Source organism: Nomascus leucogenys, chromosome 5, assembly GCF_006542625.1.
Source record: "Nomascus leucogenys isolate Asia chromosome 5, Asia_NLE_v1, whole genome shotgun sequence".
Taxonomy (NCBI): Eukaryota; Metazoa; Chordata; class Mammalia; order Primates; family Hylobatidae; genus Nomascus; species Nomascus leucogenys.
Genome location: NC_044385.1, coordinates 3,965,490 through 4,037,578, shown reverse-complemented (window position 1 = coordinate 4,037,578; position 72,089 = coordinate 3,965,490).

The window sequence follows — 72,089 nt, the reverse complement described above, 5'->3', positions numbered from 1 at the left end:
AAGTTGGCTCATATTTTTGCCCCCAACTCAGTGGTGACATTAAAAAGCATGAAAGGAGCACATCTCAGACCTGTAACAAACAGGCCAAGAATGCTGGAGCAGCAGGCTACGGTCCGTCGGTGCCCTCCTGGAGAGGGAGTCCCAGCCTTTGGGCCAGGACACCAGCGGGCAGGAGGTTCTAGTTGTTATGGGGTGAGTGAGTGTAGAAACTCAAAAAGATTTTCAAAATCAATTTTGTTTTACTTTGAGTTTGACATTGGAATGATTCCAAAAAGATCTGGAGCTTAAATGTGGGCTGGATGTTGGTAGCAAGAATGTCCAATAATACATGTTCTTACATAATGTAAAAGTCTACGCCATCCAGCACTTTCAGCAGCATGTGGGCAGGTGCAGGTGGGAGAGGAGTTTGGGAAGCAGCACAGAATATCTCAGCACCAGGAAGACTGAAAAGGAGGGCAGCAGGCATGCCGAGACACCAGCACCTTCACACCAGCCCTCCGTCACACCTGCTTACTAGACAGTTCCCAGTAAGGACGTTCATCTCCCTCCGGTCAATAGTTCTTCACCAAATGATCAAAATCAAATAAATCAAAGCCCTGTTGCACATCCATAATCTTCGTTTTCCTTCTTTGCTTTCCAATCACAGAGTTTGGGGCGTCGGCCCATCTCTTTCTACCCCTTTTGTCAACAGGGTGGCTTTGGAATCTGTCCTCTCGCCTCTCCTCACCCAGGGGTGGTGCTGACCCTGCCCTCGAAGGAGGAACCCTTGGCAGCACGGGGTGGAAAGGCTCCAGTGTGGCTGGAATGAACCAAGGGACAGATCCCAGGAGACTGTGTGGCTATTGACTCTCCTGCCAATTGTCTGGAGGGAGAAGCACAAAGCGCCCACTGTGAGAGGTGCCTATCAGGCCATGCCAATCAGTGAGCGGATGAGAGTGTGTGCTTTTGTGATCTGGAAGCTGAATGTGGCAGGGGCGGGGAGGAGCTGGGAGACGAAATCTCGCCAGCTTCAGGGCCTGGGCGCTGGGGAATGTACGATGTAAGTGCTGTCTCCCAGCCTCTGCCCCACATCGTGTAACTGGCTTCGTTGAGATTCTTTGTCAAATTAAAGAGAGAGGCCAGAGCGAGGATGTGAGAAACAGCATCTCTATAGAAAAAAAATGAAATGCTATCTCACCTGCAGAATTGCACTTGTGGAGCAGAGAGAGAAGATACTGCCAAAAGGAAAAAAGGAAAAAGAGAGAAGCTCTTGTTTCCAAACTTGTTCATCTCTCGTTATCAAAAGAGTTTCTGTGTTTCCAGCGGCGTTTCCCAGGAAAATGGAAATTCGGAAAGAACTCTATGTCACTTTTGGTATAGAGTGAAATATTCCTGACAAATCCAGCTTGAAGGGAGAAGGCCCAAGGCTCCCTCTCAGATCCAGGACTTCCCTCCAGGGTCCCTAGATGGGTGTCCAACCCATTTTCTTGGATTGCAACAAGCAGGCACCAACTTGGGAGATGGAGATCACGAATGAAAGAATACACTCAAATGTGCATTTCCTGGGACCCACGAGTTGAACTCTTCTAGGAAAGGGTTGCTGAGTTTCTCCCCGGACCCATGAGGCCCTTTCTGTGGCCACTTACTCTGGTCTGCCTTGCCTGGGGGTGATGTTTGTTTCATTAGCCCCTCTAAATGTCAAACTCCTTGAGAGCAGGGACTTAAGCATTGGGGGTTCTCTGAAGTTCTAAGCTCAGAACCTTGTAAATGACTGACACTCACAACATGCATTAAATGAAAAAAAAAAAGGACTGGGAATATATGACAGAAATAGCCTCCTTGCTGCTCTCCTGCCCATCTTGTGTGTGACCACGGCATGACTGAGTGAGTGAAAATCAATCGGAGCCTGAGACACAGTTAACAGAAAGGTTCTGCAGTGCTTCACCTGGTCCCCGGGGTTCGTAGGTTTTTCCTCAGGGTTAAAGTGCTGCAATGTGAAAATGCCGATTTAAAAGACAAGGGGCTCCAGTGCCAGGCCCAGTGCTGGGGAAACTGGGTTTCCCTGAGGGTGAGGAAGGGAAGGAGGAGGAGACACGTCTACTTCTGGGAATAGGGGCAGGAGTGGGCAGGGATGGGCAAGGGAAGCATCATCACCAGGAGAAACGGGTCCTCTGGTGCCCAGGCTAGGAGGAAGAGCTCACCAAGCATCTAGAGTCGAAGGCTCCCTACACTGCAACCACGGAAGGAAAGAAGGTGCTGGCTCCCGGCTCATGGCAGCAATGGGTGGGGAAAGCATCACTCCTACTGGGGACCCTACAGACACACAGAGGAGCCCAAATGACTGTACTCCTTAACCAGTGACCCTCTGTCTGCAGGGACTTGTGGCAGGACCCAGAGGTTTGTGTAGAGAGTGGAGGAGGAAAATAACTGTGCACTGTCACCTGCCTGTTCCCCTTCCCTTCCCCCTCCTCCTGGGCAGCCCAGCAGGGCACACAGAGGGCAGCACTGTCAGTGCTCTGTCCACAGGGAGAGGGACCATGCTGGGGCAGGAAGGCTCTGCTTCCGACTAAAAGCAGAGATGCTGCCCGGGAAGCTCCTCTGCAGGTTCAGGAAGGTGAGCCCTCCCATCGATCGCCTCTTTATTTCTTCCAACCTCACCTGAGAGAAAGGGAAACCTTTAAATAGAACAGGGAAAAATATCAAGAAAATGCACATTAAAACCACAAGGAGATGCCACTGTACTCCTGCAAGAGTGGCCATTATTGAAAAGTGAAGAAACAATAGATGTCGGGGTGGAGGGCGTGAGAAAGGAACGCTCATCTGCAGCTGGTGGGAATGTGAGTGAGTACAGGCTCTATGGAAAGCAGTATGGAGGTTTCTTAAACAACTGAGAGCAGATCTACCATTTGATCCAGCAGTCCCATCACTGGGTATTTACCCAAAGGAAATGCAGTCATTATATCAAAAAGACATCTGCATGCATATGTTCATTATGGCACAACTGCAAAGATATGGAACCAACCCAAGTGCCCATCGATCAATGAGCGGATACAGAAAACGTGGTATATATACGCCATGGCATACTACTCAGCCTCAAAAAAGAGTGAAATAATGTCTTTTGCAGTAACTTGGATGAAGCTGAAGGCCATTACTCTAAGTGAAGTAACTCAGGAATGGAAAACCAAATATGATACCTTCTCACCTATAAGTGGGAGCTAAGCTGTGGGTACACAGAGGCAGATAGAGTGGAATAAAGGACTTTGGAGACTCAGAAGGGGGAGGATGGGAAGGAGGTGAGAGATAAAAACCACATATTGGGAACAACGTACACTACTTGGGTGAGCACTGTGCTAAAATATCCGATTTCACCACTAGACAATTCATTCGTGTAACCGAAAACCACTTATACCCCAAAAGCTATGGAAAAATTTTTTTAATTTTAATAATAAAGTCAAAATTATATAATAAAGTAACCTCAAAGAAATCATGAAAAAATAAAGAGGACATGGAAAAATAGCAAAGACTCATTTTTGAGTATCAATATTGAAAATTAATCCCTGGGACTATAACAATTACTCTGGGTTAACCTTGTCTATCTATTCCCCAACACCAATATCACACACTCACACACAAGGGCACACACACACACACACACACACACAGAGTGAATTCACTGCAAAGTGAAGCATCTTCCCTCAGACACATCAAGATTGAGGTTTACATCATTCTCAGCAAAATACCACAAGGACAAAAAACCAAACACCGCATGTTCTCACTCATAGGTGGGAATTGAACGATGAGAACTCATGGACACAGGAAGGGGAACATCACACACCGGGGCCTGTTGTGGGGTGGGGGGAGGGGGGAGGGACAGCATTAGGAGAAATACCTAATGTAAGTGACGAGTTAATGGGTGCAGCAAACCAACATGGCACATGTATACATATGTAACAAACCTGCACATTGTGCACATGTACCCTAGAGCTTAAAGTAATATATATATATATATTTTATATATATTTATATATATATATATATATATATATAAAAGATTGAGGTTTAGACAAGAGCCTCCTAAATAGCCATGAAGAGCCAAGGGCCTAAAGTCTCCTTAGAACTTTATGCTGCAAAGGGCTGGGCGCAGCGGCTCACGCCTGTAATCCCAGCACTCTGAGAGGCCGAGGTGGGCGGATCACTTGAGGTTGGGAGACCAGCCTGGCCAACACGGTGAAACTTGGTCTCTACTAAAATCAAAAAGTAGCCGGGTGTGGTGGCACGTGCCTGTAATCCCAGCTACTTGGGTGGCTGAGGCAGGAGAATTGCTTGAACTTGGGAGGCAGAGGTTGAAGTGAGCAGAGATGGGCTACTGTACTCCAGCCTGGGTGACAGAGCAAGACCCTGTCTCAAAAAAAACCCCAAAATGTTATGCTACAAAGAATGCAATTCTTTTCATTGATTCTCTTAAAATCTGAAACCTGTAGCACGGCCCCTTTGTGGGAAGTGTCATTCCAGCCGTTATGCACCAGCTTGTACACCCACCAATCAGACAATTTGGAAAAGCTCAGATAAAGTGGAAATTATTGGAATATTGAAACCTGCATGTTGATGTAAGCGTAGGGAAAGGGAGATTAACATTCCTGAATCCTCGGTTCCCACGAAACGTCACACTCTCTCCCAAGTAGCCTCTTGCTGAATCGGGAGGTGGTGGCCAGAGGTTCTTTCATTTGCTATCCAGTTAAACTGAAACTCAGACAAGAGAACAGAATGGTGTGGGGGAGTTGGCTGGCTGTGAAAGAGAGCTGTTGTTGCAGCTCCTGAACCCAGACAGGAGGAAGGAGAGAGAGCTGGGGACCCTGGTCAAGGCTCGAGGGCCCCTCCTGCTGCACTGGGAGCCTTGATCTCCCCGGCTTCCCAGCCGCCACTCGTTGTGGTCCCTGCAGTACACACAGTCTGCTGGCCAGTGGCTGGGAAGATCCAAGGCACGGCTTCATCCTGGTCTCCAGAAAAATGAACTCCCTAAACAGAAATGGCATCTCTCTTTTCTATGCAGCTACTCACTGCTGGCTCCTTCTTCAAGCCCACTCCCAGCGCCTTTGGAGCATCCACCCTGTACCCATACTACTGTGACAGCTCAGGGCAAGGGGAAAAACGGCAAGCATCTGTGGACTCAAGGATCACAGAGCTTCTTACAGGAAGAAGGAATGGAACATTGCTCACACTCAAGTGGACTCCCAATGTAAGTGCAAATCAGAGTAAGGGCAAAATCAGTAACCTGGGTTGAAAGTGCAGAAGGTCCCTGGACAAAGCTTCTGAGTCTCCCAGGACAGCCTTGATCTCAAATATTCTGTCCCCCAAAGCCGCTGAAATATTCCAGTGTTTCTGACATTTAGGGACACCTAAACACCATCTCTCTGATTGCCTGTCACTCCTGGAAGCCACAGGCTTTCATCTTTCAGACAGTGGCTACTTTAACTTGGAAACAGTGGTCCCTGCCACTGAGGCCAATTAAGAGTGAACTTTTATCTGTAGTGGCCAGCGATGTCCCTAGAGGAGAAGAAGGGATGGACATTAGCTGAGGATTGCAAATGATGGCTGTCTCCACAAGGGGAATGATGGGAGCTGGAGGCCAAGGCCTGAAAGTCGAGGATGTGTTCCCCAGCCTCGTAGAGGCAGGGGTTTGTGGCATGGGAGTGTGGGGAGGTGACAAGGATGGGAGCTTGGCGTAAGCTGATGATGTGGGGCCTCAAACACCCAGCCTAGCAGTGCAGACTTGATGCTTTATGCCGGTATCACCTGAAAAACCTAGTGTTCTCCCAGATGTTCACAGATGTTCCCTGAGGGATGGGGGCTGGATCCCACTCTCCATCCTTCCTTGTCTCATTCTGTTCCCTGGAAGTCTGGCCTCTACCATGTGATCTGGACTCTCATGCCCTTTGGCTCTGGGTTGGGTTCAGTCAGTATGAGGGATTGAGAGAGGAAGAAGCCAGCATATTTATTCCGCAGGCTCCTTGCCGCCGGGCTGTGCTCTCTTCCCTCCCGGTGGAGCCTCAGGTGGGAGCGGCTTCCCTCTGTTGCCAGTCCCCGGGTGCCACATCATCCCCTTGCCGGTTTTCTTGCTCTGTTGACACTTTGTTGACAGTCCCCACAATGACTCCTTTCAGTGAGCCATCTGTTTCCTGCCAGGATCCCAGTCAAGTAAATTTGGGGGACACGCCTGAAAATTTGCCAAGCTTATTAGCATCTCAAGGCTCCAAAAAGTCCTGTAAAGAAACCCTTAAATTTTGTTCGGTCTACAAAATCATTTTTTTTTCATGGAAAATATTCCCTGAAATGGAATTAATTCTTACAGAGTGTAAGAAATGCCGCTATAAATGAAGGGTCATTTGAGGAGGGGAGTGACAATCTCAAAGCAATGCTTTAGGAAAAGTAGTTTGACCACTGGGAAGGATGGATGAGGAAGAACAGAAACAGGGAGATCAGAAAGGGGCATGGGTAATAGTCTCAGCATGAAGGTGTGATTTGGGTCATGGTAGTGGGAAGGAAGGGACATGAACAGGCTCTACTGGACCCCTTCACCAGTCCCCATGAGGGTGGGCAGCTACTGCGGCCTCCAGCAAGAACAGAGCTTCTGCCAATGGCGAGTTCAATGATTCAGCGCTTATATCCTCCTTGATTATTATTTTTATCATCAAATTTTATTTTATTAGAATTCTTATTAGGAACACTCAGAAAATACTACCTACTACACAAAAAGTGGGCAGGACCCAGAAGTAGAATGAAATCTGCTCATTAAATACAATCAACTCTTTCTCCCCAGTGGTGATACAAGTCAAAAATAGAACCCGTTTTGATAAGAAAACTGCAGATTTTAAAAACTGTGATGACATGTTATTAAAGAAGAATTAGAATGCCGAGGAGTATGTTTTGGAGGGTGATTAATAGACCAGCCCCTGGTCTCATGTTAATGTGAAACTGCTTTTTTCTCAAGAACATCCTTGGTCGAGGGTCTTAATTTATGAGGTTTTGGGTCAGTAGAACTTTTGCCATATCCTTCAATAAAACTAGTACTGCTCTATTCTCCTGACAAACTCCAAGGACCAAAGTCATCCCAGCAGTTCCTCTTTGTCTTCTGTAGGTATTACATCATGGCCCAGGAGACTACGCAACCACTTCTGTCTTCCTGTGTTCACATTTCTGCTTAACATTTTTACCCTAATTGAACTTTTTCACAGAAATCCAGAGATAGAGCTGAGAACCCCAGGCCTCCCAACAGACGTGTTGTTAAGGTGCTTTAATCAATTCTCAATTATTTTCAACAAGGAAAGGAAGCATTAGAGCTGGTACCAGAGGACTACAGGAAGCCTGCACAGCAGGCTGGAGTCACGGAGGACTCAGGGGCCAGGCACACACCCTGCCGGCACTAGGAGTTCTTGGTTGGGTAAAAGCCAAAAGGAGCCTGCCCTTCCTTTCTTTTCCTTTTCTTTCTTTCTTTCTCCTGGTACCTGTGGCATCTCTCAGACGGTTGGTAATAGTGAGAGCGCAGATCTGACTTATCACTGGGAGTGGATTATGAACCAGTTTCACCCACATTTCAGTAGACAGCAGCTCTTCTTAACTCTCCCAGGAAAAAGAGGGTAGACCTCTCCAGTGATCTCAAATGCACAATATGGCAAACGTTAGTGTAAAAAACAGGATACACAAGTCTGTTTCCAGAAGAGTCTTCTAGTACCTAAACACGTTTAACATTTTCCTTGTCACAGAGCCTGTAGAGTGGTCTATTCCATTTTTCTCAGGAAAAGGGTGCATCAGTTTCCAAATTCTAAATCTTCATCTCCAAAGGGACTGGGTGAAACAAAAAATCTGATCTTCACAGAGCTCTTCTCAATGGGAGCTGAAAAGTGTATGGGGGCTGGAGGGCTTCATGAGTCAGTTCCAGGCTATTAGGTAATTTATTGTTTGAGATCATCAAATGCCACACTCATAAATTAGTCAAAGAGATATAAACATATACACACACGCTTCCTTTTTAAAAGAAGGAAGGATCTGTAAACAGATTTCTAGAGCTCCTCCTGGCTACTGTAGACCAGTCTGTACTGACCAGGTGCAGATGGCACAGGAAAATGGGAAATTTGAGTGCCCCCCAAAAAAGCAACTTTCCTCACAAACCTCCAAACCATGAGGGCTGAGATGACACGCATTATATGGTTGCTTAAAATAAGATGAAGCCGGGCGTGTTGGCTCATACCTGTAATCCCAACACTTTGGGAGACCAAGGCTGGAGAATTGCTTGAGCCCAGATGTTCTAAATCAGCCTGGACAACATAGCAAGACCCTATCTTTACAAAAAATTTAAAAATTAGCTGGGGGTAGTGACGCACATCTGTAGTCCCAGCTATTCATGAGGCTGAGGTGGGAGAAGCTCTTGAGCCCAGGAGGTCAAGGCTGCAGTGAGTCGTGATGGCACCACTGCACTCTAGCCTGGGTGACACAACAAGACCCTGTCTCAAAGAAAAAAAAAATGCCCACAAAAAAAAACCTTGGGGTAATTTGAGAGTATTCAGGGAACATAGGTTAGACAACCTCTCATCAACTCTTCCAAGCTTAAGATTTCATGATACCCCCCTCACGTCCCCACCACCTCACATCTGCAGAGTCACGAAGAAGAAAGAAAATCCCTTGAGTTGTGGAGAAATGGTCCCAAGGAAACTGGAATCAGCAACAAGGTAACTGCTGGATGAAAAGTGAAGGGACTGTGGGCAACGAAGAAATAAAAATAAAATGACAACTGCTGGATCGTGCAGTCTTTATGCCTTTCCATTCGAAAGTCAACACATCTGGTAACTCACTCTTCTTCAGAGAAAACCCCAATTTATAGATATGGATGTTGATGCTTCAAGGGTAGACAGATTGCTAAAGGCTGAAGAGTGGATAAGTATCCATGCCGAAAGAAAAGGAAAGTGCTCTGACTAAGGCTATGTTCAACAGCCAGAGCAGCCACTCAAGTGGAGGCATTGGAAAACAAAACACTCTGGTGGCTTTTCATCATGTGGACACAACAAGCCAGTGGATTACCTATTTGTTTTCCAACCAGGTAAAGCAGCGTCGTGTGGGATATTTGAAGTCAGCTGAGCTCACTACATGGCCTTCTAGCCACTGAGAGTCTGTCTCCCAGCCTGAGTCTCCCTATTCCTTTCCAGGGGCTGAATTGTGATTCACCTGGAGGGTTGGCTGCTTGGAAGTCAAGACTCTGTAAACCAGGGTCCCAGACGCTTTGTGGGAAGGAGTGGCATTCCTTCTCCTGAGTCCTGGCAATCCTAGAGTGCTCTGGGGAGAGAAGTATCGACCTATCTGTGCCAGGCTCTGCTGCGTGCCCAGCCGAGTAAGGACAAGATTGGAAGCCACTGCTCCTTTCTGGGATTTTGTGGAAAATGTCTCACTGTTTCCCTTTACACAGCCCAGAGTGTCCTAAACACCTTGATAGTGGGAAAGGTGGGCTAAGCATCTCGTGTGTCCCTCTGGCTGGCTCATATCTTGGAAGGAACAAAAATCAATAGAGATCTGATGTCCAGCTTGCCCAGAACAACTCTGGAAGGAGATTCCGAAGGCAACAGTAAAGGAAGCTTTGCAGGTTTGTTAGGGTGATGAAGAGGAGGGACCCAAGGGGGGCCTCATTCTACCCCATCAGAAACCAAAGTCCTCAGGGAAGGAGGGAGAGCCCGGACGCACCTGAGCTTCTGCCTTCTCTGTGGTCTGGGTCATCACCGAGGGGGCTCTGCAGACTCTTGACTGAGGCCTGCCTGGGCTGCTGTCTATGCCCACAGGGAGAGTCTACCTGGATTAAGTAGAGAGCTGCCAAGAGCTGTTCTGTATGTTTTCAAGAGAAAAGCAAGCATGTGGTAGAAAACATGGAGAATCTGTGTCATAGACAGGATCAGGGGAAGGGCAGGAGGAGAGAGAATGGTGATTAGCTGCCTGTGTCTTGCCAATTATTATATGCTCTGTTTATGTTTTCAGCAAGTGATTTTCCATTCCTGGTGAAGTGGCCGTGGTGAGGGTCACCAGGACTATCCCTCAGGCATCAGGAAAAATACAGACCCAAACAGAAGCAGTGTCTGTCCGTGGGCCAGCAAGTGCCAAAATATCACGGGTCCTGTTCTGACGCGGGGTTCTCCTCCCTTAGGTATTTTTAAACGTGGCTGTAATCCTTTCAGAGCTGAACATGAGGACTTGGGTGATGCCTGATCAGCCAACCTCTGCCTGAAATGGGACCGCGTGGGCACTCCTCCCCTGTCTGCGGGACTCTGTCCTCACCTGGAGTTACTACCCTTCAAGACACTAGCCTGGTTGACGGCGAAGGTGGGAACATTGTCCCTTCCTCAGGGCAGCCTGACTTGATTTCCCCAGACAAGCTTCTCCCGACACAGCACACTTTTCCTTCATAGGACTTAGTACCATCACAACCAACCAATTAATTAAACTGGGTGCTTATCCATTCAACCTGTGCCTCTGTGCTGCGTTATAAACTTTTAGAAGGGAGACCTGTCCATCCAGTTTATCTCTGGCTACTAGAAGAGAGCCTGGTGCCCAGTAGGTGTCCAGTGCCTACTTGCTGGGTGAATGACTGAACAAATGAGTGGCATTATGGCCCAAGAGGACACTGCTGCCTGGAGAGAAAGGATGCAGGCCCTGAGCCCATGGCTGTTCACTTATCCCCATTCTGAATGGCACAGCAAGAGCAAAGGCTTAGGCATCCTACAGACTAGGATTCAAATCCCACTTCTGCCCTTTACCACCTCTATGATGTTGAGAGAGTTTTCCCGTCTCTGTTCCTCAGTGTTCCCGTCTGTGAAGTGGGCGAGAGTAACAGCGGCCACTTCAATGACTTGCTGGTGTAACGTTGTAAGCACAATATCTGGCACACAGCAGGTGCTCAATAAACATCAGTTTCCTTCGAAGGTCCAGAAGGGAAAATAAATTGCACACTGGCAATAACTGTAGAAGGGTAGTTGAGAGGGTTTTAGCTAGAGAGGCGGCCCTTCTAGGAGAGACATCCAGCTTAGCATGTAGAGGATATCTAGATTAGCATGTACAGGACATCTAGCTTAGCATATATAGGTCATGCATGAGCCAGGCCTAGAACTGGGGAAGACTGTAGCAAGAGCATTCTCACCTGTCCAGCCCAGTTAGTGGGGAACAAATTCCTTGAAAGAGATGAGGCTGGGTGGTGTCTTTTAAAATATGCACAAGAGGGATACAGAGCAGAGGATGCTCATTTCACAAAGTCTGCAAACCCAGAAAGACAACCGCTAGCCTCCATGTCCAAAGCACAGAGCTTGGCTGGGCCTGAGCCCTCTGGGTTCCCATGGTACTCTTCTTCCTACAAGCCTCGCTGTGACCTGGGTAGTTCCAACTCCCAGACTCAGGAGCGACAAGCAACAGGGGGATGGGGCAGGAGAGGAGAGGTAGGAAGAGAAGGCGAGGCATGGGCGCATTAGCAGGGAGCCAAGCAGGACAAGGAGTCAGAAGAAGGGTGGGGAGAGGATGCAAGGGATAGGTCTGAGGCTGGGGAGTGACATGTGAAATAGAGCTGGATGTGTCATGTGTGATCAGGCATCCATCTTTTTTCTTTTTAAGAGACGAGGTCTTGCTCTGATGCCCAGGCTGGAGTGCAGTGCCATGATCACAGCTCACAACAGCTTTGAACTCCTGGGCTCAAGCTATCCTCCTGCCCCAGCCTCCCCACGAGCTGAGATTACAGGTGCACTCTACTATGCTGGACTAATTTTCTTTGTTTGGGGCAGAGATGGGGGGTCTCACTGTGTTGCCCAGGCTGCTCTCAAACTGCTGGCCTCAAACAATCCTCCTGCCTCAGCCTCCTAACATGCTGGGATTATTAGACACTCATCTGTCCTTTAAACATGCATATTCTCTGTCCTTAAAATAGGGCTGGGAGCAGCTGAGGCAGTGAGAAAACTGTCCCACTCATCCACCCACTTACTCCTTCACTCCCTTAGCAGACACTTATCAAGTCTTCACTTCATGAAGACGACGTGCTGGGGACGGAATGATGGGCAAAGCAGACAGTCCACAGCCTCCAGAGAGTCCACGGTGGGAGAAAGCCCTCCATATAACAGTCCAGATGCATAGACGCTCCATTCGGCAGGTGCTAAGAAGGGAAAGGAGAGGGGGCTTCCAGCGGGCAAGGGCTGAGGAGTCCACCCCCAGTCTCCCCTGCTGCCACCCTTCTTCGGTGACTTCAGTGTCCTGAATGGCCAGCCCTCTTCCTCCCTGAGGAGGGAAAAAGAGCAGAAAATTGATGATCTGTGTGGTATCTGGTGATATCTAGATGCTGCTGATAGCTGGGACTCAGACCCAGAACAGCTGGGCCAGGCTCGAATGACAGGGGTCCAGGGATATGGCCCAGGAGCCCGGTGAGTTTCTGCCCCGTCCCACCTTCCCCAGGCGGGAATAACAAAAGTAAGGCTGCTTCCCTGAGTGCTTCATGGAGTCCTCACAGAGGAGGGCCGGTGGATCAGGAGTTACATACTCCATTTCATAGATTAGGAAACTAAGACCAGACAGGGCAAGAAACCTGGCCAAGGTTTCACAATTGCTCAGAGGTGAAGTTGGAAGCTGACTCAAGAGCCCAGTGGCCTCCTACCCCCGGGCGCGCTGCCTCCGGACAGGGCTTCCTGGGGCCCTGGCCAGTTTGCCTGGAGGTTTCCCGGACGCCCTGCTCGCCCTCCCAGCCAGCCACAGCCGGGTCCTGGGTGAGCCCATGAGAAGGGGCCCCAGGACCCTCTAAAGCAGGCACTGGGGGAGATCCAAGAAGAGTCAAATGCTGAACTCTTGGCCGGGGGGCAGGAATCTCCAGCTCCCTCCTCCCTTTTGGCAGCAACAAGTGTGAGGGTTCCCCTCCCCCCGACCCCTCTCCATTGTAGCAGGGCGCTGCAGAGCAGCTGGCAAACACAGAACCAAACACCTGTGTGCCAGATATTACAGCTGCATGTGTGAAACGTGATCCGTCTGCAGCGCCTGTCACATGGCGCGTCCAGTTGTTGCACTCGGGGCGGGTTGGAAGAGGATCCATGAGGGAGAACTTTCAGTGGCAGAATTTCAAAGCTCAGGCACCCACCGTCCCCTTCCTCCCACCCCCAGCATTTTATTCGCTCCTCTTTTTCGGCACTCGGCATGGCATTTCCGGCTGAGTTTGCCTTTCACTAATTCCCCAGCGGTGACAGTGCTGGGAGTTGAATCCTCCTCCTCCGCAGGGTGACACACACTACACGACAATAATAAAGCTACTTAGCGTGCTCCGAGGGCTGTTCATCTTCAAAGCAGTTGTTTAACGACTTGCTCCAAGGGCTGCACATCTGGCTGAAACGTTTGTGGATCCCGGGTCGGTGGGGGGCCTTCAAAGCTGGGGTGCCTGGAGGACACCCAGAGACATCCTGCAGTTGGGCTCAGCACCTCCTCCCTGGTGGGGTCTCATCCCCGCCACTGCCCATGTGTCTGTTCCAAAGTCCCGGGCTCTTCACCTGCTTCGCAGAGACATGTTCGTTTTCTGCCAGAATCACTTTCACGGCTCTGGTTGATGTTAACAATTAGCCTGCATATGGAAAAGGGGGAAAAATAGGACACCTTACAGGTGCTAAAGAGGGTGGGAAAGGGAAGAAGACAAGAAGAAAGGAACCAGTTGTTTCTGGATATTAACTCACGGAAGGTCTTTCCCCAGAAGGTGGCTTTGCAAGGGGATAAAAGATTTTCGCCCACTACCAGCTAGGAGGCATTTACCATGATGGAACAGAAAAGAGGAAATAAAATCCAAAATAGAAAAGCATACCTCAAATATATCCACCTGACCTCAATGCCACAAACTCCGTAAGACCTCAAATTTCTTGGCGTTTTGGCCTAGCCAGGAAATAGGATATTGTTATTACACATAAGAGACACCTGTCTATCAAAACCAAGTGCTTTACATGAGTTATCTTGTTTATTCATCTGATCAATCAACTAATATTTATTCAGTCAATCCTCACTACGACCTTATGTGGTAGTTTCTCTTATTATTCCCAATTTACAGGGAAAAAAGTCAAGGTTCAGGAAATTAAGTGACATTTAGTGAATTTGTGAAAGATCCTCTAGATAGTAAGTTGATAGAGAAAGATCTGAGACCAGAACAGAGATCTGGACCCCGAAGTAAATGAGTACACCAGAACTCTGGTTGGTTCTCCCCACAGTCCTAAAACACTAGGCTTGGGTGATGGCGGGGGAGAGGGCCAAACGCAGATTGACGCACCACCCGACTTGCTCAAAGGAGAAACCTCAGATTCACATTTTCCAAAGTTCTCACCTCTCTCTCCTCAACTTTCCCTTCAACTAAACACAAAGCACGTCGTGGAACCCCGTCTCTGCTAACAAAATACAAAAAATTAGCCGGGCATGGTATCACACGCCTGTAGTGCCAGCTACTCAGGAGGCTGAGCTGGGAGGATCACCTGAGCCCAGGAAGTGGAGGCTGCAGTGAACTGAGATAGCACCACTGCACTCCAGCCTCGGTAACGAGAGTGAGACCCTGTCTCAAACAAACAAACAAACAAACTAAATAAATAAATAAAAACAAGTAAACAGATAAATAAATAAAATTCTAATTCCAGAAGTCATTTTATACGAACCCAAATTAGTTTTTTTACCTTTTCACTTTGAAAAAATTACACGGAAACTACGTCTGTTTGCCCCATCGTCCCCTTCCCTGCACGTCATCACCACCGTCAGCCCTGTTGCCATGGAAGGTGGCACTTTCTTGGTCCTGTACAGAATGTAATTTTCACTTGCCCCTGGAAAATCAATATGGAAAGGCTCTAATTCCCCAGATCTCGATTTTTCAATAAAAAAGTGAAAATGAAACTCTGCGGGATTGCAGCCAAAATGGTGCCCTGAGCCAACCGCATTCTGGAGGGAGACAGAGCGTTTCAGAGAAAACACCAACTTTTGACATAGTTCTGCTCAGATGACCCATCAGATCGGAGCGGAAGCCAGGGCCAGGGGTCTATGACATAGGCCAGGGGTCTATGAGACTCAGAAGTGCCCCTTCCCAGAAAGGCTTCTCACTTCAGAGGGATTCGGGGCAAAAAACTCTGCCTGCCCCGAGGCGCTACTGACGGCCGGGATAGTAACAGGGGAAAGCTTAACTTTGGAACCAAGACATCCGTGAGTTAAAAGTCTGTCTCCATCATATTATAATGGCTACTTTCTGCTTAGCAGCTCTGATGATCTTATTTCCTCAACCCAAGGAGGAGGAGAAAGAGGAGGAGAGAAGTTGAAGTTGTTGATTGAGCTCTCTGCATTGACATGAGGAGTCCATGAAACAATCTACAGGAAGGCGCACCAAACGAAGCCCGGCTGGGAGTAAACATTCAACAGGGTGCGTTTCCTTCCTGCCGCCACCCCCTCTGTCCCTATAATTGAGGGTTGTCTGTGGAGGGCCACAGTGAACTCTTCAGTTCCCTACCCTGGGGCCTCCTAATCCCCCCACGATGGTGACAGACATAATGAAAATGCTGTCACCCATCTGCAGACTGTGTGACCAGACACCCTCCAAAGCAAAATCACCAAAGGCTCTTCTACAGCTCTTTCTATGGCTGTTTTAACACTGACGCCTGAAAAAGAAGAGCAGCCCCCAGCTGGAGACCTCACCCTGTAACAGGAGCCGGGCTTCCTGGCTGCTGCTGATGCTGCTGCGTGCCCCAGGACAGCTCAGCCCGAGCCAAGCGCAGTGCCTGCCATTAGAGTGCGAGTCCCAGGACGCTTGGCTGCTGCCACCTGATCCTGGGCGGGTCACGTAGCTTCTGGGTGCTTCAGCGTCCTCAGCTGTCCAACAGGTTAATAATAGTGAGGCATGCTCTGACCCAGCGCAGTGGGGTTTAGCCAAGAGAAGCCTCCCTGACAAGTTCAATGATGGGACAAAAAGAGAAGACATTTTAAAGAACAAAACCACATAGCATTGAAGTTTGTTATTTCACGCCTATGTTCCTCTTGTGCCCCAAAGCAAAGGAAAGGGAATATTTAAGGTCCCTGAGATAACACACATCCACTTCTCCAGGTTTCCTGGTGTCTCTGTTGAATACTGCTCAGTCTTATGAGTTGCTTTGTTGCCAACCCCAGCAGGTTCCAAACCTGTGACCTGGAGGCTGTGCGGTGAGGGAGGAGGCAGGAGAGGGAAGGAATGGAGTGGAGGCTGGCTGCTGCAGGGAACCACATAGGGTTTTAATGGCTGCCCCACCACCTCCACTTCCAGGTTCACCAAGACTACATGCAACAGGAGAGGGGTAATTCCTCAGGAATTGCTGTCATCAGAAAATGAGGGGATGGATTCTAGAGGGGTGCAAATAATTGATGCCAAGTACAATATAAAAGCATTGCTGAATTTTTTTAGGAAAACAAAAATAAGTAAGCAAGTCTGCCTCCCCACACTTGAATAGAACCAATTTGAATGACATGAAGAACTGGGGCCTTGAAGACAGTGTTCTCTGGCTAGGCATGGAGACAGGGACCATTGGCCACTAGTGATTTGGGATTTCCTGAGTGGGAATGCCAGAGATGACTGAAGATTCAGCTGAGACAAGAGCCTCCTAAGCCACACCCATGGAGTTGCTCATCCAACCTTATCTAATAGCAAGAAGTTGGAAACAACCTAAATATCTATCAATAGAAAACTGACTAGGTCACAATGCCATGCTACTGTTCCATTAAAGGCTATTAAAAATGGGCTGGGCATGGTGACTCACGCCTGTAATCCCAGCACTTTGGGAGGCCAAGGCCAGTGGGTCACCTGAGGTCAGGAGTTCGAGACCAGCCTGGCCAACACGGCAAACCTTCTATTAAAAAAAAAAAAAAGCTATTAAAGAGAAAAAAAGAAAAAATAAAGATTCACACATAGAAAGATGCCCCCATAATATAGGATCAAGCAAAGAAATCAGTTTATATAAATTGTATGATATTATCCCATGTAGGTGAAAGGGAATCCACACATCTACGTTGCGTATATATTGAGAGGTATCCTGAAAGATGTTCGCAAAAATGTTACTGCAGCTTCTTCACGGGATAAGATCTTGAATGATCATTTTTCTTTCTTCCTTGTTCTCTTCTGCATTACTTGACTGTTCCTTTCCTTACAAAGAGCACTTACTTTTTTAAAAAAAGCACTGTTAAACATCCATCTCTGTAAGAAGTAACTTTCATCTTTTTATCTTGGTGGAAGTTTGTGATTGAATAGTGAGAAGGGCATTGAACATCTTCTTGATCTTCCAAGATATACTCTGATTAATAGAGAATAAAGCCCTCTCTGATTTCCTAATATCACACAAAATACCAAGGAGAAGGAAAGTAAGGTAGGAGGTCATCAAAAGTATTTCCTTTGACTCTGTGAAATCCTCTGTCCCAACTCTCTTGCAAAGAAAACTAAACCAGCACATACCGTATAAGGTCTGTTTTTCCATAGCCACGTCCTCCCCCTTTTCCTTTAGTACTTTTGTTCAAACATGTATTGAACCGGTGGGATATGCAAGACCTTCTTTTGGGAACTCATCACCTCATCTGGGGCCTATGCTTTGTTTCAGGCTTAGCACTTAAAACAGTCACGGAGGCCAAAGTCATGGTGAAGGAAGCTGACGACCCACCTGGGGTCTTCTCGTCCGTGGAGTGAGTCAGCACCGATTACGGAGCATCTGAGGCCTCTCACAGTGAAGTGCATTTGGAAAGTAGTCCCTCCTCTGCACTCACATGCACAGTCTGGAGAGTCAGGTTGTCATCATTCACTCAACATCCATTCATTCAGTATTTACTGGGCGCCCACTGACCGTCAGGACGGTGCTGGGAGCTGGGTTCAAAGTGGCGAGCTAAGGACAATGTCTGTCCTCAAGGAGCTTACATCTTAGCAGGAGAAGTTGGACAATTAAACACACACACACACACACACACACTTTAGGAGGTAATAAGTGCAATGCAGGAAGGCCAAATGGGGTAAGGAGACAGAGTGACAGGGTGGCTGGTGCTAGACAGGGTTGTCAGGAAGGTCCCCTTGGATAAGATGACCTCTGAATGGAGACCTGAGAAACGTGAGGGAGTGAGGATGAGGACACTGGAGGTAAGAACATTTCAGGCAGGGGAGCAGTATGTGCAAAGGCACTGTGGGAATGTTTGCTCAATGCATTCCAGGAACTACCAGCAAGTCAGTGTGGCTGAAGTGCAGCAACGGAGCAGAGTGGGTAGGAAGCAGGCCACCCGAGGGTGGAGAGGCCCAGCCCTGCAGGCTCTGTGGGCTGTTGTAAGGACTTGGCATTATGTCCTGAGTGGGATGGAAAACACTAGAAGAGTTTTAAGTAGTTACATATTCTAACATAGTGGAAGCTGCATTTTTTTTTTTTTTGAAGACAGGGTCTCACTCTGTGGCCCAGGCTGCCATGCAGTAGCATAACCACAGCTCACTGCAGCCTCAACCTCTGATCTCAGGTGATCCTCCCACCTCAGCCTCCCCGGTAACCGGGACTACAAGCGTGCGCCACTACGCCCAGCTAATTTATAGTATTTTTTGTAGAGATGGGGTTTCACCATGTTGCTCAGGCTCTCAAATTCCTGGGCTCAATCCATCTGCCCTCCCTGGCTTCCCAGTGTGCTGGGGTTTCAGGTGTGAGCCACCATGCACTGGCCATGCCTTTTGTTTTTTCTAGAAACAGTGGAGAAAAGAAGAAAAGATACCAAATAAATAAGAATTAAGAGACATAATTTTTAAAAGAAAGAGACTGTCCAAAAGGACTCCAAACACTGCTGTGGGTTTCCTACTTTGCATAACAGTAATTCTATTTACCTTGTATGAATGAATGTCTTTCCTCAAAAAGTATCATAAACAGTATTCGGGCAATGGTCTTGGAAAGCAGAACTTGCCACAAGATGACAATAGGAGCCTTGAGCAAAGCAGTAAGTCCCAATGAGTCACCGGGGATTTTCCTTCCTTCTTTGCCAGAGTGAAGGCCATTTCCCTCTCCTTTCTCTGAACCCACCTTAAAGATAAGAATGAGCTGGCCGGGTGCGGTGGCTCACGCCTGTAATCCCAGCACTCTGGGAGGCCGAGGCAGGCAGATCACGAGGTCAAGAGATCAAGACAATCCTGGCCAACATGGTGAAACCCCGTCTCTACTAAAAATACAAAAATTACCTGGGCTTGGTGGCGGGTGCCTGTAGTCCCAGCTACTGGGGAGGCTGAGGCAGGAGAATCGCTTGAATCTGGGAGTCAGAGGTTGCAGTGAGCCAAGATCGCACCACTGCACTCCAGCCTCGCGACAGAGCAAGACTCTGTCTCAAATAAATAAATAATAAAAAATAAGCATGAGCCTGAGGTATACCCTTGGTTTCTTCTTTCTGTAAATCCAGAGTCATCCATCATGTCACGTTTTATTTTTAGCACTAAATTAGTTTTAAAAATCTATTAATAAAACTATTAATAAAATTAACAATAGCTAATATTTATTTGGTATCCATCACATGCTTTATAAATATTACTAATTTAAATTGCTATAAGAACCCTTTTTGTCCAACGATTGGGGCATGGAAGATAAAAGAAAAAAAGAACCTTTGAATACTGTTATTACCCCCATTTTAGTGTTCAGGACATTGAGATGCGCAAAGCCTGAAAAAATTTGCACCCAGTTTTATCTGTGGTTCATAGCAGAGCTGGAATTTAAACCTCCTGCTGTCTGAATATAAACCCTGTGTTCTTAGCCAGTAAGCTATACTGCCCCTAACCAATGTGCAGGGCCAGAGTCCAACAGGGATATATAAGCATAGATCCTAGTTGCTTGAATTCAGAGACTAGTTGGAGCCAAGACCAACATAAAGAACCGAAAAGGGAGAGGGTAGCCGTGTACTTGTGGGAGTGGTCAGACCCCAGAAGGAAGGCTTTGGGAAGCAAGGGCAGCAGGGGCCAAGGTGTCAAGGGTTATTCATTGTTACGTATTCACTGTTGCCACGGATAGTATGCAGATCTAGCAACCCTTCAAGCAGTGTGCCTGCAGCTGTGTGAACGTGTGTATCTCCACTCAACGTGGGCCAACTAGGAGTAAGACCTTCTTCCATTAGTAAAGAAAGTATATTTAGCTGGGCATGGTGGCTCACACCTATAATCCCAGCATTTTGGGAGACCAAGGTAGGTGGATCACTTGAGGTCAGGAGTTTGAGGCCAGCCTGGCTAACGTGGTGAAACCCTGTCTCTACTAAAGATACAAAAGTTAGCTGAGTGTGGTGACAGGCGTCTGTAGTCTCAGCTACTCAGGAGGCTGAGGTGGGAGAATCACTTGAACCCGGGAAGCAGAGGTTGCAGTGACCTGAGATCATGCCACTGCAGTCCAGCCTGGGCGACAGAGTGAGACCGTCTCAAAAAACAAAAGAAAAAGAAAAAGAATGTTTGGACACCTAACAGCAACTATGTTCTCAGCTCAAGAAGTCTGGAGCTTGATGAGGTGAGCCCTTAAGTCGATTTTTCTAGCAGCTCCCATCTATGGAGCACTCATTCTGATCCAGGCACTCTGCAAGGCACTTGCCAAACATGAATGTAATCTAATCCTCGCTGCCTGGGGAGCTGGTTTCTCCATTTTGCAGATGAGCTGAGTAAGGTGACCAAGGTCTTACAGCTTAGAGATGTAAGAGCTGTGACCCTATCCCGGTCAATTCAAAGGCCAGTGTCTTAATCTGCTGTGTGCTTCCTAATTTCTAGGCACTCAGACTATACTCAGGGTAGTATAAGCAGTGTGTGTGTGTGTGCATGTGTGTGTGTGTGTGTGTGTGTGAGAGAGAGAGAGAGAGAGAGAAAGAGAGAGAGCAAGCTCTAGTAGGCACTGGAAATCCAGGCAGAGGGCAGGCCCAGACTTGTCCCCTCTAGCAATACACACAGAGGAGAGAGGTTTGGGGCTTTAATCCCCATCTGAAGTTCTGCCACTGTTTATAGAACTACTTTGCACAGTCACTCTCAGAACAAAGCTTTTGCTCAAAGAAGCCCACACCCTCGGGCTGGGCAGGTGCGTCTGAGGCTGGGTTTCCTGGCATAGACACCCTGGCCATTTGGGCAGCAGCTGTACCCAGGACCTCTATGGACGCCTCTCCTGCCTCCCTGCCCTGCTCCCCTCATCTGGGCTCACAGGATGGGCTCAGCTCTCTAGGTTCTTCATCCAAGGTCTCATCCCAGCCCTGAATGCTCCTGGGAGACCGTCAGCAATGGTGAAACCACCAAAATGCTGGAAAGAGATGCTCTGGTGGGTCCAGGCCTCACAACCAAAAAGACTCGAAAGCCCTTTCCTTTTGACAGGTTCCTTCTGACCTAGAGGATGATGACCTCTTACCTTCCAGCTTTGGAATGCATCCAACCATCACTTATTGAGCACCCATAAGTCCTATTTCTTGTTTTTAAAAATAAAAGAAAGAGGCTGGGTGCGGTAGCTCATGCCTGCAATCCCAGTACTTTGGGAGGCCAAGAAGGGAGGATTGCTAGAGGCCACGAGTTTTGAGACCAGCCTGGGCAACATAACAAGATCCTGTTTCTAAAAAATAAAAAGAAAAGAAAAAGCCAAGTGTGGTGATGCCACAGTAGCCAGGAGTAGGCCTGTAGTCCCAGCTACTCAGGAGGCTGAGGTGTGAGGATCACCTGAACCCAGGACTTCGAGAGTACAGTGAGTTATGTGATTGTATGATCACACCACTGTGCTGTACTCCAGCCTGGGTGACAGAGCAAGACCCAAGACCCGATCTCAAAGAAGAGAGAGAGAGAAAGAGAGTATTTATTTCCTCTTAGATGTAAAAGGCTTTGTCCATTCACCTTGGTATGTGACCTTGTTTGCTATGAGTAGGTATTTGAAACTCTTAATTTATTTGAGTCAACTTACATCAAGCTGATCTGCAAATTTTAGAAGTTCCTGTGTGTTATAAAGTACACAGGTATGATCCTCTTTATGTAAAAGGGAATCCACACACCGGCCTTGTATGTATGCATTGGGAGGTATCCTGAAAGATGTTCCCCAAGATGTCACATGTGGTTTTCTTCAGAGGATGAGACCTTGAGTGGTTTTTTTCTTTTGTCCTTGTTCTCTCCTGCATTGTTCAGGAAAGTGCTAGGCAGAGAAAGATAAGCACCATCACCCACTTACCCTTTCAAACCTTGCCCACTGGAGCGCCTGCTGGCACAGACGAGAGTCAATCTGAGTGCCTAACATAACCCAACAAAAAGGCAGGCTTCTTTGAAAGCTTGTGTTCATTCTTAAACGTCATGTAAATGTTGTGTTATACTCCACAATATACTGTTTAAGCCTAAAAGTGTTCTTGGTTATTTACCATCAAGCAGAATTAATGCTCCAGGAAAATACTCCAGATTTATCCTGTGGCTCTCTCCATGTCTCCAGTGTAGATTGTCAGGACTTATAGGACTGGGGCCACTCTGAGCAGCAAGGAGATGACAGTCTGTCCAAATCAGGGTCCTAAGACTTTCGGATTCTCTGCTAGTCTCCTCCAATTGTAGAAGGCTCCCTGGCAAGGGATGCAGAGCTCTTTAAGTCTGGAAGTGCTAGTCAGGTAAGCTTGAAATGGGCTTTCTTCAAAAGGGGTATTAGAATTCTTTAAGTAGGGGTGCTCAGGAAAACTTGCAAGCTCTAGAAAAATCTGTTGCATGAATAATTCTGCTTCAATCCTTGATAAGGTCCTCTAACTATCTCAAACATGCCTCTGGCCCCTTGGACTAGGGATTTATGCTTGTTGACTTTTGTTCTAGTTTCTGGATTTTCAGGACCTGACAAAGCTTGCTTGACCAGTCAGGTGAAACTAGTCTTTAAACCTTAATGACCCGGAGTAGCCATCTTGAGACTAACAGCTGATATCACTGACAGTGGCCAAGACACAACGTGCAAGGTGGTGCATGACCTAAGCCCTCGCCAAGCTATGGTCAATGCATGGCCCAGACTTAATGGCCTGTGACTTCAGGAATAGTCACATGCACTCTATTTTCAGGCGATATGTGTCCCACTTTGGGATTATCTCACAGTTAATACAGATGGAAAAGTCTATTGGGTGCCCATGCAGGTATTCTGGTCCAGTTTCTAGTTCTCACTTTGTATCTGACCACATGATTTAATTACTGAGGTGGAAACAAAGACTGGCCTTGGCCCATTTATACTGGAGAATGACTCGGGCAGGTTCACTTGGACTTTGACACAAATCACCTTTCCACTGGAGTGTGGCTAAAGATGTTTCTGGGGGTCTCAGGACAAGCAAACTCCCTTTAAAGTTGGTTTTATTTCTGGGAAGACCACTAAAACACACATGGCCAATTTTTATTTTTTAATTAAATGAAGACATTTTAAAATAAATAAAATGTACATGAGGGCATCTGATACTGTTCCTTATGCTTTCCCTCTATCTGGCATGTGGTCAAGGTTGTGCTATATAAACTAAAGTAACAGGACCTTTTGTGGGGTGCTGGGTTGTTCAGCCGTCAATGCCAAAGGGCTTTGGCAGCAAGACAGAGAGCAGGAACACTAAGCGGAAATATCACAGTCAACTTGCTTTTTTCATTAAGATGGTGATAATAGAAGGATGGAAGTAATACGTTGTCAAAAGCACAGAACTGTTGCTCCCCGTCACACACTGGAAATGTTATTGATATCTGAAATCACCTGGTTTGAAAAGAAAAAAAAAAGAAATGCAGAAAAAAGTTTTCTTTAAACTGGATTTTTTTTGAGGCTAAAAATGTGCTATTTTCTGGAAGTTAATAAATCACTATGCGACTTTGGTTCAGGTTTTCTGGAAGAACCTCTCTTTGGATTAGCATCAGTTAAGAATGCATTTGGCTACACGTAACAGAAAACATTGCTATAGAAACGGAAAGAGCTAAGGCTTTCTTTCTCGCACAGGCAAGAAGTGTGGGGGTTGTCGTCAGGGCAGGTCTGGCTGCTCAGTGAGATGTTCTCGGGGACCCAGGTTCTTTTCATCTTTCTACTCCTCACTTATTCTTAACATCGTCAGGCTTTCCATCTCACTTACTGAATATCATCTGTATATTTTGACATCTGCATTCTAGGAGGAAGAGCAAAGGGTGAAAAGAGAGCTTCCCCTTGGTAAGGTTTAGTCTTTTGACTTAAAAAGTACGTGTTCTCCAAGGACCTCTTCCCATATCTCAAGACTGGAACTGTGTTAAATGGATTCCATCAGCTGCACAAAGGCTGAGAAAAACAGCCCTGTGAACTATGTTGCTACCCCATATAAAATTGGGCTTTCTAAGTAAGGATGCCTGAGGGAGAGAGAGATGTTGGGTGAACAATTAGCAGTATCTGTCACAGTGGCTGGGACCTGGTAAGGAATCTTGGTACCTGTATAAGTCAGGATCTGGCCGGGTGCAGTGGCTCATGCCTGTAATCCCAGCGCTTTAGGAGGCCGAGGCAGGCGGATCACCTGAGGTCGGGAATTCAAGACCAGCCTGACCAACGTGGAGAAACCCCATCTCTACTAAAAATACAAAATTAGCCGGGCATGGTGGCACATGCCTGTAATCCCAGCTACTCGGGAGGCTGAGGCAGGAGAATCGCTTGAACCTGGGAGGTGGACGTTGCAGGGTGAGCCAAGATCAAGCCATTGCACTCCAGCCTGGGCAACAGGAGCAAAACTCTGTCTCAAAAATAAATAAATAAATAAATAAATAGCTGGGCATGGTGGTATAATCCTCACTACTCAGGAGGCTGAGATGGAAGGCTTGAATGAGTCTCAAAAAAAAAAGAAAGAAAAAAAAAAGTCAGGATCCATCCTTCCAAACAATGCAAATGGTTTTCCACTGGGTTTGCAGCCAACCAGTGGCTACAGTAACGTGGCATCTGAACAAGGGCCACCAGGTCCCAAGGTCTGTGATGCCTATGACCTTGAATGAGGAAAAGAGTAAGATTACAGCTGTATCCTCTTATTCCAACCTAATGGTACTTCATGAAATCATTAGCATGCATTACCAGTAAGGTGGCTCATTCATATGGCTCCTGATAAAATACATAGCTTTCATTTACAGCTAAGTAAGGGAAGAGATTCCTTGACTCTGTCATTTACGCTTCTTTCCTCTCATGCTGAATGTTACACAAAGCTACTTAAATTCCCTGTTTCCAATGATTTAAACAATTGACTACACTTCTCAGCACTTCTTCCCAGCTCTCAATCTTGTAAAAAATTCTATTCTCCAGCTTAAAGAACTCTCTAGATTTATGCCCAGCATTGTTCGCCATGCTCCTATTTGGGAAGTTTTCTGTTCAGGACTCGTGGGCTCAGGAGACTTTTGAACAATGTCAATGGGCTGGGGGTAAGGCTCAATATTCACATATTTCAAAGTCAGGACTGGCATCTACAAGCACTGCTTTACAGATTATTCAAAGCTCATGATTTGCTTAAAGCTGGTGATTTTATTTTAAATTTATGGAAGATTGCACAGTATGACTTACAAATCTCACTACAGGGATTTATAAGTGCTGGGCTACTGTTTTAAAATAATAGCTGTACACCATCAAATTGTATTTGGCTTATGCTTGGTTATGACCTTCGGATCTCATAAAAATGCTCCTCTACATAACCAGTCATTTTCTATCGTGAAACTGGGATATTGTGATTTTTTTATTCTAAGTACACAAAATCCACAGGCAAGAGAAAATAAATATCTATTAAAAGAAGGGGAGATGAAAGTGAATTCCTTCTACCAAAACGAAGTAAACCAGGCAGTTAAGAACAGCTAGCAGGATACAAATGTTCATCTTGTATCCACATTCACCCCCAATTTCTAGTTGCTACTTTTCTTCATTACATAAGAAAGTGGTTCACTCATTCTTGGGTAAGGACAGTCTTTTCCAGAACAAATGAAAATATTTTCTCAACGAGGTAAATATAAGAGAATGGCATATTTCAAGGGCTGGCTCTTCCCTGCCCTTGAGAAAAAGGAACCAGCAACAGTGGCGAAGGCAGGTTTTGAGTCCAGGTAGTCTTGTTCCAGAACCCATGTCCTTGACCACTACCCTATACTGTGGGGTTCTCACCATCCAACATGGAGACCAAAGGGCACCGCTGGGTCTCCATAGAGGGATGAGGAGGGGCTCTCACACCTGTTCTTGGGAGAAGAGGGAAGGGTTGTTTGGACTGGGCATCCTGGAGCACCCACGCTGGGACCAAGGCGGGTGGATCCTACCATCAACATGCAGAGTCAAAGGGAGAAATAGAAAAACAACCAGAAGACAAAAGTTAAGTGCAAAAAGCCAATCAATGAAATCACTTTCTCATGTGTGAGCAACAGAGCTATAAAAAGAACTTTAGGCAGCTTCTCAGTCAAACCTTTACAGCCTATCCACCCAAGAAACAGCCGCAAAATTCAACTCTCTACTTTTTATTTAGGGCCAATTTTCATCAGATGTGTCCTTACTGCACCCCTCTCAGGTCAGAATGATCCCCACCTCGCTATCAGGCAAGTTAGGCTGGACAGCCCATCATATACTCAGAGCTCAAGAAATCTCATTGAAAAAGAAGCTCCATCACCATCCTGTATTTCAGAAGCAGCAATCACATAGCCAGCCAAAGTGAAATTAAGAAATTTGCATGTCATTTATTATTATCCTCCTTGTCTGTCAAGCAGCCTTCAAAAACATGTTTTCCTCCTTTCAAAAGAAGCAAATTGTAATGAGCTCATTCACACTAAGGATCTCAGGCCAGGCTATGTTTCTCCACGAGTATGCAGAGGGTAAACTTCCACAAGGGAACAGTGGCCAATTGATACACTGCTTTCTTTATCCTAGTACCCAGAGCATTCTTTCCCACATATGGTGACTTACATCTTGTCTACAAAATGGTCTCCATTCCAGCATAGTCTTTTTTGAAATCAAAAATATTTCAAGTTGCCAGCCTGGGCAACATGGTGAAACACTAACTCTACAAAAAAGATTTTTAAAAAAATTCACCAGGTATTATGGCATGCTCCTGTGGTCCCAGCTACTCAGGAGGCTGAGGAAGGAGGATTGGTTGAGCCCAGGAAGTTGAGAAGTTGAGCCATGTCCATGCCACCGCACTCCAGCCTGGGCAACAGAGCAAGACACTACCTCAAAAACAAAACAAAACAGAGCAAAACAAAAAACTCCAAGATACTGTGTGTTAGATTAGGGAATTGTTGATTTGTTAGATAAGATGATGATGCTATGGTTCTGAAAGGAAATGTCCTTACGTTTTGGAGACGCACAGTGAAGCATTTACGGATGAAATGTAGTGATATTTGTAATTCACTTTAAAATACATTACTAAAATTTTTTAATAGATAAAGTAAATATGGTAAAATGTTAACAGTGGATATAGCCAAGAAATGGGTTGTGTCCATTAAACTTTTCTCTCTATAGTGTTGCGTGATGAAACATTTTCGTAACAAAAGATCAAAAACTGTAAGATGGAGCTTCCCTGAAAGCTGCCTGGCCTCCTCATCAGAGCACCTTCCCCCTCTTCTGGTACCTGCAGCCACCTGTACCCAGGCCTCTCCATTTAAGCTGTTGAGGGGCTTTCTCTATGTGCCAAGCAGCATTCTAAGCACTTCTTATTAATTACATCATTTGCTCTTCACCAAAGCCCTATGCAATAGCTAATGTAGCAACTATTATCCCCATTTCACTGAGGTGTAAATTGAGACCCAGAGGTATGAATGTGCCCAAGATCACTCAGCTAGTAAGTGTCACAACCAGAATTGCAACCAGGTCATTCATTACTATGTTAAACCACTCTAGCCAATTAGTCATCTGAGGTCACAGTGCTTCTCTCATAAAGATGTTTGAAGGTGTTGGCTACACTTTACCACCCTATATGATATCGATTACATTCTAGCAGTGCTCTTTCTACATGAGATAAAGGTTGGTTCCTATTGTTTCTTCCCCTTTTTTGTATTTCTCTCAGAAACAAAGTCAGTGTCTGCTTCTTCACAGACACTAGGTAAATAATTATTGATTGCTTTGCTATCTAGTAAGATGGGTCAAGGTATAGGCTGATAGCAATCTTTGAAGCTTTCAGCGTTGGCTGAAGATTCCTCTGTCTCCGTTATTCAAGTATGAGTGGTATAGTCCCCACTCAGCAGGTGATAATCCTCCTCAGAGACATCCTGAACCCATTTCTGATGCCTACCTTGGTTTGTTCCTTCCTGCCTGACTGAATCATTACTAGAAACAACAATGAATACTGTGGTGCATGTTTGTATGTGGACTCAAGGAACCTGGCTGAAACCAGCACATCTGTCTATCTATCTATCTATCTGTCTGTCTGTCTATCTATCTATCTATCTTTATCTATCTATCCATCTATCTGTCTGTCTGTCTGTCCATCTGTCTATTTCTATATCTGTCAGTCATCTTATCTATCTCTCTCTATCTCTATCTATTGCTCTCTCTATCAATCATCTATCTATTGCTATCTTTCTGTATTTATGTTTATCTGTCTATCCATGTATCTATCTTTCAATATCTACCTACCCACCTACCTACCTATTGACATGTGTGTAATTTTGATGGTTAGAAGCCAAGAAAAAGCCAGCATCTTTTATTGTGAACGAGTTTATCTAAAGATATAGATTTTCGGAATTCATCTCTACTCTGTTATATTAGAAATATATACTTCAGTGGGCCTTTTGGTTGAGCAAAGGTATAGCAAAGATCCAATTCCAGAATGGGAGGCTTTGAGCTCACTTGATCAAATTGTGGTGCATAATCACATAAAAGGTTGTTCAGGATGGGCACATTCCATTCTTACTTTTCTACAAATGGGTTTAGATTATATGGTCTCTGAAAATTATGTTCAGCTCTTGGTTGGTATATATTTTTGCATATATATTTTTCAAGTGCTAGCTCACAGGAGAGGGAGAGCAGAGACTGGGGGAATGGAGGAAGCCCATCATCCCTTTAGGCAGGTAAGACTCCCTAGAAAAGACCAGACAAGGGTTGACAGAGCCCTTTCTGACCATTCTACAAAAGCCCCACAAGCAGCGTTCTCCAAGACTGCATAGCCCAGTTCATTGTGTCCTGAAGGCTGTTCCAAGGGAGGCCGAGGCTCAGGTTGGGCTCTGCAGGGAGCAGGCCAGCCCCCGTGGGAGAGCATATTTGCTCTCACTGTAGCCCACCTTGGGAAAAAGTCTGTCCTGAACTCAGATGTGGGCACCAAGGGCCATGGGTCTTGCGTGGAAGGAGGTAGAGGCCACTCGTTCCCCGGGTCTTGAGGAGTTCAGTTCTGACTCTGGCTAGGAGAGGCATGCTCCAGGATTCTACCAGAGAGGTGAGATGGCTCCGGGAACTCGGCCGTAGGTAGGGGCTTAGGAAAGATTTCTAAGGAGGAAATGTCTGTGGAGCTTGATGGCTACTGAAAGAGGGTAAAGCTTCATGTTGGCTGGTCCAAGGACCATGTTGGCACTTCTGGGGCTTCCCAGGGCGCTGCCCTGGCTGAAACACCATTCTTCTTTGGCCACACGATTCATCTACAGCATTCTGTGTGACCTCACAACCTGGGCAGTCTGGGGAATTTGATGGCACAAGCGTGCATATCTACCCATTCTAAATTCTGCGCTCAGTAGGCTGGGATGGGGCTTTTGAACCGTGAGTAGCCTTCAAGTAGTTTAAAATGCATATTTCTATTGTTTTCCCTTAAGTGCTTCAAATCACTGGTAATCAGAGAAATGCAAATTAAAACAACAACAGATAGGCTTTTTCTTCTACCAGGCTTGCAAAGCTTTCAAAGAATTATAGCTAGTGTTTACACAGGTTGAGTTACTCTTTTTTCCTACCTCAAGTCCTAAACAATACCAGGAAGGAGAAATAGTTTGTAGTTACCATTGTCTTTTACATAATCATGTCATCAGCTTCAATGAAGAGAAACATTAACAGGGCTGTGAGCACTTTGGAATGGAAAATCATCCCAGATATATATTTATTAATTAATGCATTCATTCAGGAAATAGTTACTGAACATCTAAGCAGCACAGAGAATGAAGGAAAGTAAAAACGCGTCAAATGCTGAGTATGTGTGGGGCACTGAGCCAGACTGTTGGATGAATTATTCTGTGAGTTGGGTTATAAGATCCCCTTTTCACAGATAAAGGGAGGGTAAGTCATTTGCCAAAGGTCACCCAGCTAATGAAAAGTTTGCTGGAGGCTCTGTGAGATGGAACATCCAGGATGTTCCCAGTGCTTCTGGAACTTGCCAGCTGTAGAGGAGACTGGGCAAGCACGGGTAACCCTGACACAGACACTAGGAGCCCAGAACCCTCAGGGATTCAGGCAATGCACATTCCAAAGAGCTAAACAAGGGGGGATTATTCTGGTGCAAGCAGGGCTGTGCTAAAAAGACATCTCTCAGAGAAACATGTGAACAAAACTTTCTGGGATGGGCCACATTATTAAACAGAGGAGGGCAGGGAAGCAAGAGGAGCAGAACGTTCTAGAGGAAGAGGCCTGCTTGGGCAAATCACTAAAGAAGTGTCCAAAGCACACTCAGGAAAAACTGCCAATGAGGAAACCAACAAACAAACACACCAAACCTCGATCTTCACAGCCCTGAAAAAATTCTGGTGAAACCAAACTGGTTTGACGTTCACAAAGAAGATACACAAAAGACACCTGAGATGGAAGCGCAGCCAACATCCTGTGAATTTCTCCCCAAGACTTGAGCGTTTGAGTCATGGGTTTGGAAAGGAGTTTAGGGCTAAAGATACCGATTATAGAATCATTGGCTTTCAGGCAGTTGGAGAAGTTTTGAAGAAGGGAGCCTGTGCTGAGTCCAGGGAAGATGGGTAGGACCCTGAATGCTAGTTCCCAAGCGTGGCCACAGAACTGGGTTAAGGTAGAGGCATGGAGGAGAAGTTCATTACGTAAAACTGCCTTTTTTTTTTCCTCACCTGCAGCGCATGGCACCCTGCCTTCCAGAGACGAGGTTCCCAACAACTGTGCTGAATGAATGGAGGAAAAATGAACCCAAACCAGGAACCCAAATCCTTGTGTGTGAACATAAACCTACTTCCAAAATTCTCGAGGAATCCCTAACTCAAGTCCCCCACGTCCTGTTTGGTTGTGCACAGAAAGAGATATCTACAAAAGGAGCCATGGGAATCTGAAAAAATGAGTGGGGAGTGGCAGTCCCTTCTTATTAATGTGATCAAGACCAATAAATGTATATTGTAATTGTAAATTCTTTCTGGACTCCACATTTCTCCAAAACCTAAGGATGTCTCCAATTATCTCGAGAAAGAAATGTCATAAGATTCTCAAGACTAAAGTAATGTTAATTGATATTCATGCCATGGGAAGGGAGAGCATGTGCTTACTAGGCAGCATCTTGAGGGAAGTCACCATACAAAATCAAACAACAGTTCAGGAATAGTCATAGCTCCTATTACTGTTGTTTAGACCACTCAGTCTTTTTATGGCAGCCCTGTACGCTAATACAATGTACAGCAGTGTTAATCATTCGTTGCTTTTGTTGTTTTCAAACAAATAAAAAAGAAGAATAACTTTCTTTTTTTGTTTTGTTTTGTTTTGTTTTGTTTTGTTTTGTTTTGGGACAGAATCTCGCTCTGTTTGCCAGGCTGGAGTGCAGTGGCATGATCTTGGCTCACTGCAACCTCTGCCTCCCGGGTTCAAGCGATTCTCCTGCCTCAGCCTCCCGAGTAGCTGGGACTATAGGGGCCTGCCACCGCGCCCAGCTCATTTTTGTATTTTTAGTAGAGACGGGGTTTCGCCATGTTGGCCAGGCTGGTCTCAAACTCCTGACCTCAGGTGATCCGCCTGCCGGCCTCCCAAAGTGCTGGGATTACAGGCATGAGCCACCAAGCCTGGCCAAGAAGAAGAACTTTCAAGTTTAGATATACAATTCAAAATTAGAAAAAATGTTCACATATGAACTAAAATTTACACTTACGAAACAAAAATATTATACCTCACTAGTCACATCCTGTTTTCCTGTTTTAACCTTTAAACGCAGATGAAAACTCCAAGTTGTCACATAGAACTGGGGTTGGTAAATGTTTCGCGCAAAGGACCAGACAAGGGTATCCTTTATCTGAAATGTTTTGGACCAGAAGTGTTTTGGATTTTGAATTTTGGGGGATTTTTGGAATATGTGCAGTCTATACTGGTTCACCATTCCTAATCTAAAAATCTAAAATTCAAAATGCTCCAGTGAGCATTTCCTTTGAGCACCATGTCAGCACTTAAAAAGTTCTGAATTTTGGAGCACTTCAAATTTTGGATTTTCAAATTAGGGATACTCAACCTGTAATAAATATTTTGGCTTTGTAGGCCATATGAGCTCTCGTAAATACTCAGTTTTGCTGTTGTAGCCATTTATGAACAAATGAGTCTGACTACGTTCTAATAAAACGTTATTATAGACACTAAATAATAATAATAATAATAGCTCCTATTGATTAAGTGCTTGCCATGTTCCGAGAAGAGCTAAGTGCTTTCACATTTGGTTATGTGCTGTGCCAAGAGCTCAGAATATGATCAGGAAAAAGACACAGCCTCTCCCTCCTTACTTCCTGTACCCTTTCCTGTGTCATCCTCATAACCAGCCTATCACTAGCCCTATTTGATAGTTGAGGAGAATAAAGTTATGTAGCTACTCAACATCATGCATCTAATAAGTGGCAAAAAAAAAAAAAAAAGGATTTGAACTCAGTGTGTCTGATTTTAGAGCCTGTTTCCATAATCCCCACACTCCAGGGCTTGGGAGTCTATTGACAGCGAAAGCATCTTCCAGTCTCACAGGACCGTGGGGCTGTGGTGCAGTCCTGAGAGGCGCGTGCATGTGAGGAACACCACGCGAGAGGCCCAGGAAAGGACAGGACAGCCTCGAGTCCCGGGGGAAGCCGCTCCCCAGCACCTTGCATTATGGCCGGTGTCATGGTCCCATGTTGGGTTTGCAAAGGCCTCAGAGCCTTGAGCCAAGCAGCAGGAAGCAATTTCAGTCTTTGGCCCAGACCTCTAGGCCTCGAAACCTTTCTATCTAATTAAACTTCCATTGCCTTTCATTTCTGCAGCCCTTCTTACAGGAATACGCTCTTTAAAATAAATAAATAAAGATATGGGAACTGATGGAGTCAACTAAGAATTTCTCTAATTTCCATATCTAACTCCTACGAATAACTCACTTGGAAACAGGCACGGTCTGTCTAGGTAAGATTGTGTTTTGCATAAACTCTTATGCATGAAATGGCTCTATTTGCAACTAGACAGGATCCAAATTTCAGAAACACTTCAACAACCGACTATAGTTAAAGTTTATTAAAAAATAAAAAATAGAAAAGTCATTTCACCTTTTGCCTGCAGTAAAACTCTGGGAATGGACTCTCCTGGCCTCAAAGCTTTCTTTTCTACTCTGCAGAAGCCGCTGAAGACACCCTCCACAGGCTTAGCCCACCCAGGCTACAGCACCCTGCCTGCTGCACTCAGGGAACCCAAGGTGTTGCCTGTTCAACAGTTGAGCAGAACCAGCGTCATGGCTTACTCTAGCTGTGACTTTGTGCCCCAGTTCTGGTCTCTGAGTCCCTGCCTGGGGTATCCATGCAGTGCCCAGGCCTGCTGCTTCCTTGTGGGCTAACCTGGGGAGGCTGGCTGCCTGCCACCATCATGCTGCCATGCGCGGAAACTGCTCAGGCTCCTCTCTGGAAAGGAAAGCCCCTTCACAGCCATTGCCCATCTCCTTTTTTTTTCTTGAGACAGAGTCTTGCTCTGTCACCCAGGCTGGAGTGCAATGGCACAATCTTGGCTCACTGCAATCTGCACTTCCCGGATTCAAGCGATTCTCCTGCCTCAGCCTCCTGAGTAGCTGGGATTACAGGCGTGTGCCACCACGCCCAGCTAATTTTTGTATTTGTTAGTAAAGATAGGGTTTCACCATGTTGGTCAGGCTGGTCTCGAGCTCCTGACCTCAGGTGATCCAACTGCCTTGGCCTCCCAGTCATGGCACACGCCGGGATTATAGGCATGAGCCACCGTGCCCAGCTCCCTTTCTCCTTTTACTCAGCTTGTCCCAAACTTCAAGGAACAGAAGAATCACCTGGGGATCTTGTTAAACTGCGGGGTCTGGCTTGGTAGGCCTGGGATGGGGGCTTGAGAATCAGTGTTTCTAACAAAGCACCAGGGTAGGTTTGAGAAATGGTTCAAGGCTATGCAGCCTCAAGGATGATGGCCAAAGCAGGTGAGGTAGCCACTGGCCACTACTATTTTTGCCTGCCCAGAACATGTGCTTTTTCCCTATTTTTTTAAGCACAATAATGGGCACATAGCTCAGTTTGCGCCAATCAGAGTCCTGCCCAGAAATGAGGTATGAATGATGGTGGGAGTGGGGAAGAAGGGGTAGGTGGGAGCAGGCTCTCTTTTCCCTGCGGTTACTAACCTGGGAGAGTTGCTTGTAGCGCATGCAGGAAGTCCATTGTCAGTGATCGAGAATGAATTGAACCTACAGAGACAAGTGAAAAGGGTGGAGATGCAAGGACATCATTTGAGCTCCTGCATCCAGTCACACCTAAGGCCAGATGCTCCAGCCTTCCAGTTATACGAGCCCATAAATTTGCTTTTTCACTTAATTTAATTCTTGTCACTTGCAAATAAAAGAGCCCTGAGTTATATAGTGGGTAAGGCAAGTTGGGGTCAAAAAACAAGGTATAGAGTGATAATGGTTCACATGATGATTCTAAAAGTAATTCCTGGCCGGGTGCAGTGGCTCACGCCTGTAATCCCAGCACTTTGGGAGGCTGAGGTGGGCAGATCACTTAAGGTCAGGAGTTAGAGACCAGCCTGGGTGACATGGTGAAATCCTGTCTCTACTAAAAATACAAAAAAATTAGCCAGGCGTGGTGGCGGGCACCTGTAGTCACAGCTACTCAGGAGGCTGAGGCAGGTGAATGGTGTGAACCCGGGAGGCAGAGCTTGCAGTGAGCCAAGATCGTGCCACTGCACTCCAGCCTGGGGGACAGAGCAAGACTCCATCTCAAAACAAACAAACAAAAAAGAACATGATGAAGTATGGAGTCCTAAGGGCCTGACCTCCAAGTGCCACATAAAGTGAACTTGAGCTGTTTCATCAGGCGATGTTTGCTCGTGCCTTTTCCTGATGATACTGAAAAAGTTTGCAGAAGCTCCACATGTCCAGCTGCTTTTTCCTGGACATTTAGTTATACAGGTAAAGCTGAAAGTTAACAGCAGATTTGGACTCAAAATCAGCTCCATAAATGGCCTCATTTCCGGGCACAGCCCTTGATGTCATCTCTGAAAGGATGTCATCCCAGCCCTGGAGGGATTTACTGAGGCCCCAGGATCTGAGCTCATGTCCAGATCTGTGAAAAACAAAGGACATGCATGCAAAATAGATTGAAGCCGCACACACCCGAGTTGCTGGGGAAGGGACAAGCATGTGGTGAGCAAAGAGGGAAGAGGAGGTTTCCTGCTTCTCTCTGTGACTTCCCTATTTCAGATAACAGCAGCCCCACCCTGCGGGCACCCAGGTTCAAAATGTCAGAGCCTTGGGACTCTTCTTTCTCCTTTTCATATTCCTCTGCGCTGCCTGCAGGAGAGTGATTCTATCCCAGGGCCAACTCTGACAGCCACCTCCTTCTCTCCATTGTCCCTGTTGCTGCTTTTTTCGGGCCTTCATTATTTCCCACCCGAACCACAGTGGCAATGGCCTTGTAGCTATTCTCCTCACATACATTTTTCATACTTCACCAGGCCCAGTGAAATGTTTTGAGGACTCACTATTGACTCACTCAGCCCTGGGGCAGGTTGTATGTTCCAAAGATGCCACATCTCCCATTTTACATGTTCTCACAATATGACTTTGACATTCTTCCCATCAAGAGGTGAAGTCCACGTTCCCTCCCCTTGAACTTGGAAGGGCTTGAGACCCAGCAGAAGTGATGCTATGTGACTTCTTCCAAGACTAGGACCTAAAAAGTGATACCGTTTTTGCCTGGTTTTCTTGGGAAACGTGCCTTCAGGCCATCAGTTGCCGTCTAAGTATGAAACCGCCGTACTGTAGGGAAGCCCAAGCCACGTGGAGGTGCCATGTGTGGGTGTTCCTAGTGTGAGGTCCTGACAACTGGGAATGTGCGTGAACATATCTCTAAATGATTTCTTCCTCCATTGGGCAGATCACTGCCCCCCCTACCCCCCGCCACCTTTCAGTTCTCCCAGTTGAGGCCACAGACATCGTGGAGCTGTGCCTTCCTGACCTACAGAATCCATGAGCGTAATAAAATGGTTGTTTCTGTTTTGTCTGGGTGCAGTGACTCACACCCATAATCTCAGCACTTTAGGAGGCCAAGGCAGGAGGATCGCTTGGACTCAGGAGTTTGAGACCAGCCTGGGCAACATAGTGAGATCCCCATCACTGTATAAAAGCCAAAAAAAAAAAATTAGCTGGGCATGGTGGTGCATGCCTGTGGTTCCAGCTACTCAGGAGGCTGAGGTAGGAGAATTGCTTGGGTCCAGGAGGTTGAGGCTACGATGAGCCAGTGAGCCACAATCACAACAGTGCACTCCAGCCTCAGCAACAGACTGAGATCCTATTTCTTTAAAAAAAAAAAAATTATTTTAAGCTCCTAATTTTGGGGGAAATTTGTTACATAGCCAATAGCCAATAGAAAACTGATATTTTATTTTAAAATGCTTTAATGTGTACGCAAAACCTCTGTCAATCATCTGGCTACAACCTGCAGGGAGTTGTTTACAAAAGAGGTGAGGTTCCCACAGCTATCAGACCCTGAAGAAAGGAGCTGATCTGAGGGCAATCCAGGCGTTTCTATGCATTTTTTTTTCAGTCTTCATTATGTGTCAAGCACATTACAGACCCTATCATATCCAAACCTTCAACATGATGGCTATGAGGTTAATTATCTTCCTTAATAGTTGTAGACATTGAAGCTCACAGGGGAAACATAAATTTCCCCGAAGTGGCCAAACAGGAATCCAAACCTGGGGCCTGGTAACACCAGAGCCCTCGCGGTGCCTACCGCACCTCTGGAAGAGCCGAACCCAAGAAAGGGAGCACAGAGGAGCCCTCCCCAGAACATGACTGAAATCACTTCTCTATTTGGAACGAAGGAAAAACAAAGCAGTCTGGTTTGGTTAGAGAAAGCCCCCGGCCACAATGTCGAACAAACCGGGAGTAATTTGTCTCTATTCTTTTCCATGTGACTGCCGGAGGTTATCCTGGTTTTTATTAGTCCAAACTTCCCCTTTTCAAAAAATAATTCCTTGAAATCTTCTGGGAAATTAACATGGCTCAATCTGGCTCTGGGCTGGCCACCACATGCTCACAGAATTAAGAGAACCTGAGATTTTAACCCTTCGTAGCCATACACACATACACACGAAACCGCATGTGCCTCTATAACTGTGTTGTTTAACAGGCTGTAAAGAGAATATTCACACTGGGTGAGCTGTTAGGTTCAGCTTTATCCTGGAAAAAAATTCATCTTCTAGATTTGTTCCAATCCAAGAGTTTTACACAATGTGCAGATTTAGTTACACGTCAGCTGCACAGCACAGGAATCCTTTATTTCAGAAATATCAGGAACTAATTAATATACAAGGTTAGGTAATTTAAATAACAATTATTTTCAAATATTTCTTAAAGAAAATATATTAAGAATAAGTAATATAAAATTACAGGGCCGGGCAGGAGGGTTCACCTCGTGTAATCCCAGGGCTTTGGGAGGCTGAGGTGGGAGGATTACTTGAGACCAGGAGTTTCTGACCAGCTTGGGCAACATAGTAAGATCCAGTCTCTAAAATAATGAAAGAAAATAACTACAATAGCAACTTTAAATTCCAATTCTATTCTGTACTATAGTCAATTACATAAAAAATGTTCTTCATTTTTCTCTTATATTTTTTTTTTGAGATAAGGTCTCATTCTGTCACCCAGCCTAGAGTACAGTGGAACAGTCATAGCTCACTGCAACCTCAAACTCCTAGACTCAAGCAATCCTCCTGCTTCAGTCCCAGGTAGCTAGAATTACAGGTGTGCACCACCATGTCCAGCTAATTTTTAAATTTTTTGTAGAGACGGGGTCTCGTTATGTTGCCCAGACTTGTCTTGAACTCCCGGCCTTAAGCAAACCTCCTGCCTCACCCTCCCAAAGCACTGGTATTACAGATGTGAGTCACTGTACCTGGCCCATTTTTCTTTACTTTTATTTTCTATCTAATTGGGAACTTTTGAGATTATTTACAGTGTCATAAGAATTATAAAAAGGTGGCCAGGTGCAGTGGCTCACGCCTGTAATCCCAGCATTTTGGAAAGCTGAAGTGGGTGGATCCCCTGAGCCAAGGAGTTCAAGGCCAGCCTTGGCAACATGATAAAACCCTGTTTCTACTAAAAGTACAAAACTTAGCCAGGTGTGGTGGTGCATGCCTGTACTCCCAGCCACTTAGGAGGCTGAGGCAGGAGAATCGCCTGAACCTGGGAGGCAGAGGTTGCAGTGAGCCAAGATTGCGCCACTGAATTCCAACCTGGGCAACAGAGTGAGACCCTGTCTCAAAAGAAAAAAAAAAAAGAATTGTTATCATTACTGGCCAGGTGTGGTGGCTCACACCTGTAATTCCAGCACTTTGGGAGGCAGAGATGGGCGGATCATGAGGTCAGGAGATCGAGACCATCCTGGCTAACATGGTGAAACCCTGTCTCTACTAAAAATTAGCCGGGAGTGGTGGCGGGCACCCGTAGTCCCAGCTACTTGGGAGGCCGAGGCGGGAGAATGGCGTGAACCTGGGAGGCAGAGCTTGCAGTGAGCTGAGATCATGCCACTGCACTCCAGCCTGGGTGACAGAGCGAGACTCCGTCAAAAAAAAAAAAAAAAGGTAACAAAATTTAGGCAGCTGATTTCTTGCTCTTTCAGTATTTCCACATATGTTTCTGGCAATTAAAACTTTTTTTCTGCCAGGTGCAGTGGCTCACATCTGTAATCCCAGCATTTTGGGAGGCTGAGGCGAGAGGGTCACTTTAGCCCAGGAATTCAAGACTAGCCTGGGCAATATAGGGAGATTCCATCTCTACAAAAATAAAAATAAATTAGCAGGGCATGGTGGCACACGCCTGTAGTCCCAGCTACTCAGGAGGCTGGGGCAGGAGGATCATTTGAGCCCAGGAGTTCAAGGCTGCAGTGAGCCCGTGATTGCACCACTGCACTCCAGCCTCTGTGTCAGAGCAAGATCTTGTCTCAAAAAAGAAAAAAAATTTATTGTTCTCTGGGAAGTTTGGTGGAATGGAACAGGGGAGAAAACAAGCCCCCTATCCCTCCACGTCCTCTCCTCCAGCATCGTCCTTACAATGAAGGATGGTCTTTGCAGCTGATATCTTCTTATATCTTCTTATATCTTATCCCCTGTTCCTTTCCTGGGCAGATGTCCTGGCGATCTGGCTCAGGACATCCCTCTAGGAGCTGAAAGTGGAAGTGGGAGCCCTTTATTTTTGCCCAAATCAAAAGCAAAATAACTGGGCTCAAAAGAATTACCTCTGTTATCAGAGGTCACTAGTTATCAGTGAAACTGGCATCCTGTAGGAAGGGACAGCCTAAGGGGAACTGGAATAATTTTCATTGCAGGCAGGGACTCGGATGGGTCATGAAAGAAATGTCAAAAGTAAGCTGCTGACACAATAGCATCTGGGGCTTCAGCTTTGTAGCCTGTGGAAACGAAGCCTTTGTGACAAAGAACCTAAATCAAATGTAGTGTCTGTGGATATGATAGCCCTGATGTCGCTAGGGTAGGTACGTTGGCTAATTTTATGTGTCAACTCGACTGGGCTAAGGGGTGCCCAGGTAGCTGGTAACTCATCATTTCAAGGTGTGTCTGTGAGGGTGTTTCTGAAAGAGATTAGCACAGGAGTCAGTGGACTGAGTGAGAAGATCTCCCTTACCCATGCGGGTGGGCACCATCCAATCCAGTGAAGGCCCAAATAGAACAAAAAGGCAGAGGAAGGGGGTGGATTTGCTCACACTCTTTGAGCTGGGTCATCCGTTCTCTCTTGCTCTCAAACATCAGAGGTCCTGGTTCTCAGGCCTTTGCCCTTTGCACTGAAAGAAAATGACACCACCAGCTTTCCTGGTTCTCCAGTTTGCAGGCAATGGATCACGGGACTCCTTGGCCTTCATAACTGCAGGAGCCAATTCCCACAACAAATCCACGTGAATCTCATAAGCATCTTACGTGTTCTTTTTCCCTGGAGAACCCTGCCTAATACGGGAGGAGAGCCCTGTAACAGTAGACACGATTCAGGATTAGAGAGCTGGATGCAACAACTCGAAGCGGCTGTGAAATCACCGAGATGGAGAGGGAAACGCGGGGAGAGGGTGAGGTGGAGAGAGAGAAAACACACACAAATCTCCCAACCACAATCAGAGAACAAACCCCAATCCCAAATCATAAAGAAATCTAATGAGAATGAAGTTAAGACCCTGAATATGAATTGGTTTCTGATTAAATCAATGTTATGGAACAGCCTAGAAAGTGATAACTTCTTACACTCCCTTGTTCCTTTCCTGGGCAGACGACCTGGCGATACGGCTCAGGACATCCCTCTGGGAGCTGAGAGTGGAAGTGGGAGCCCTCTATTTTTGCCCAGCCCTGGCATCAAGGCTGTCCTCAGAACTACCTGAAACATAACAGTGCACATTCACTGGAGGAGGAAGGGTGTGGAGAAAAAAATTTTTTTTAAAAAAAGGATGTTTATAATGCACAAAGATATAAATGAAATAATATCTTTCATTTTAAGACACCAAGAAAATGTGGAGAGGGAAAAATAAAAGAACGGTTATATATGAATAAGAATCAACTAGAAGGCTTGAAATATAAAAATAGATTCCTTTAAAAATTCAGTGTAGGGCCGGGTGCGGTGGCTCACACCTGTAATCCCAGCACTTTGGGAGGCCAAGGTGGGTGGATCACCTGAGGTCAGGAGTTCGAGACCACTTGACCAACATGGTGAAACCCCGTCTCTACAAAAAATACAAAATTAGCCAGGTGTGGTGGTGCAAGCCTGTAATCCCAGCTACTCGGGGGGCTGAGGCTGGAGAATTGCTTAAACTGGGAGGTGGGGGTTGCAGTGAGCCAAGATTGCACCATTGCACTCCAGCCTGGGCAACAAGAGCAAAACTCCATCTCAAAAAAAAAAAAAAGAAAAATCAGTATATGAGATCAAGCTAGACTTGACACAATCAAATAAAGAATATGTTAATTAGAAGGGAATACTGAAGAATTCTTACATAACACAGCATAGAGAAACAACAAGAAAAAATGAGGCCCAGCATGGTGGCTAATGCTTGTAATCCCAGTACTTTGGGAGGCTGAGCCCAGGGGTTCAAGACCAGCTTGGGCAACATAGCAAGACCCTGTCTCTTAAAAATAGAAAAAGAAAAAGAAAATTTAACTATATGTGTGTGTGTGTGTTTGTATACATATACATATATCCGATATTGAATATATATACATATATATATATATACACATAGAAGCAGTTAAGAAATACAGAGACTAAATTAAGAAATTCCTAGATTCACTTAACAGAATTCCAAAAATAAGTGAATGTTGGGAATGACAGAGAAGTAATATTTGTAAACGCTAATAATTAATGATTTTCCATAATTGAAGAAAGACATGAAATTCTAGAGAAAGGTGTTCTCAGCTCTCTAGTGTAAATCCGCAGCTGGATTCATCATAGTGAAACTATATAGAACTACACAGGTAAAGAAAAAATCTTATAAGCTACAAGAGAGAAGTGACGAATTATTTGCAATGAAATAACAATTAGGCATTTGACAAATTTTATATCATCTTCAGTGGAGGTCAAAAGAGAATGGAATAATAGCTTCAAAATGCTGAGGAGAAATAACCATCAACCTGGAATTTTTTACGGAGTTAAACTAACATTTAACAGTGAGAGTGATATAAAAATGTTCACAGATATGCAAAGATTAAGGTTGCTTCCACCCTTATAGATTCTCACTATAAGATGTCCTTTAGCAAGGTGGGGGCAAAGACAATTAGACCCAAAGAGAAATTGTGGTATGCAAGGGAAGAAAAATGATGAGTATGAGAGTTGATAGAATATCAATTATAATTAACTATGGAGAGTAAAAATACAAATACAATATAACTTTTATTTAAAAAGCAAAGCTAAAGTTGTTTACACTTAGAGCAAAAAGGAGGTAGGTGTGATTATGATCAATGGGTGTTTGAGGAATTCCAAACCAACGAGGGACAAAGGTGAAATGGGGAGTCTTGAGGCAGGGATGATCGGGAGAGGGGAATCAATGTCCCAAAAACAATCAGAAGGGGAAAAAGTAGCCAAACAGATACTTGAAGAAAAACATTGGAAATGATAAGTCACAATATATCCCACATATGAAACCTAATTAAATTCAACAAAAAGCAAAGATTATCAGATTAGAATTTTACAGCTATATATAAAAAAGATTCAATCTGTCAGGAAGATGTAATAATTCTAAATTTGTACATAGCTTATAACATAGACCAAAAATATATGAAGCAAAAACTGATTTAACCAAAGGAGAAACAGTCAAATCCAAAATCACAGGGAGAGATATTATATTAACACACCTCTCTCAGTAGCTAATAAAGAAGACCTAAATACTTGGTAATCATATAAAAAAATTGAACAATATGATTAACACACTTGCACTGATTAACACATTTAGAACCCTGTACCCGAGAACTAAATAATAGTCATTCTTTGCAAGTGCACCTGCACCCTTTACAATACTGACCACACAGCAAGTCTTAACAACTTTGAAAATATCAAAATCATAGAGTATATTATCCTACTACACTAAAATTAAACTAGAAATCAATCACATAAAAGCTAGAAAATCCCTACATGTATTTAGAAATTAAGTAATACACTGCTATATTATTTAAGAGTCAAATAAGAAATCACAACAAAAATGAGAAAGTATTTAGAAATTATGATAAATATTACATATCAAAACTTAGGGAAGTCTGCTAAAGTGATGCTTAAAGGAGAAATTTTAGTTTTAAATGCATATGATTAGAAAAGAAGAAAGACTGAAAATCAGTGTTTCAAGCATCTATCTCAAGAAGTTGGGGGAGGTGGAAATGGCAAATTAAACAAAACAAAGTAAACGGAACAAAATGAAAATATAAAACTAGAAGTTAATAAAATAGAAAGCAAACATAATAATATAAGAGAGAATCAGCAAAGCCAAATGCTGGTTATTGGAAAAGGCTAATGAAATTAATAAACCCATAGTAAGACTAATCAAGAGAAAAAGAGAGAAGGGACAATTAAAAACACTAGAAATGAAAAGGGAGACATAACTCTATATCCTCATATATTAAAAAGACAATAGGATGATATTATGAGCAACTTTATAACAATTAACTAGAAAATTAGATTAAATGACCACTTTAAAAAAAAATCACTTACTAAATGGACACAAAAAGAGAGACAATCTGTTCTTACAGCTATTAAAGTGAATCTTAAATAAAAGACCTTCCCATGCCTGGCTGGGCGTGGTGGCTCACCCCTATAATCCCAGCACTTTGGGAGGCAGAGGCGGGCGGATCACAACGTCAGGAGTTTGAGACCAGCCTGACCAACATAGTGAAACCCTGTCTCTACTAAAAATACAACAAATTAGCTGGGCATGGTGGCAGGCACCTGTAATCCCACCTACTTGGGAGGCTGAGGCAGGAGAATCACTTGAACCCAAGAGGCAGAGGTTACAGTGAGTCGAGATCGCACCACTGCACTCCAGCCCAGGTGACAGTGAGAGACTCCATCTCAAAAAAAAAAAAAAAAAATTTCCATGCCTTCAGGAGTAAATTCTTTATAATATTTAAGGAAATAAATAGTATGAATCTTACACAACTATTCAAGAGAATGGAAAAGGAGAGAATACTTCCCAACTCACTGTTTGAGAGCCAACAAGTTCATTACCAAGAAGAAAATTATAGGGTCAACTCTCTCATAAATACAAAAGAAAGAAAAAGAGAAAGAGAGAAGGAAGAGAGGGAGGAGGGAGGAAGGAAGGAAGGGAGAAATAAAGGGGAAAAGGAGGAAGGAAAGGGGGGAGGGAGGGAGGAAATATGGGAGGGAGGGAGGGAGGAAAAAAGGAAGGGAGGCAGGAAAGAAGGAAGGGAGGGAAAAAGGGAAAAAAGGGAGATAGGCAAAGTCAAGCCAATCAACATCAATAAAATATAAGAAGGATAGAACATCATGTCATCCATAGTGGGGTTTATTCTAAGAATGCAAAGTTGGTTTAATATTCACACATATGAAATAGGAATGTATCAGAGTTTGATTTCCTGCCTTCATTGAATTCCTGCCATAGAATGTCTGTGTTCTTAGTAAATATAAAGTGAAGTATTTAGGGGTAAAAGGACATACTATCTCCAATTTAGTCTAAAATGGTACCGAAAATAAACAACATGCTCATATATATGTGTGTAAAGAAAGAACGATAAAGCAAATGAGGCAAAAAGTAAACAACTGGTAAATCTGGGTAAAGGGTTGTAAGAGTTTCTTGTACAAATCTTCAATTTTTACATGTTTTAAATGACACCAAAATTAAAAATTATCCCAAAAAATAGTGTAATTCACCTCGTAGACAAACTAGAAGAGAAAAATCATATGATCATTTCAATAAATGCAGAGGATAATTTGATGAGATTCAACATTCATTCATGACATAAATTCTTGGCAACGTAGAAATAGAAGGACACTACCTAAAACTGATGAAGGGCATCTATATAAAGCCTGTAGGAAACATCATATTTAATGAGAAAATGTTGAAACTTTTTCTCTGAGGCGAGGAATGAGATAACGATGCTACTGCCACAGCTTATATTCAACAGGACCTCCAGCAAAATACAAACCTACCCTAGAGAAGCAAACAAAATGCCTCCTCACTGCAGGCTTCTTACTCACCCACCAAAAAAAGATGGAGCTAAACTTAGGTGGTCTTTGCTAATCTGACATTAGATGGGCCATTACCTCTCTCCAAGGGTGAAGTGGGTGAAGGGAAGGAAGTGTGCTTGGGGAAAATCCTTCCAGATAGAAACCAAGATCAAAGAGCAAGGTTCTCCTCTAACAATGTTCAAAGCTCTTTGAAGAAAGTTACAAAATATTATCAAAGGCATAAAAGAAATCCTGAATAAATGGAGGATTAGACCACATTCATGAATGAGAAGACTACATATCATAAAGATGCCAATTCTTTAGAAACTCTCCACAGTTCTCTAAATCTGATGAGTTCAGATAAAACTTGACGTGCTGATGCAAGAAAAAAAAAAATGTATATGGGAGAACAAAGGCCAGAAATAGCTAACGTCCATTTTGAAGGCAAAGAACAAGGAGCCGGGCATAGTGGCTCACACCTGTCATCCCAGCACTTTGGGAGACTGAGACAGGAGGATTCCTTGAGCCCAGGAGCTTGAGACCAGCCTGGGCAACATAGCAAGACCCCATCTCAAAAAAAAATTATCAATGAAACTTTAAAAGAAAGGAAACAACCTAGAATATAGAAATAACTCTCAAAATTCAACCACAAAAGGACAGATAATCCAAGTAAATAATGGGAAATACTTGAACAGGCATTTCACAGAAGAAGACCTACAGATGGCATGTGAGCATGTGAAGGGACTTTAGGCTTCTCTACCTATGAGGGAAAGGCATGTTGGAACCACAATGGGATATTTCTGCACACCTATAAGAGTGACTTATAAAATATGGTGGCAACCCACATGTTGACGAGGCTGTGGAGAAACTGGCTCACTGATACCCTGCTGGCATGCACCAGCTCTTGGCATTTCCCACCCTCTTTTTGCCATCCCCACGTGTTAAGGGGGCATCTTGTTGCCATTTTTTACATTTCCCTGATGACCAGTGAGGTTTGTCATCTCTTGTGTCAAGGCCCATTTTGCTTTCTCCTCTGGTAAAATGTCTTCCATTCATTTTCTTGTTGGGTCTTCCATCTCTTTCTTCTTGATTTGTAGGATTTTTGCTTGTTTTTACTAAATACTGGATGCGTCCTTATCTTCTCCCACTCTGTGAGTTGCCTTTTTACTCTTGTGTGTGTATTTTTAAAAAACACCAAAAGAGGCTGTTCTCACAAGCTTCTACATGCAGAGAATATCTCTAGAAGGACAGGCAAGAAACGGGTACTGGGGGCTGCTACTGAGGAGGGAAGTGAAGTGCCGGGGGAAGGAGGTGTGGGAGATACACTTTTCTCTGTGTCCTTTTGCATACTTTTTTTGCAAATCATCACGTGCAAATGCATGTGTTTTAAACTTTGAGACAAAGGAAAGGCACCAGATAGCCATCATTAAGTAGATGCTAACTTTTCCTCTAATTGTATTTCACAATAGTTGCAGTGGCAAGGAAAAGGCTAAGTGTCCCTGTCCTAGCCAGTACCTTTCATGATTGAGCCTGTGCCCTCTGGTCCTCTAAGTTCAGGGAATGCATCCCCTGGCATTCTAACTGTGGGGCAGTACAGTGTAGCATGGGAGCAAAGAGAGCAGCTTCTGCAGCCAGACTACCTGGGTTGTCACCCAGCTCCTCCACCATCTCTTGTATGACCTCAGCAGAGTTCCCTGGCCTTTCTATGCTTCTGCTAAGGAACACGGCAATTCCTACTGTGGTCGATGTCCCCCCATGGTCCCTGCCTCTGTGGCAGAGGTGATGGGACCCCACTTCCAAGATGAGGTGACAACGGACTGTGGCTTCCATCCTAGCACACCTTCTCTTGCTGACTTGCTGTGAAGAGAGTGAGGTCCCATGTTGCAAGCTGCCCAGTGGATAGGCCCACATAGCAAGGAATGCATGTCTCCAGCCAGCAGCCAGTAAGGAAAGGAATCCTGCCAACTAATCCTGCTAACAGCCAGTGAGTAAGCTGCGAAGTGGATCCTCCCCCAGCCCAGCCTTAAGATGGCTCCATCCCAGGATCATCTTTGATTGCAGCCTGGCGAGAGACCCTGAGCCAGAGGAACCCGGCCCAGCCAGGCCCAGATTCCTGATCCACAGAGCCCTTGAGATAATCAATTGTTGTTTTAAACCTACAGCGACAACAAAAAGAAATAGAAAGACTAGGCAATGTCTCTCCTGAAAAATTTATCATTCACCTGTCCAAAGCAAGGGGTCAGACAGACCAATGGATTATACAGAACCCCTTCCAGTGAGGGAACCCTATGAAGTTCTCCAAATAAGATAGTAAATCCTTGCTGTTTAAACAAAGTGCTCAAGGCAACTGGTGAGTTGGTGAATTTAATTTCCTGGTTAACTGGATGAATCTTTCTGATGGGATCTTAGAGCTTCGTTGTACCTCACAGATCATTACACACATAAGGAAGCTGAAGCTGAGAATAATTACCTTCTGCAAGTCGTGAGGCTTTCTCATGGCAAACCCTCGCGCAGTGCCTGCCACCCAGTAGAAGCTCAATAAATAACTGTTCAAAGAAGGAAGGAAGGGAGAACAGGTGGCAGGGAGAAAGGAAGGGATTCTTTGCCTCTTTATTGGTGAAGCTTCTTAAATTCTTGGCTGCAGTGCAAGGAAAGCTTGGACTCATAGTCAGGAGACTTGAATTCAAGTCCCAGCTCCACACTTAGATGTGTAGCCCGGGCGACCCCTTGACCTCCCACTTCCCACCTTACACCTTACCTGCCCAGGTGTAAAACAGGAAAAAATGATACTTCCCATGTGGTATACAGATTTTGCTCTCCTTAGTTCTAAAATGTGTTGTCCACTGCATTATCTTAAAAAGCAAACTATAAAAACATCCGGGCCGGGTGCAGTGGCTCATGCCAGTAATCCCAGCATTTTAGGAGGCCAAAGGGAGCAAATTGCTTGAGCCCAGGAGTTCAAGACCAGCCCAGGCAATATAGTGAAACCCTGTCTCTACAAAAAATAAGCCAGGCTTGAGGAATGTGCCTGTAGTCCCAGCTACTCAGGAGGCTGAGATCGGAGGATCGATTCAGCCCTGGAGTTCAAGGCTGCAGTGAACCGAGATTGCACCACTGCACGCTAGCCGGGGCAACAGAGCAAAACCTTGTTTCAAAAAATGAAAAAGAAAAGGAAAAAATAAGAAAACATCCCCCCAGCACACAGGAGAGGATTGCTATTTGGGAGAGCGAAATCCATTTGCATCTTCACCTAACACCATTCACTGACACAAATTTTAAATGAATTTCAAAGTCATGTGTAAATTATAGTACATGTACACTGTATAATATTACACAGTTAAGAAGAATAAGGCAAAGCTATGTGCACTGGCATGGAAAGATCTCCAAAAGCTAGTGTCCTGTGAAGAAAACCAAGCTGTTGAATGATATGTACTATATACATGTATATTTTCCTATGTAAAAATAAATGCCACATACATATGTGCACATACACACACACACACACGCCTCAAATTGAGAGAAAGTCTGAAGAATTCATCCATCAATTGTTAGCCGTAGTAGTCGTCTCTGGGAAAGGTAGTGCAATTGTGTGTGAATGTGGTATTTTCATTTCTCACGAAACACGTTTCTTGAATTTTTTAATGTGTACGAATTAATTTCAAATTTTAAAAACAAAAATATGTTAAAGTTAAACATAAATAATAAAACCATTAAAAGTTGTACATAAAAACCTGATCTCCTCCACATGAGAAAGAAAAAACTTTGTAAGCATAAAAACAATGTGAAAAAAATTATGAAAGAAAATATTTCTATTTTCAGGCACAAGTGGCTCACGCATGTAATCCCAGCACTTTGGGAGGCCAAGGTGGATGGATCACTTGAGGTCAGGAGTTTGAGACCAGCCTGGCCAACATGGTGAAACACCGTCTCTACTAAAAATACAAAAATTAGCTTGGCATGGTGGCGGGTGCCTGTAGTTCCATCTACTTGGGAGGCTGAGGCAGGAAAATCACTTGAATCTGGGAGGCAGAGGTTGCAGTGGGCCAAGACGGTGCCACTGCACTCCAGCCTGGGTGACAGAGCAAGACTCTGTCTCAAAAAAAGAAAATATTTCTAGAATTAATTATATTAAATGCTCTCATGTCAAAAAATAAAGAAAATTTAAAAGTAAACAAAAACGCTTAGCCTGGTGTGGTGGTGTGCACTTGTAGTCCCAGCTACTTAGGAGGCTGAGGTGGGAGGATCACTTGAACCCTGGAGGTCAAGGCTGCAGTGAGCCATGTTTGTGCCACTGCATTCCAGCGTGGGCAACAGAGAAATACCTCATCTCTACTAAAAATCAAAAGCATTAGCCGGTCATGTTGGTGTGCGCCTGTGCTCCCAGCTACTTGGGAGCCTGAGGCAGAAAGAGCGCTTGAGCCCAGGAGTTCGAGGCTGCAGTGAGCTGTGATTGCACCACGACACTCCAGCCTGGGTAGCAGAGTGAGGTCCTGTCTCAAAAAGAAAAAAAAAAAACTATTAACAAAAACTGGAAAATAATTTAGCACCAAATATGGCAAGGAGGCAAATCCTTTATATTATAAAAGATTACAATGAAAAAAGAAAAAAAAAAAAAAGCAAGCCCTGCCCCTTCAGCCCCAGATTCTGGCATGTAGCACACATTTGAAATGATCACCCATGCCCTAATTTTACCGACTAGAAAACGGACGTGAAGCTGGTGAGTCACATGCCCCAAGTAAACAAGCTGCACACCCTGAGCTCGCCTGTCCCAGCAAGGCCTCCTGAGAGAGGAGTGGGGACACCAGCCACTTTCCACCCACCCCCTCCATCACCTCCCCTGAAATTCTCACACCCTGCGTCTTCCCTGGATCTTGGCAGAACCCAAATTCCTATCCTGTTTGAAATTCTTTCTGCTATTTCAGATTTCTCTTTGGGGATGAATTGAGGTCTGCCTCCAAAAAGGAGAAGTCCAGGTACAGGAAAAAAGTCTCCAGAATTTGCCACACACTGGGTGGCCTCTGGATCCGCGGGAAGTTCAGTCCTTCTTACATTTTTATCTCAAATGATTTCACTACCCTTCCAGCCTCGCAGGGAGATCCCGTGGCGTGTCGCCGGCTGCTCTCTCTTCTCTAACTGGAAGGGGCATCGGGGATTGCCCGGTTCAGCCCCAGAAGGAAAGTGAAACTGACAGGAGAGAAACAGCCTCTCCAAAGTCACATGAACACGAGCCATCACTCCCAACCAACCAAAGGAAAGGGCGTCGGCCCGAAGACTCTGTGTTCATCCCAGAACGGCTACATTGGACGTGAATTTTGAGAATCAGTCTCTGAGGTTCTAGATGGTGCTTTTGTTTCCATCAGTGACTTCCCTGTGCCCACCCAGAGCGGAAGACAGGGATTCTATGAGGAAGTAGGAGCTCTGTCCCCAGGCCCCACACACAGCCTGGCAGCCCTGCCTCCCATGGGCACCGCTACACCTGCCCCAGCACTGACTGGGCACGGGAGGACTCCCAAACCACCACCACCTCTCCTAACACCATGCGCAAGAAGGGGGGAATTCCTGCACCTAATAACTCAAATCTGGTAGCGAAGCTGATTTGGGACAGGGATAGACAGTTATTTTTAAAGAGAATATTAGATTAAAGTGTACAATTAAAAGATCTTGTCAGCCAGGTGTGGTGGCTCACACCTGTAATCCCAACACTTTGGGAGGCTGAGGCAGGTGGATCACTTGAGGTCAGGAGTTCGAGACCAGCCTGGCCAACATGGTGAAACCCTGTCTCTACTAAAAGTACAGAAATTTAGCAGGGCGTGGTGAGGCACACCTGTAATCCCAGCTACTCAGGAGGGTGAGGCAGGAGAATTGCCTGAACCCCGGAGGCAGGGTTGCAGTGAGCCGAGATCGCACCACTGCATTGCAGCCTGGGCGACAGGGCAAGACTCCATCAGAACAAACAAACAAACAAAAAAACACAACTAATCATCCCTTCAAGTACTTACTTTAACATTCAGCAAACATCAGGCTCCTAGCGAGCGTATGGGAATTTAGTGTGGACGGATTATTAGTGTGCCATCCTTGCCTCTCGAACAGGTGATGACTCGTAAGACTGAACTGTTCAGTGTGGGGCAGGGGACGGAGCACGCATTAGAGTCAGACAGAACTAGATAGAGTTCTAGACAGAGCACTGCTGCTTCCTAGAATAAGACTTGAGCACATTATCTAATCCCTCAGTATTTATCTATACAGTTGGCATAATCATGAAAATCTCCCCCAGATCTTGCAAGGAGTCAGTGACATAGTACCGTGCTTGGCATAGCATAGTGTTGGGCACATATTAGACAGTTAAGATTCCAGCCTCCAACCCTCCTCCTTCAGTTTCTTTATCTCTCAAGTTTGCTATTGTGTTGGCTTTACCTGCCTATAGCTATGGACTGAATGTGTGTGTGTCCCCAAAATTCATGTCGAAGCCTGACTCTCTAATGTGAGAGTATTTGGAGGTGGGGCCTTCCGGGGATGATCAGGTCATAAGGGTGGGGCCCTGATTAATGGAATTAGTGCCCTTATGAGAACAGACACAAGAGCACTCTCTCACTCTCTCCTGCCACGTGAAGATACAGTGAGAAAAAGCCACCTGCCAACCAGGAAGGGGACCCTTGCCAGACTCTGGATCGGCCCGCTCCTTGATCTTAGACTTCCCAGCCTCCCACCTTCAGAACGCAGGAATAAAATGTTGTTGCTTAAACCACCCAGCCTGTTAAGAAGCCCAGGCCAAGACACTATCTCACAAACCCCAACTGCCTGACACATAAAGCCAAGGGCACCATACAGATACATTTCCTCATAAGGACTGTCAAGTCTCTGATTGAAAAAATTAAGAATTCTATTTCTTAAGGTGGGTGGATAGACTGGGAGCGTGAATGGACTCTACAAAAATGAATGATACATCTTTGCTTAGATCTGGAATATGCTGGAAAATTCTAAGTCACAGAACAAGTCCTCCTTTGTGATGTCAGCAAACTTTGACCCAAGGGCCAAATCTGTTTCCCCTCCTGCCTGTTTTTCTCTTACACTGGAACATGGCCATGCTCATTCATGTATGTATTCTCTACAGCTGCTGGTGCACTAAAACCCCAAAAGTGAATAGTTGTGACAGAGCCTGTATGGCCTGCAAAGCCTAAAGTATTGACTATCTGGCCCTTTCCAGAAAAGTTTGCAACCCCTGATCTATTGAATACATTTGAGTCTTCTATCATAAGTGTCCATAAATCTGAGGCCGAATGCTGGAAATTGAACTATTTAGCTCTAGAGCCAGTTAAGGTTTACAAGGCCCAGTGGTTGGAAATTGAGACCAAAGGAATCTGAAGGTGAGAACCAAGAGGCTTCTGCCTCATTACTGTGTAGTTCTGAAGCAAACTGTAGATCAAAAGAAGGCTTGAAAAGAAAAAAACAACAAAATAAAAATGAGTTTTTTTAAATGCGAGGCAGCAAAATGGAATTGAAACAGGGCTAACCTGAGAGTTAGCTAGCTGTGCTGTAGTGCCTGGTCTGCCACCAATGAGGTGTGCAATGGGGGCAATCGCTTCATTTCCCAGGGGCTGTTACATGATTTGTAAAATGAAGGGCTCACTCATTCACCAAACATTTCTTGAACTCCTCCTAGGGGGAACTTGCTGTCTTAGACACGGACGTCTGGACCCGCTAATCTCTAAGATGCCTTTCCAGCTTCAGAGCTCAATTTAAAGTGTTCGGTGATACTGGAGCTTTGCAGAGTGGCGATGTGAGACGCCTGGAGTTAACATTCATACAGTGCTTTTGGTTCTGCGGCGTTTTAATGATATTCACCATGGTAGTAATTTATCACCATCTCTTCTTTCCAAATAGATAGTGTATTAGCGTAAGTCCAGTCCATCGAGCAAGCTTCTCCCACCTGCAAGGGAGGAGGCAGCCCCCGGACAGCTGTGGATGGGACCTTCAACTTGAATTATGTAACAGTAGCAGGGGATGGGCAGATTGGCCTTCTGAATTATGCTTCCTTAAACTGGCATTTACATGAGTTTGCAGACCCTAAACACTCACCAGCAGACACAGCGAGGATGGCTTTATCCCTGGAGTAATTAATCCATGTAGCAAAGGGATCTCCGAGGTGTTGCCAACAGTCTTGGGATAATTGAGACCTTACAGCAAATAAATCCCCCAGAATCAGGACCGCTTTCACTATCCCAAAGCCCCAAAGTGAGAACCACCTTCCAAAAACTCAGAATCCAAAGCCTGTTAATCCCCTTTTGTGGCGAGCCCATCCTTCTGGCCTGCCTGCCCTGCTCTCCTCCCCCGTAATACCCATTCAGGGCAGTGACCCCAGTTGGCAACCCGGAGCCACGTGGGCTGTGGTCAAACGACACCCAGATGAAAACTGCAGCTGATGGCCTGGCCTTTCGGGTCGTAGCTGCTGTGCACAGCTCTCTCCCTGCCTCCTGAAGTTCAAATGCCAGCCTGATTTCTATCTGGAAGCATCCCAGCCCAAACATGGAACAAAAGTTCCCTCTGACAAGCCCATTTGGGTTCCAAAGTATGTTTTTATGTTTGTTGGCAAATAGAACTGTCACCAGTAACAATAACAACACTGTTTTCCTTCCACTGAAGCTACTTCATTTCTTCACATTTGTTCCAGGGCTAGAACTGGACAGATGAATAATGTAGGCTAGGCGGCTGGCCCAAGTCCTGACCTCGTGCCTCCAAAAGCAAACACAGAGGTGAAAATGGAGACTTGTTTGTTTGAACTCTCACTGCCTAATTTAAAAAAGAAAAGGAAAAAAGAAAAACAAACCTCCCACCATCCTATTTCATCAGTGTAGACACTGATGGGTTTTGTTTTGTTTTGTTTTGTTTTGTTTTTCTTTTCTTTTCTTTTTTTTTTCCCCCCCATGTCTTACTTTTTGAAACATGGAACTACAGCCCTCTACTGGTGCAAGGAGTGAAGCCAATTTCTCAATCATCGAGGCTACCCTGCCATCTTGTGGCCATGTGAGGGATGCGCACGTGTAGATCAATTTCTCAGCATCATAAAACACAGTCTAGGTAACATGTTGGAAGGGTTCTTCAAAATATTTACATGGGCTTTCATTTAAGACATTTCTTGTATCGTTTGGGGAAAACATCAATGGGATTTGGAGTCAGAATGTTGGTTTCTGCATTTAAGCTCTATCGGTGATTTGTGACATCATCCCTGAGCAAATCATTTCATTTTTAGGAACCTGTTTTCTCATCTGTAAAATTGAAGTCATAATAAATGTTTGATTCTTGGAGTTTTGTTGTGTTTACATAAGATCATGAGTATGAAAAGTGCCTTGTCCACTTTAAAATCATATACACATGAATATATTAAAAATCTCTAGAGAAGTAGATTCTATCATCATACTTGGTAAAACTTTAGACTCGAAATCGGTTTCAATGACTAACCTTACTATAGTCTAAAGCCCTGGCCTCAGAAGAAAGAGAAGGACTTTACACTGTCTTATGCTTTCCTAAAGATACATACTGCCAAGTCCTCTCCGTTTTCATTTTTCTGATTTAAGTCAAGTCAGTTTCTTCGGCCTTGCTGCCCGGGGCCAGCCAATGAATAATGAGGAGTGTAGATGCGTCTTGGGAGGTGAAGTAAGTTTGCTTACATGGAATCGCAAAGTGCTCATTAGTGTGGGGGCTTAGGTATTTGGCTCCCTCGTCTTTTGGAAAAAGCCCAAACCAGACACAGCAGCTAAAGGAGCCCTCATAGGATGTCTGTGCTGCACGATGCTGACGCAAGATGACTCATCACACACTAGCTGGGTTTGGCCACTGCTTCTGTGCAGCTGTTTGCAGAAAGCCAAAAATTTCTGGTGCCAAGCTGGGGGCTTGGTGAACAAACCCAAATGTTACTGTCCTCATCTCCTGCTAAATTTCAGTTCTGCTCAGACCGTGGCCCAACCAGTGTTAAGTCTACTGATGAAAGTCCAAGGCACTGTCCTCTGTGCCCTCTAGTTACTGTGCCCTCGGGTTACTGAATTTATCATTCATCTCACTGATGCATAAGGTAGGCTTAGGGTACATTTGGCAGCAGGATCAATAGTTTTGCAAAGAGAAAATAGATGCCAGCCAAAGGAACATCGAATCCTTGGGTGAATGATGAGGACGGATGACTCATGTCCAGGCCATCTTCCCTCCGGGCTGGGCTCTGCTGTCTCCATGCTCACCTTCTGTTTCCAAGTTTGGTTCACTAGGCCCATCCTCAGGAAGCCTCCTTTAGGATCCAGGATGAGTCACCGGCACCCCAAGTGTGCTCGCTGGTGAGGGTTATAGGAGGGGGAGGTAGGCTGTGTCTACAGGAGATCCTGGGGCACATCTGGGGGATGGAGGTAAAAGGTTATCCCTCTGCCCTACAGAATGAGGGTCCCCCCTCAATCCCCTAGAGGTGACATGCCAGAACGCCTGAATCAGAGAAGGCACTCATTCCTCCCACCTAACTCTTTTTTTTTTTTTTAATACTGAGTCTTGCTCTGTCACTCAGGCTGGAGGGCAGTGGCGTGCTCCCAGATCACTGCAACCTCCACCTCTCACGTTCAAGTGATCCTCCTTCCTCAGCCTCCCGAGGAGCTGGGATTACAAGTGCACACCACCATGCCCAGCTAACTTTTGTGTTTTTGGTAGAGATGGGGTTTCACCATGTTGGCCAGGCTGGTCTCGAACTCCTGACCTCAAGTGATCCACCTGCCTTGGCCTCCCAAAGGGCTGGGATTACAGGTGTGAGCCATTGCACCTGGCCTCTTACACCAAACTCCTACAGGGCTATCCCAGAATCTTCAGAGACACCACCCTGTGGATGCACCTGGGGCTTTCTCCTCCACAGGCCACAGCTCAAAATAGGAGGCTCTCCTCTCTTCCACAAGGGAGAGAGAGCAGTGAGGGAGAGAGAGAGCAGTGAGGGAGAGATAGCAGTCAGCAAGAGAGATAGCAGACAGGGAGAGATAGCAGTGAGGGAGAGATAGCAGTCAGCAAGAGAGATAGCAGACAGGGAGAGATAGCAGTGAGGGAGAGATAGCAGTGAGAGAGAGATAGCAGTCAGGGAGAGATAGCAGTCAGGGAGAGATAGCAGTCAGGGAGAGATAGCAGTCAGCAAGAGAGATAGCAGACAGGGAGAGATAGCAGTGAGGGAGAGACAGCAGTGAGGGAGAGATAGCAGTCAGGAAGAGATAGCAGTGAGGGAGAGATAGCAGTCAGAGAGAGAGAGCAGTCAGGGAGAGAGAGATAGCAGTCAGGGAGAGATAGCAGTCAGGGAGAGATAGCAGTGAGGGAGAGAGATAGCAGTCAGTGAGAGAGATAGCAGTCAGGGAGAGAGATAGCAGTCAGAGAGAGAGATAGCAGTCAGAGAGAGAGATAGCAGTCAGGGAGAGAGATAGCTGTCAGAGAGAGAGAGATAGCAGTCAGGGAGAGATAGCAGTGAGGGAGAGATAGCAGTGAGGGAGAGAGAGCAGTCTGGGTTTTCGTTCAGGAAGATGCGAGAAGGAGAGGTTTTCTTCAGAGGTTTTTAAACACTTCGCATGAGCCAGATGAGAGTGGGAATTAAAGGTATGGTGGCCAAATCTGACCTGAAGCACCCACTGTCTAACAAGAGTGAAAGTGATGATGGCCACAGTAAGACTGCCGACATCTCTTGGAGTTTTCTGTGATACATGGAAAAACACCAGCCTTGGAAACTCAGACATCTGGGTTTGAGTGCCAGCCACGAGGCTAAAAGATTCCAGAAGGCCAGAGGTGGAGAGTGTCAGAGTCCACTGCTAGACTGACTGGATGCCTTCACATATAGGACTGGCAAATGGACACTTGTAAGCTTGGAAAATTTGACAGCAAAACAGCAGAGAAGGGGGCACTGCCACCTTTAAATACAATTTAATGAATTGATTTATTTGGAGAAATGATCTCATTTTAGGATACTCTTTTTGATTTATGTAGGATAAATCTGTTAATATAACAGGTAATATGTTACCTGTCCTCTAAATCCGATCTCACAAAAGTGTGAGAAAGAGTAGGGGTCAGGGGATTCGGGGGAAGGGGTGGATTTTAGGCAGAGACTAGAGTCTCTTCAGACTTTCAGTTTTCTAGATCATATATAAATCACTTTTTTTAACTTTTATTTTAGGTTCAGGGTTACATGTGCAGGTTTGTTTGTTTGTTTATTTTTGAGATGAAGTCTCACCCTATTGCCCAGGCTAGAGTGTAATGGCGTGATCTTGGCTCACCGCAACCCCCACCTCTCGGGTTCAAGCGATTCTCCTGCCTCAGCCTCCCGAGTAGCTGGGACTACAGGTGCGTGACCCCACTGCCAGCTAATTTTTGTATTTCTAGTAGAGACGGGATTTCACTATGTTGGCCAGGCTGGTCTCAAACTCCTGACCTCAGGTGATCTGTCTGCCTCGGCCTCCCTAAGTGCTGGGATTACAGGCATGAGCCACCACGCCTGGCTGTGCAGGTTTGTTACACAGGTAAACTGTGTGCACTGGGGTTTGGTGTACAGATAGTTTTGGCACGCTGGTAGTAAGTCCAGTACCCAACAGATGCTTTTTCTGCTCCTCTCCCTCTTCCCACCCTCCTCTCTCAAGGGGGCCCCCATGTGTGTTGTCCCCCTCCTAGTATCCATGTTTTCTCATTGTTTATCTCCCATTTATAAGCGAGAACGTATGGTATTTGGTTTTCTGTTCCTGTGTTAGTTTGCTTACGCTAATGGCCTCTAGCTTTATCCATGTTGCTGCAAAGGACATGATCTCATTCATTTGTATGACTGCACAGTATTCCATGTTGTATATGTACCACATTTTCTCAATCCAGTCTGCCGTTGATAGGCATTTAAGATTGACTCCGTGTCTTCGCTATTGTGAATAGTGCTGCGATGAACATATGTGTGCATGTGTCTTTATGATAGAATGATTTACCTTTGTTTGGGTATGTACACAATAATGGGATTACCGGGTTGAATGGTAATTCCATTTTTAATTCTTTGGCAAATCACTACACTGCTTTCCACAATGACTGAACTAATTTACACTCCCACCAGTAATGTATAAGCATTCCCTTATCTCTACAACCTCACCAGCATCTATTTTTTTTTAACTTTTTAATTATAGCCATTTTGACTCATGTGAGATGGTATCTCACCATGGTTTTGATTTGCATTTCTCTAATGATTAGGAGTGTTGAGCATTTTTTCATATGATCGTTGGCCACATGTGTGTCTTCTTTTTAAAAGTGTCTGCTCATGTCCTTTGCCCATTTTTTAATGAAGTTGTTTGGTTTTTGCTTGTAAATGTAAGTTCCTTACAGATTCTGGATATTAGACCTCTGCGGAATGCATAGTTTGCAAATATTTGCTCCCATGCTGTAGGCTGTCCGTTTACTCTGCTGATAGTTTCTTTCGTTATGCAGAAGCTCTTTAGTTTAATTATGTCCCATTTGTCAATTTTTGTTGTTACTGATACGGTTTGGCTCTGTGTCCTCACCCAAATCTCACCTTGAATTGTAATAATCCCCATGTGTCAAATGGGGATTATTTGAACCAGGTGGAAATAAGTGAATCATGGTGTGGTTTTCCCAAGCTTTTCTCATGAGAGTCACTGAGATCTCACGGGATCTGATGGTTTTCTAAGCGTCTGGCATTTCCCCTACTGGCACTCATTCTCTCTCCTGCTATTCTGTGAAGAGGTGCCTTCTGCCATGACTGTAAGTTTCCTGAGGCCTCCCCAGCCATGTGGAACTATGAGTCAATTAAACCTCTTTTCTTTATATTTAGATTATCTGGTCTGAGGTATTTCTTCATAACCGCGTGAGAATGAACTAATACAGTTACAATTGCTTTTGATGTCTTTGTCATGAAATCGTTGCCAAGTTCTATGTCCAGAATGGTATTTCTGAAGTTATTTTCCAAGGTTTTCATAGTTTCAGGTTTCACATTTAAGCCTTTAATCCATGTTGAGTTGATTTTTGTACATGGCGTAAGGTCGGGGTCTAGTTTCAGTCTTCTGCGTGTGGCTAGCTAGTGCTCCCAGCACCATGTATCGAACAAGGAGTCCTTTGCTGGTTGCTTGTTTTTTCCAGCTTTGCCGAAGATCGGATGGTTGTAGGTGTGCAGCATTATTTCTATAAATCCCTTTCTAATGAACAATTCTCAGGTTGTTAACAGGTAAATGTAACTCCCGGGCCCAGCCCCAAGGGCTAAGTTGGCTGTTCACATTAAAATGGTGATCCTGGAGTCTGGCAATGTTAACAATTAAACAACTGTGCTCACTCCTATAGTCCCAACCCTTTGGGGGATGGAGGCCAGCCTAGAAAACATAGCAAAGCCCCATCTCTACAGAAATAAAAAAAATAGCTGGGGCTGGGCACAGTGGCTCACGCCTATAATCCCAGCACTTTGGGAGGCTGAGGCAGGTGGATCACCTGAGGTTGGGAGTTCGAGATCAGCCTGGCCAACATGGAGAAACCTCATTTCTACTAAAAATACAAAATTAGCTAGGCATGGTGGCGCATGCCTGTAATCCCAGCTACTCAGGAGGCTGAGGCAGGAGAATCGCTTGAACCTGGGAGGTGGAGGTTGTGGTGAGCAGACATCATGCCATCGCACTCCAGCCTGGGCAACAAGAGCGAAACTCCATCTCAAAAATAAATAAATAAATAAATAAATGAATAGCTGGGCATGATGGTATACTCCTCGCTACTCAGGAGGCTGAGATGGAAGGCTTGAATGAATCCAAGGTAATAGTGGGCTATGATTGCTCCCCTGCCCTCCAGCCTGGGCAACAGAGCAAGACACTGTCTCTAAAACAGTAACATCAAAACGAATGGTGCTGTTGTTTCTTTTCTTATCCACGCATCTCTCATCCTTGGTTTTTAACATTTTTCAATGTCTCGTATTCATATTGTTACACCTAGTAATTCTCCTGCTATGCTATCATCTCTCCTAAGTGTGAGAATTAACCGCTGGCATCAGAATTTTTTGCTGAGAAAACAACGCTATAGTCAATGGTCGGGTAGGAAATGAGCCCTACGCTTAAGGGTCTGCTTGTCAAGCGGCCTCACCACTGCCCAGGATGTGGTCACTGCTCTGCATGACTCAGGAGAAGGACCAGAGAGCGGAGAGTAGAAATGGGAAGGAGGAAGAGCATCACTAAGTGGCACCATCTCTGGACCCCCAAAATCTTCAGCAGTGTCTTCTAAACACAGTACTGCTTCTTGTGAGTGATTTTCTGTTGTGAAATCCAAAGAAGGAGCCCGGTTTTATGGCAGGATCGACATGGTCTAGGAGCAGAAGGCAGCCCCCAGCAGGCCACGCCCCCGTCAATTGGCAGAAACCTTCAGGATGACTTTGGCTTCCACCAGAATTGGGGCTTTTGAGACAATGTCACCTGGAATGTCATGATCTCAGCTGACATCTGGGTTTCTCAGAGATTAGCCCAGGACTTGGTGTACAAGGATGTTTATCACAGAATGACATATAACATTGAACAATTGGAAACCTAAAGGTACAACAGTGATCTGGCTACATAAATTAAGGGCGAGCTAAATGAAGAAATCATAGGCAGCCATTAAAAATTATGTTTTCAAAGAACGTTTAATGACCTGGGGAAAACCTTCTGCTATAAGGTCAAGAAAAGACAAAAAATTCAGAATTTTACTGTTGGTATTAGTTCTTTTTTTATATATAAGTGCCCTTTTCTTGACTTAAAAATAAGACTAAAATTTTAACATAGATGACCCCAGAGTTTGTGGGATTATAAGAGTTTGTGACTTTTTTTTTCTTCTCTGTGATTTCCAAACTCTCCATAATGAGTGGAGTAATTTTAAAATCAAGGAAAATAAACATGACTTTTAAAGAGTGGGAGTGTAGTTTATTTGTGTTCTTTGGTTCACTTGGCAGAGACTCAGGAGAGATGAGCAAGAAGGATGTTGCCCTTAAGTAATGTTTGGTTGTGATTTATTTACGCTGTACCTGTTTAGGTAGAGACAACAATTGCTTAGCAGAGATGAGAAGAGATATTATCTTTAGGGGATCACCAGTGTTTTCAGGGAAAAAAGAAAGAAAGGAAAATCAGAGGGAAGAGATAGGAAACAGAGGGAAAAAGATGTTTAGGCTTTTTTAAAAAATAGACTCAGGACTATCCAGTGATTGGCCAGGTGTGGTGGCTCACGCATGTAATCCCAGCACTTTGGGAGGCGGAGGCGGGCGGATCACATGGTCAGGAGATGGAGACCATCCTGGCTAAGACGGTGAAACCCCGTCTCTACGAAAAATACAAAAAAATTAGCCGGGCGTGGCGGCGGGTGCCTGTAGTCCCAGCTACTCGGGAGGCTGAGGCAGGAGAACGGTGTGAACCTGGGAGGCGGAGCTTGCAGTGAGCCGAGATCGCGCCACTGCACTCCATCCAGCTTGGGCGACAGAGTGAGACTTCGTCTCCAAAAAAAAAAAAAAAAAAAACTATCCAACTATCCAGTGATTTCTTTCTTTCTTTTTTTGAGATGAAATCTTGCTCTGTCACCCAGACTGGAGTGCAGTGGTGTGATCTTGGCTCACTGCAACCTCCGCCTCCTGGGTTCAAGTGATTATCTCACCTCAGCCTCCTGAGTAGCTGGGATTACAGGCACCCGCCACAAAACCTGGCTAATTTTTGTGTTTTTCACCGTGTTGACCAGGCTGGTCTCAAACTCCTGACCTCAGGTGATCTGCCCACCTCGGCCTCCCAAAGTGCTGGGATTACAGGCATGAGCCACCATGCCTGGCCAATTTCTACTTCACATTTTTGTGTTTCTAGTTCTCTTTTACCAAGTCAAAGAAGTGGAAGTTGGATTATCCGTGTTTTGGCAATTATGCTGGAAAGAATTTACATGTGTGTGCATGCACAGAGTGAGGCAAACCCTACTGTCTGTGTCTTCCACGAATTAACTGGTATAAGTAAGGACAAGTAGTTTGGGGGACCTTGACCCCCCACACCTGCCAAGCCCCACAGAATTGAGGAAACCTTGATCATGGTGCACAGCAGAGTGGAATGTGATGTTTTTCAAATCTCCCTGCTACCAGACTCAGAGTTGCATAAGACCAGACCTGACATATGATGATCCCCAAAATATTTGAGGAATAAATTATATCAGACAGGGCTGGGCACGGTGGCTCACACCTGTAATCCCAGCACTTTGGGAGGCTGAGGCAGGAGGATCACCTGAGGTCAGGAGTTTGAGACCAGCCTGGCCAACATGATGAAACCCCATCTCTACTAAGAATACAAAAATCAGCCGGGTGTGGTGATGGGCGCCTGTAATCCCAGCTACTTGGGAGGCTGAAGCCAGATAATCACTTGAACCCGGGAGGCGGAGGTTGTAGTGAGCTGAGATTGCACCATTGCACTCCAGCCTGGGCAACAAGCTCAAAACTCCGCCTCAAAAAAAAAAAAATTATATCAGACACTCTGGGTCAGCCAGAAAATGCATCCAGCCCAGTGCCCCATCCCAAACTCTGGTGCCACAAAGACATAGCTGATCTTCTTGATATTGACCACCAAAGAATAGGATCACACTCCCAAGACATCCCACAACTAATTCTGGAGACCATGGCATGACTTGGAATCAAGTACAAGTTATGCTGCTTCTGCCTGTGCAACCCTGGCCAAGCACGTCACCTCTCCAGGCCCCACCTTCGCAAGCATAGCTCAGGACTCGGGGGTTTTCAAGGTGGTTTCGAGCACTAGTAGTCTATGATTCTTTGCCTGTAAACTTTACATGCGAGAGATTGTGTGCGTGTGTGTGTCTGTGTGCGTGTGTGCATGCATGCGTAATGCTTATTTGCCCAAATGGAAGATAACTTAGTGCATAGATGACAATTTCAATAATATTTAACCCTAAGGGAAAAATGAAAATAAACACCATTTGTTGAGCATCTCTTGAGTCTCTGGGACTATTCTTGGTGTTTGTGCCATGTTACCTCGTTTAATTCTTACAATAACCCTAATTATTCTATAATGTTATTACACAGTGTGCAGTTTTGGACACTGAAGCTCAGGTGTGAAATATCTAGCTCATCCAAGCATTAAGAGCCACCAATAAGAAACAGTACCCAGACTAAGCCCAAAATGGTGGATCCCCAGTTCAGTATGGCTGGGGACCCCCTCAGCTAAGGAGGGTCCTTTGGTGCTGAGGGGGGAGGTTAGGTGCCACCTGGACCTAGTCGTGATCATTCTAGACGCTGATGCAGCTCTCACCATTTCTGCCACCCGGCTTGCCCCCACAGCTCCTGACAATGCCCCCAGTGCTGCGGCCATGCCAAGGGGGCCTCCGGGTTGGAGAAGGAGTGATCACAGCCCTGTGGGCTCCCCAGAAGATGACTTTGTTTTGCTTGTGAAAGGTGTGCCCCCGGACTGCAGGGGAACTGACCGAAAGTCACATTTGAGGACTACGTGAATCCCCGTCTCACCACATCTGCCTGTTCCAGGACCCACACACAACTTCCGACTCAGAGGGCAGCTCTCTGCTTCCTCAAGGGAGGTAAACTTTTCACCTCCCACCCCAAGGGTCTTGGAAAGACCTTGTGACCCAGCCAACCTTTTAGTTATTACACTAAATGCCATTTCTAAGAATATGCTTCTGGCATAGGAGCAGAATACAGGCAAGAACCCAAAAAAGACCAGAGCTCCATTCCCTTGGTCTAGCCACCATGCCTCAAAGCCACTTTAAGCTCAGTGTATTTGGGGGAAAGCAAATCCCCAAAGGGTGACATATGCTTAGCCATTTAGGGAGGCTGAGTTATATTGAAAACTAGGAAACCACCGGTAGTTCAACTTTGCTATTTATCTCAACCCCCACAGAACTGACGCAACCTTGATCGTGGTGCACAGCAGACTCTAATGTGAGACTTGGAGCAAGCCACCAACACTCTTTGGGCCTGAGTTCCCATGTCTATAAAAGAAAGGAATTGGGTAAGAGGATCTTTCCTACCTATTCCATTCTTAAAAATAGGTAGAGTCTCATTCTGTTGCCCAGGCTGGAGGGCAGTGGCACAATCATAGCTCACTGCAACCTCTAACTCCTGGGCTCAAGCAATCCTCCCACCTCAGCCTCCCTCAGTAGCTGGGAATACAGTTGCACACCACCACACACGGCTAGTTTTTAAAAAAATTATTTTTTGTGGAGATGGGGGTCTTCCTATGCTGCCCAGGCTGGTCTCAAACTCCTGGCCTCAAGTGATCCACCCATCTTGGCTTCCCAGAGTGCTGGGATTACAGGTGTGAGCCACTGCACCCAGCCCTTCTATATTAAAAGTCCATGATTTGTCCCAGACTGTCAGCTTTCACAGGGTGCCTCTTAATTCTAGAGACTGTATCTCGTTGAGCAACTCCGCGTTCACCTTTCATGACTTTTCTGAGTTTACTTCCTCCTGGCATTACCAAGCGCTAGCCTCCTTCTGTCGAGGTGTGTGGTTCAATGACTGCTGCAGAGACTGCGAACAGAGCCGGATGCCAGCCCCCGTCTTCCAAGAGGCCCCGTCTTGCCTGACACAGACAGGGGCTGCCTGCTGACCTCTCCCCACAGTTGCCACCGTGTTGCAGCCCTCCCTGGCAACCTTCCCCAGCGACTCGCAGGTGTTGCCTACCACCAGCTCTCAGACACCGCCTGAAGCGTCAGCTGGCCCCGGTGCCTTTGCCATTGGGAATACTGGCACCAGCGCTGCAGAGTACATGGAGCTGTTGTACCCTGGGGCCTTCAAAGGCGCCTTGCACAGACGAGTTCCCACGGGGTGGATAGTCTCACCCCATTTCACAGATGGGGATCCGTGACCACAGGGCCTCCTCGTCTTCAAGAAGGAACAAAAGCAAGGTGTCAGCCAGGGCAGAAATAAAAGCTCCAGCACTCTCCCGAAGGAAGGCAAGCACTAATCATCGGTCATGCGTCTTTTTACCTTTTGAAACTTTGTCGGATTTATATATAGCCTCCATCTTGTCCCTCTGAACTCGGCAGGGCTCATAATCAGTCACTGGGCTGAACACCTGGAACTCTGTGGGGATTATCATTAGAAGGATGCGAGGCCAGGTGTGGTTTTGGACCAGAGACGTATTGGAAAAGAGAGGATTTCTCACTTTCCAAGTTTACTCTGCTCAAGTTAAAACAATTAACCTCCTTTCCCCTTCAAACAACTGTTCTCCACAGCTTTCTACTAGCAATCTTCAACCCAAAGACATAATGTCAAAAGTGGACTCTCTCCCTTTCAGAACCTTCAGATGAAAAGGCAGATCAGCCCTGCCCTTGGGGCTTCTTTCTGCCATTGTTGCCTTCTTTTCCCCACTAACTCCACCCCCTCCTTCTAGACGCCGGGGCCTCCAGAAAGCAGCGTTTTCTCTGATGCTGGGGTCATGGAGCGATTGTAGCAAAAATGGGTTTTGCACAATTAGGCCCCCATTGCTCACCTTGCAAGAGTTTGCCAGGCTGGCCAGCAGGAAGGGAAGGGCAAGTGGCAAGGACATCCCTACTTGGGGTCTTAGTTCTCTTGACAATGTAGCTGTCGGCACAGTCCCTTTCTTGGGCTGTAACCTCTCCCAGACACACATGTGCACGCGCAAACACACGCACACACACACACACTCAAAAACTCCTGGTGACATGACTATTTTCAGGGAATCACATAGCTCTTCTTACATAATACTATAGCAAGCATGAATTGAGTCCTTATTCCATTCTAGGCACTGTGCTAGGTGATTTTCACGCACTAATGGCTTCATCAAATCCTCACAATAATCCTGTGAGGAAATATGTGGCATGAATTTGAAGCCCAAGAATTGAATGAAATAACCCAGGTCACACAGCTAGTGAGTGGCAACGCCAGGGCTTGGACCCAGTCTTATCTGACAGATGAGCTTGCTAGCTGTTGCTGGAGATCCTCCCTGTGACTTAGCAGGTCAACGACAGCTGTCAAGGCATTTCAGATCTGTATGAGGCAGCCCTAGCCACCTCTTGGCACCTAGGTGCCTGAGAGGGAAGCTGGCACTCACCCATCTCACGTATGCTGACTTTTCCTAAGGTTACACGGAGGGACGGTGATGGCCCACCACCCTCTGAAAACACTGTCCCGTGCAGGGTTTCAGATGATGAGAAACAACTGGTCACAGAAAATTAGCTGATCATCTTGCAGACTTTATCTAACCCAGTGGTTTTCAAACCTAGCTGTACATGAGACAACTGGAGAGATTTGTTTTAAATCCTGAAGACCAGGCTGTACCAGGCTGTTTATTTCCCCTCTGCATTCATACGTTGACACCATCATCCTCAGTGGAATGGTGTTTGGAGGTAGGGTCTTTGGGAGGTCATGAGGTCACAGGGGTGGAGTTCATATGATGGGATTAGTGCCCTTATAAGAAGAGACAGAGTTGAACTTGCCTCCTCTCCCTCTGCTCCCTGCTATGTGCTCTTCTGCAGGAAGACGGCTGTCTGTAAACCAGGAGGAGAGCCCTCAGCAGAAACCAACCATGCTGACACTCTGGTCTTGGACTTCCAGCCCCTAGAACTATGGGAAATATGTTTTTGTTGTTAAGCCATCCTTTCTATGGTATTTTTGTTATAGCAGTGCAGACTGAAAAAGACATACCCCATGCCAATTAACATGTAATTGGGACCCAACCATCAGAATTTTTTTTATTTTGTTTTGTTTTAGATGGAGTCTTGCCCTGTCACCAGGCTGGAGTGCAGTGGTGCAATCTCGGCTCACTGCAACCTCCACCTCCCAGGTTCAAGCAGTTCTCCTTCCTCAGCTTCCCGAGTAGCTGGGACTACAGGTGCCCACCACCACGCCCAGCTAATTTTTGTATTGTGGGTAGAGATGGGGTTTCACCGTGTTAGCCAGGATGGTCTCAATCTCTTGACCTCGTGATCCGACCGCCTCGGCCTCCCAAAGTGCTGAGATTACAGGTGAGCCACTGCGCCTGGCCCCGTCAGAATTTTAAGATAGTATTTTATATTTTCAAATGATCACAGATTTGCAAAAAAAGTTGCAAGTACAATACAAAAAACTTCTTCCTGAACCAATCGAGAGTGATTCGCCAAGCTAATCCATCATCTTCCTCACACATTCTAGCGTCTATTTTCTACAAACAAGGATGGTCTCCTATATAGCCTCAATATAAGCAGCAAAATCAGGAAATTAACATGGTTACATCTCTACTAACTAAACCTCAGATTCCATCCACGTTTCCCCAGCTGTCCTAATAACATTCTTTATAGCAAAAGGGTACAGTCCAGAATCTCGAGTTGCAGTTATTGATCAGGTGCCTTTAGTCTCTTTCATTTTATTTTATTTTTTAGAGATAGGGTCTTTCTCTGTTGCCCAGGCTGGAGTGCAGTGGCACAATCATGGCTCACTGCAGCCTCTAACTCTTGGGCTCAAATGATCCTCCCTCCTTAGCCTCCTGAGTAGCTGGGTTTACAGACACACACTACCACGCTTGGCTAATTTGTTTTTTAATTTTTGTAAAGACAGGGTCTCACTTTGTTTCCCAGGCTGGTCCTGAACTCCTGACCTCAAGCTATGCTCCTGCCTTGGCCTCCCTAAGTGTTGGGATTATAGGCATGAGTCACTACACCTGGTCCTTTTAGTCACTTTCATTTTGGGAGAGTTCTTCAGTCTTTCCCTGACTTTCATGACCTTGACACGCTTGAAGATGATTTTGTAGGATGTTCCTCAGTCTGGGTTTGTCTAATATTTCCTCACAGGGAGATTTTGTTTACTCCTCTTTTGGCAAGAATATCACAGAAACGATGTTATGCTCTCATTGCATCCAACTGGGTGGCTCACAATTTTCATTTGTCCCATGATTGCTAAAATTCACTTTGATCACTTGATGAAGATGATGTGTGCCAGGCTTCTCCACTGTAAAGTTGCCCCTTTTCCTTTGTAAATGAATTAGTATTTTGTGGTGAAAGATAAAAGGTGGGCTGTGTGTGGGAAGACTGACCAGCCACTGGTTATTTTCAACATCATGATTCCAAAGGGCAGGTGATTCCAAACTACAACCAATTTTGAGAACCAGTGGCCTAGCTCCTTCCTTTGGGGGCCCCCATGACATGAGTTAATTATAATGAGCTATTTATTAGCTAACATTTATGGAGCCCTTAACTTTATATGCATCATTGCCATCATTATAGCCACTTACAGTTATTATGCATTTATTCAACAAATTCTTACTGATCACCTACTATGGGCCAAACACTGTTCCAGGAACTGCGGATACAGTCATGATCAAGAAAGACACAAACTCCCTCATCTTGTGGAGCTTAGACTCCAGTGGAATGCCATGTGCCAAACACCATGCTAATTACTTTCTATTCATAGTAATGATGACGATAACAATAATAATAATTGTGATTTACTTTTATTGAGCACATACTATGAACCAGACCCTTAGCTCACCCTTATAGCAACTCTACGAGGCAGGTACCTTTATTATATACTTACGAACTACTCTTTAAGTCAGGGGGAAACAAAGGCTATAAGCCTCGTAGAAATGTAGTTCATACCACATTTGCTACAGCAATGATGTTCTCTTCAGTCCCAGCAAAGATGGCTACAGACACTCAGGTTTTGAAAAATCCTACTGAATTAACAAAATACCACCTTACACATATCAAGCTGGTAAAAATTAGAAAGTTGGACAATATCAAGTGGTGGCAAGGACATGGGGAAATGTGAACCTTTGAGCATTGTTGGTTGAAATGTTAGCTGATGCAGCCATTTGGAAGAGAATTTTCTATAGGTATTCCCCAGGACCCAGGGAAACCATGCTTGGTATATACCCTGGAGAAATTGTCACACAAGGTCACAAAGAGATATACACAAAAGGATCACACAGAGTTGTATGTACTGCAGAGTTGGAGGTAATCTAGGGGCCATACTAGGAAAATGGACAGGCAAAATAAGCTATATACATTTGGCTAAATGCTTTGTGATAGAAGAAATCACTTAGACTGTACACACATGTATAAATCTCAAAACTATAAATGTTAAGCCAAAAATGTAAGAAACAGAATATTTGTAGCATAATAACATGTATAAGGCTTTTTAAACAATATACTGCTGCGCACAGCAGCTCATGCCTGTAATCCCAGCATTTTGGGAGGCCAAGGCAGGTAGATCACTTGAACGCAGGAGTTTGAGACCAGCCTGAGCAACACAGCTAAACCCTGTCTTTACCAAAAATACAAAAAATTAGCTATGCATGGTGGCATGTGCCTATGGTCCCAAGCTACTCAGGAGGCTGCAGTGGGAGGATCACTTGAGCCTGGGAGGTCCAGGCTGCAGTGAACATTGATCAGTTGCACCACTGCACTCCAGCCTGGGCAACAGAATGAGACTCTGTCTCAAAAAAAAAACCACATATGTCTATCTATACAAAAATACTGTATCTTAGAGAGGATATATACATATATCTGTGTAGTGGAAGGTGGATTGGAGGGCGATGCACGCATTAAGTATATAAGTCTGGGTACGCCTGGGAAAGGGAAGGACAATGGGATTGGAGCTGGGATACAAAGGGGGAAGGGGGACATAATAATTAACTTGAAAATAGAAGAGGAGCCCTGTAGGGACAATGATAATAGCATGCTATGAATTAATAATTGCGATCAATTTGATTCTGTGCCTGGGAGCAGAATAAAGAGGGGGAGGCAGTGCGTGAAAGTATTTGGGAAAGGCTACATGAACACCCTGGAAAGAGATTCCTTACACTCAGCCCTCTCCTAACCTATGCCCATGGAGAGACTGAGGTCTCTGGGACAGAGTCTCGCCTTTTCACGACCTATTTATCTCATGAAAACCATCCTATATCGATGTCATCTTGAGCCCTACCTGAACCGCCCCAGTACCCTCCTGGACTTTCCTTACAACAGTTTTCTATGATGCCCTTCCTGGTGCTGGAGGGCCAAGACCTGAGGCAACTAGAAGCTGGAAGAGACAAGGAAGGATCCTCCCCAGAGGCTGCAGAGAGGGCACGGCCCTGCGGCTGACACCTGGATTTCAGACTCTTCAGGACTATAAAGCACACCTTTCTTTTATAAACCATCAAGTTTGTGGTAATTTGTTAAGGCAACCCCAGAAAACTAATACAGTTCCTCAATAAATATTTATAGAATGGAAAAGCAGAGGTCTACAGGATAAATATTCAAACCCCTTAGCACAGGAGACAGCACCATTTGGAAATTAACTGCGGCCTTCTGGTGGTCTCACCTCCCATTGAACATGCCCTGCCCTCATGTCTGCCTTTGCAGGTGCTCTTTCCTCTGTCTGAGACGCTTTTCCCCACCTGGACCCCACTGTGCAAGGTTCTTCCTTTGTGGGTCTCTGTGCACCAGAGCTCAGGGAAAATTCTACAGTGTCCCAGGATGTGGGTGAAGAAATATATTTTTTTGGAGAAAAGGCAGGCATTGTCCCCTGACCCTCCCTCTGAGAGGCATGGGAGGGCCTGGATGCCAAAGGGCCTGCGGGAGAGGAATATTGGCCCCAGCCCTTCCGTCTTTTTGTGGACCACGTGTGAGAAAGCAGCTCTGTCAATGGACACAAGTTGGCAAATGTCATTTGGGGCCAAGATGCCAGAGGCGGGTCCAAGTTGTTTACAGGAGCCGTCTGGGGAATGTTGTAGACCCCAGCAGGGCAAGGAGGTGGGGAATACAGGGATAGAGGAAGCCTCTCTCCCCTACCAAGTTGAGCTGGGATGCAGCCCTTCCTGCTGGGAGAAAGTTAGTACTAGATGATTTTTTTTTTTTTTTTTTTTTTTTGAGATAGGGTCTTGCTCTGTCACCCAGGCTGGAGTGCAGTGGCTCGACCACGGCTCACTGCAGCCTTGACTTCCCGGGCTCAAGCAACTCCCCGACTTCAGTCTCCCAAGTAGCTAGGACTACAGGTGTTTGCCACTATGTCCCCCCATTTTTTTTAAGAAAAAATTTTTGTAGAGACGGAGTCTAAGTATGTCACCCAAGCTGGCCATGAGCTCCTGGGCTCCAGTGATCCTCCCACCTTGGCCTCCCAAAGTGCTGGGATTACAGGTGTGAGCCACCATACCTGGCTCTCCCAACTGACTCTTTTTACAGGCAACAAAGAGCTCCTGGCTCACTTTGGTACAGTTGTGCTCCTGCATCTCAGTCCTCAGGCAAACGCCTCTTGTTCCTTAGGTATCAACCCAGCCCTGCCTCCTCTGGAGCTTCTCCCTGACTCTCCCCTTTTCCATCCCATCTATTGGCGCTGCCTTGGTGGCAAGGTCTCCACCTGTTTTGTTTTGTTTTTTTACATAGGGTCTTGCTCTGTTGCCCAGGCTGGAGTGCAGCGGCGCCATCATGGCTGCTCACTGTAACCTTGAACTCCTGAACTCAAGCAATCCTCCCTCCCCAGCCTCCCGAGTAACTAGGACTATAGGCAAGCCACCACGCCCAGATTACATACATGTAATTAGAGATGGGGTCTTGCCATGTTACCCGGGCTGATCTCAAACTCCTGGCCTCAAGCAATCCTACCGCCTCCGTGTCCCAAAGCACTGAGATTACAGACATGAGCCACCACGCCCAGCCAATCACCTGTATCTTGAATCTGTTTTCTTGATGACCTGTTTGGCGTCTGGCCATGTCTTTCCCGGAAGTAAACATTCCCTCAATTTTGTCCTCCTGTTTCTATACACTGTTTGTGGGTAGCTAACCCCGCTCAGGGCCTGACTCCCCTCCTTTCCTTATAGTCTTCCCATAGCTCTCCCACTTTCCCTGGTGACTGCAGCCCCTAATAGTACCCCCACCCCCAGCACTCTGGAGTTCCAGGAACCCCTCTGTAAATCCTTGCACCCAACACTTCCTCAGCAGGCATTGCTCAATGTCTAATTGCAGCCAGGCTCTGTTCGGGGGAATAAAGTAGGAATAAACTCAACATATAGCTTAGGGTCTAGTGGAGGGACGGATGTTAAAGAAACAATGACCACAGAATTTCAAAGAGTAATGAACTGTATGAGATCATCAAAGAATACCATGGGCAAAAGAATGGCCCCTCATTTAGATAGCGGGTGGGGAGGAAAGAAGGTGTCTTT